This window comes from Silurus meridionalis, chromosome 25, assembly GCF_014805685.1.
Source record: "Silurus meridionalis isolate SWU-2019-XX chromosome 25, ASM1480568v1, whole genome shotgun sequence".
NCBI classification, from domain to species: domain Eukaryota; kingdom Metazoa; phylum Chordata; class Actinopteri; order Siluriformes; family Siluridae; genus Silurus; species Silurus meridionalis.
The window spans coordinates 8,371,282-8,443,370 of NC_060908.1; the positions used below are offsets into that span (position 1 = coordinate 8,371,282).

Sequence of the window (72,089 nt, forward strand, 5' to 3'; positions counted from 1 at the left end):
CTCTGTGTGTGGCTGAAGGTGAGAGCCAAGAGTAAAACCATCAACTCTTTTATATTGTTTCTCTTTAACACTGTCTTCCACAAATTTCTCATAGCTCCAACTCTGAAAAACCTATTAACATAAGGGTTATATAAGTAATGCATAATGTATATAACATTTGTGATGCCATATACAGAAAATTCAATTACACTTAATTACCTGTTTACAAATGTACAATATGATGTCGACTCATATCACAGAGAGAATAAACACAGAACTCCCCTGGCTCCGGGCAGTGCTGCACAGTCATCTGCACTGTAAGGAGGTGCTGCAGGGAGTGTGGCCTGGAGGTTCATCGTCTTGTTTCCTAAGGAAACCAGGGTTACATACATAACCTAAAGACGTTCCCATTCAAGAACGCGAGCTGCTTTAACAACGCTTTGGGAACAAGTGTCCAATCACGCCAGACTGACCAGTCCCTGCCTAGTGTGGATTGACACAGCTAGGCCAGAGGACAGAGAGCCTAGGAGTGGCCCTGAGGTCAAGGCTATAGAACCTGACAAAGGTCAGCGGGGTGGACCAGCCTTGGAAAGAAGATCCAGAGGACCAGACCTTGGACGCCACCACACCCCGAGTGAAGTGAACTCTGACCCTGAAAGGTGCAGGGAGACCGAATACTTTGTCAACAAATACTTTGTTACTGTAATTAAATATATTTTTCTGGTATCAGTACTTTACATCACAATTTATTTTTTACTTTTTACTTTTAGTTTTTTACACAAATATCTGTACTTTTTACTTCTTCTATTTTCACAATAGGCTAATTTCTTTAGTTGAAATCTATTTGGTGAAATGGCAATATTTTTTCTTCTCATTGAGTGCCGTTTTCAGCCGATCAACCAATTCCCTGTCATTGCACGGCTTTTTCAATCTACCACTGGAATATAATTTCCTGGTTATCACACATCACAGATATAGGCTAGTTTATGAAGCTAACAATGAGCAAGGCAGAAAGCAACAAGAAGTATGGGGTTAACGTAGATGAGACAGAGGGAGTCAGTGATGTAAACATGACTGAGTAGATAGACATTTCTGATTACCTAATCATCATCATCATCATCATCATTCAATTTAATTCAATTCAATTCATTTTTATTTGTATAGCGCTTTTAACAATGAACATTGTCTCAAAGCAGCTTGACACAGATAATGTGCTAAATGTATATGTTCTTTCTAACTAAGTTTGTCCCTGATGAGTGAGCAGGTGGTGACTGTGGCAAGCAAAAACTCCCCGAAATGGCATAAGGAAAATTCTTGAGAGGAACCAGATTCAAGAGGGAACCCGTCCTCATCTGGGTTGCAGTTTTGTATTAATATATTATTTAGGGGTGTCAAGATGCAAATTTTACATGCATTTTATTTAACTGTTGAAAAAAATATATAAATAAAACTTTCAGCACAACATTTATTCATGACATCCTTTCTTCACTCAGATATAAAAAAAAAAAAGAATTTCACCAAAAAAAAAAAATGCGCCAAGTTTTAAATCAGCACTAAAATCTGCCATGATGCACACAGTTAACCCCCTGGGGTCTACAAACGTGCTAACGCATTTTGTGGCATTTTTTCCAAACGTTAAAACTCATTTAAAGTATATATATATATATATATATATATATATATATATATATATATATATATCTCTGGAAGGCTATCTTCTCCTCTTCTCACTATCTGTTCAACATTCCATATTCCATGTCCAGCTGAACTCTGTGAGACCCTGATTATCACTTACAGGCACACATAAACCTATTGCATTTCCTGTCTCTGAGGGAACTCTGAGTTCTTTTACCTCTTCCTCTTTCCTCTGAAGCTTTTTCTTTAAATGGACACTGACCAGATTTACAAGCCATCTTTTTCCTATCTTATCCTGATTTTTCTCTGAAGTCTTGTTAAAATGCAACTTCATCCTCTTTTTCCCTCTTTCCCTGACCTGCATGACACTAAGCTCTCTTTACTGAACTCTTTTCCAAAGCAGATTGAGTCTGTAAACCGGATTTAAGATGTTAGAAAGATAGGAACATTGAAATATTTAAAGCCCTGGTTTATATTATGTATGTGTTAGAATTGTTCATTTAATATATCTTTACTGAACATTGTAAAAGACAGGAAAGGAAAATAAGGATATATATTACATGAATGTTCGTTTTTTTCTGTATGAAACATCTGTTCCTTTTTTTATCTTGATTGTGCATCGAACAAATAAAGACTTTAAAATACAATGATAAAAATAAGATTTGTTAGAATTTTAAGTGGGGAAAAACCTGCATAAAGCTCACACACTTATCAAGCATGACTGTGACGCATGATGTCATTATCATGGTGTTATGGATACTACACACTTGAGTACAATTGAAGGTCTTAAACAGGACAGAACATGCTGTCGTTAATGGAAAAGAACAGCTAGCAATAAACCATGGTGCTTAATTTACCATGGTTTTACAGAATGTTCTCTTTGTGGTGGTCAGAATGTCAGAAATACACTGGAAGATTGTCAGTTCTCTGTCACTGTCATATGTGTCTAAGTGTGCTATTGTTTTATTCATACATTATTTTACTCATAGATATTGATTATTCAAACATATGCATAGTAAAATGCTGGCTACTTTGTCTCATTTAGATATATTCTGCAGGAAGAGATTTAAACAGAGACACAATAATTGTGTAATTTTGTATTTATATGTATAATTGCAATAATACTTAATAAAAAGTTCTTGATTTCTAATTAAATATCTAATTCTCTCCCAAATTGAAGAGACTTACACAACAACAGATAAAAGCTGAAACTAATTCAAACTCATTGGAAACTTCTACAGTCATGCTCTGTAATGTAGTTCTTGCAATTCCAATGAGTAATATTAACAGTAAATATTACAGTCCTTGTCTGGATATGATGCAGAATAATTTTATTATTATTATTATTTTTTTTCACCATTTATCTCTATATTTCTTTTCATGATTTTAGCATCTTACAAAACACTGCACATTTCATATTCCCAATTAGGCCACAAATGATTTGTGTGAAACTGTCAGGGATCCACCAGCCACACCCTCACCAAACCCTCCAATCACTCCAAGCAGCTCACCAACTTACTAATCATCCACACCTGGTCCACATCAGTCACCACACTATAAGAACCCTGTTTATCCGCAAGCTCATTGTCCGTTCTACAGCTTAGGCTTACGAACATTCAGGACTACCCAAACTACTCCGATTGGTTTCGCTTGGCATACAAGATTCTGTGTGTTATCTGTTCGCACTCTGCCACAGTTATTCTCTTGGTTCAGCTTACCCTAGTTGGGTGCTCTTTTTTTTTCGTGCTTTCTGCCTTGCCCTTTTGTTTTCTCATTAAAAGGCCGTCGTTGAATTCACTTGGTTTCCAGTACGTTCTTAGCGCCTGACAGAAACCAACTGTCGGGCCATTAATACTATTTGACGATTATAGAGACTCCATAGTGAATTAATATAATCTGCTTCGTTTAATAAATTGCTAATGCTAGTTTTATTATGGGAATACACAAAGCAGAACCAGAAATACAAAAACCATGTGACAAACCAAAGCCTAATTGCAAATGGAGTGTACTTTTCCTAAACACATCCTCAGCATAAGCCATGGTCATAAACACTGGCAGAACAGAAAATAATTATAGTACCAGTCAGCCATGAACCAAGTAGCTCATTGAAACCATGCCTGGCAAATGAAAAACACTGCTGTTTTAGTTTAAATTCCCTCTAAGATTTTCAACATGATCATGTAGGCACAATGTTTGCACACTTGTGCAAGAAAAATAGATCAAATATACTACCTTGAAGCAATTTAACCTGAATTATACATTTAAAATTATTTTGCTAAACCATAAATTGCATCAAAATCCTTTTCTGTAGACCACCATTTATTTACAGGCCACCTTTGTAGTGGAACATCTGAGGCATTTGTATCGCATTCTATTGCAAAAAAAACAACCTAAAACCAGATGTAGAGGCTATGTGTGTTGAATATGGTACAGTACACCGTTTTTGGCTTCGTCTTGTTTTCTTTTGTCTGTGGACCACACGTGAAATTTCAAAGCAAGTTTGTAACTCTGTGCCTAGGGATTTTCCTGCTGGTCATCTACGTTGGTGAGGCCAAGGGAAAACACATAGCTGGAAATCTCAAAGCCAGAGTACAAGACAGCCAGAGAAACAGAGCTGGACCATGTGGTGCCTGCTGAATTGCTTCAGTTTGTGTTGAGGTTTCTTTATTGGGTGGAAGTAATTCTCCTTTCAGGTTTATTTTTCTTTTTTTTTTAAAGGTAAAATTTTTATAAACGTGACATTATAAAGCACACAGCCAAAGAGTGTTTTCAAAACATGCAGTTTTAAAAGACATCTTAGTCATACCTTTTACATTATATACCATACATAATTGCTGTACAGTAAAATACTACATGAATATCCCCAGAGTTTTGCCATCCACAATTTCTTATAGCTTTTAACCTGTTCAAGATAAATGTTAACAGTTCTAAGCTATTTTTTCTTTTCTTTTGTTAGAAACCCTGCATAGCTTTCAGTGAAAAATAGAAACGCATTGCTCTATGGTTGAGGATATTGCTTCTTCTTGCCTGTAGTAGTACATTCGTAAGTCTATGGATATTACTGAGAACATACAAGAATTGCATGTTAGTCTTAACTGATTGAAAATAAAAAAAACATTACTCTATTTGCTCTGCTATTCTTGTCAATAGAGTTTATTTTTTTCCCTTTAAGACAATTTTCTCAATTCTTACTGTAGAGTAAATCCCAAAGTTGAGGATGACATGATAGATGACTAAAGATGATGGGCTAAGAGGAAATATGACGCAAACCAGCAAGAGTGAGCATGTATTTCCCCTTTCTCGCTTCCAGTTAAACTCCAGCAACACCCGCCCCCCCCAACATGTCATGCATGGCAAGCACATTGGCCTGTTTGGTCGTTTCCCATTGTCTCCGGATATGAGTAACATGGCAGAACATGAAGGAAAGGATGTTGTGAGGAAGAAGTAGAGCAAATAACGTGGGTAAAGAGCGCCATCACCCCTACCCTTCAACTTCCCAAAAGGATATGATATAAACGACTTACCTGGATTGTAGCTCTGAGTCACTAGCATTGTGCCCAGTAAATGTAACCTGTGAAGCTACAAACAGATGTAAAACTGGGATTCATTGTTTTTAATAGTCTCATGGTTCAAAGATTTATTTTAGCATCGTTCACATTAGAATTGCTGCCACACATCCAGTTTGATCCTGAACTTGCGTTTCGTCGCCTATGGTTTTGTCTGGGTTCTCCACCTTCATAAAACATGGTGAGCCTATTTGCAATGCACTGTTTCCCATTTAGAGTGTGTTTTGCTGTACAGGACCTGACAGGATCCACATTGGTCCTGACTAAGATAAAGCAGTTACTAAAGATGATTGAATGAATGAATGCTTCACAGAGGATATCTGCATTTTACTCGGTGTGATGTTTACGCTGTTGGAAGATCCTAGAATTTATAGACCTGCAACTGTAAAAAAGTCTTAGACGTAAGCACAGATTAATGTGAGTGCTAGCAAGAAAGGCAGAGAAAGCAAGATATTGTGTGCAAAAAAGAAAGAAAATGACATATGGTTCAGAGAAAGAAATCCAGCATCTCTCCTAGCTCTTTTGATATTTCAATCCACACTCAACTGAATCTGCTGATATAAAACATTTTTGGCAGCTGACATGACAGTGCTTTCTGGTTGATGTAATACTTCTAAGCCAACTCACTACACATAAGGTTCAGGCCTGACAATGTTTTTTCCCCCCAATGGCTATATATATACCCTAATGAAGCCTCAATGCCTTATAAGGCCTTGGATAGTGAGCAAAGAGCTGCTGCATTCTATGGTTTGAAATTTGGTCCACATGATCATTCTCTCACTTTCCATCTCTCCCTCCCTTCCGATTTCCTTCCAGTCAAGCAGTAACCTTTGAAAAGTTCCAGTTTGTGATGCATGAGAATGTTGAAGGGAACTAAATGGAAAATGATACAGAAAAAAAGCATTGTATCCCACACAGGGATCCTTAAAGAGAAAGTCATGAAGTGAGTTTTTTTCCTGTACGTGGCATATAATCTATTGTTCATGGTGCAGGAGAAGCCTCTATTCTTTGATACAATTGTGTCAGCATCCTTAGTTGAAGACTTTCACCCAGCAATAATTTCTGGTTTGAAGCTCACTGTAAGTCTTAAATTATACTTCACCAAGACAAAGAGAAACCACAAAGGATGCAGAGTGATAAGGCATGTCGTTAGTACACTTTTTATTTGGAATAAATACCTCAAAGTCAAGACAATTCAAAATGCCAGCGTAAAAAAATACATAAAATAGAAAGTTATTTACAGGATTTATTTGTGCACAGCTAGATGGATGTATACATGGTATACAATGCAGCCCATGCAGGACGTTTAACTCTTTTGCTGTATTAACGCGCAAAAGAAAAAACAATTTATAAAACATTCCAATTCATATAGGAACCATCTTTTAGATGGACAATATGGTCACTCCAATGAACCTCAAATACATATATTTTTACTGTATTATGCATTACATGAATTTAAACTGTGTACAAACGACAGTTTACTAGGTTGCCATCCAACACAAAACTAAGCCTTATGGCATACGCCATCAAAAGGCATAGCTATAATAATAACTTTACTAATAAGTTACTGTACCAGACAGGGCTTGATTATAGCAGCTGCACCTCTGTCTCATTGGAAATAGAGGATAAAATAAAAACAAATAAGATGTTGGATGAACAATAGAGATAAAGATCCTGTCTTGGAAGCACATATGCAGAATGAACAGGGCCAGATTCTAAGGGTTATCCGTCTAACCATTAGAATGTATAGATTACCTACTGGTAAAATTCAGGAGAATGCTAAATATGCTTAATTCACCCTGCTAGTATTTTCTTCAGCTTTTATGCATCTATCAGCCATAACATTAACACCACTGGTCTCAAATTGTGTGGCTTCCCATTTTGCCACCCAAACAGCTCTGACCCATTGTTGCATTGTCTCCACATTTGAAGGTGTGCTATGGTATCTGGTAACAAAATGGTAACCCAATCTTATGGCTGATAGGTTTGGTTATGTCTATGTAATAGTTTATGTAGATTGGTGATGTTGTTTTGAAGCTTGTTTTGAAAGGCACAAAAGCTATATTCACTAGGAAATATTAAATTGGCAGATCTCTTATTTTACAAAATAAGGTCTTGGAGAGAACAAACAAAATCCTGCTGCTCCAGGACACTGGCTTTCTCTGAACATTTATTATGCCAGGCATATTCAAGTAGACAACAGGACAGATTTTTGGTTTCAAATTATAATGGACAAAGCATGAAACCAGTCTCTGTCTGTATGAAGATGACTCTAACCCCGAATGAGGCATTACCCCAAGAGGGATTTAAGGAGGACTTGCAGTACAAGGGCAATTTCTGTGCTACTTTTTTCGACTCTGTGGAATGTTTCTTTTTAGCCCAAACGATCATTGGCATTGGAGTTAGCCTATATGGCAATATTTCTTTACAAGATATTGCAACTCTCTGTTTTGAAGCATTTTTTCTTCTTCATATCACTTCCCTTTTGCAGGTAAGACAAAAAAACCAAAACATAAAAAAAAAAAACAAGAAGCACCAGAACAAATAAAAGTTCTGGATCGTTTAACTTTTAACTGTTCTTTGTTTGTTTAGTATATTTTTCTATCAAAGTGACAAGTTGATGAAAGGAGTTAACATGGAAGGTGAAGTACGGTCCAAAATAGTGTCATTAGCAGGGTTTTAATGAACAGAAATCTAGTTCTTGTGGCTTCTTCATGCTCACACAGTGATCCCTGGGCAGCACCATGCCTGATTTAGTGGCACAGCGGAGAGGGCGCCGTTTAAAGCCTTTGCCACAGGTCTTGGAACAGGGGGACCACTCACCTATATGCCATATTGGGCATGGGTCACCACAATTCCGCAATGTGATGGGTCTTTTGGCTGGATCACAGTCTATCCCAGGAGTGCTGTCTCCTTTTAAGCACTGTACCAATCTCCTCTGGAGGCCATTCCCACAAGTCACTGAGCACTTCTCCCATCCAGCAGTCACCCACTTCCCAGGGGGTGGAGCTTCTTTTACATAAGGGGGTGGAATCTTTTTATTGAGGGGATCAGCTTCTTTTCCCAGCCCTCCCTCCTCAACGAGAACACTGTTTTCGGCCAAAGTTCTGCCCTCCTTCTTTAACACTTTGTCTCCTTTTGTTTCACGTTTGACATAGAAGGAATACCGAATGCGTGGAGGTGTTAAATGGCCGACAGACAGCACTTCCACCGTTAGCGATTCCCCTAGTGGCCTTACAGCCTGCAGCGTCTCTGATTGGCCACTGGTGCCGCTGTAGCGCAAGAGGCTGCCACGCACTATGATGTCCCGCTCCACAGCTGACACAATATAGTTGCCATTAAGAAGGTATTCACCTTGACTGTTCTTGACAGCCAGATAGTTGTCATCATTGACCATTCCCTTATAGCCACGCTGGCGGATGTCAATGTTCGAAGCACCCACTGGAAGAATGACGACAAAGTTGTAGCCGTGACTAAGGGAGAAAAAGTGGAAGAAGATAAGTTTGAGCTTTATTACTAATTGAAGGATTTTAGTATTGTCTGTTTTAATACAGACTTGAAATGCCAGCAATACTTTAGGTTATGAACAGTTGTGAACACATTTTTTTGCTTTTTTATATCTGGTGTAATAAGTTTCAGGAAATCTTTATACGTCTGCAACTTTTGTTAAAAGGTTTGTCAATATTAAAAATAGGAACATTCTCCATATTTAAATAAACAAACAAAAATTGTTCAAAAGCAGTTTTACACAGAAAAATAGCTAATAAAATATGACTTTGCTAAATAATTTGTGCTTAGTATTAGCAATACCTCTGGGTACAATGTCCTCCAATAGAAAAAAACATATCAGAAGACATTACTATAATAATTGTAATATTCATATATATTTAATATTAACTTATGCCTTTTATTTAAATTTTTTACAGCCACCAAAACCCCACATTGCAACTGCGGTTAAAACAACTAACTGCTTAGACTACCTTTTGCTCAATCTGATATCATGCAAGAAAAATCCAAGAGAAGGCTTAAGGCCACGGTCAAGATCCCATATAATAAAAACAACACATTTTAGCACACTCCACACAATTGCTTTGTTATTTCTAATGTCTTATTTCTGTTATTTCTATTGTACATCCATGTGTATAATACTATCCTAATAATAATAATATCTTTTTCACTACACAAGTGCTGCAAGTGTGTATGCTGCCAAAAGTATTTGTAAATAATTCACAATGCAGTCACAGATTTTACACACATTTTAAAAGTCTGCAAACAAACATTAATGCTCTTTAGTTTGTTAGGTAATAGGAAATTACTTTGAATATCCTATGAATGAATTTGATTAGTCTCTGGTATGTACTATAATTGCATTTCCCATATTTGTATTTTGCCTGTTCTGAATGAACGTCCTGTCTAAAATAGTCTCGCTGTATAAATTATAAGAAAGATGCATATAAATACATGAAAATAGATCCCTAAAACTCTAAATAAAGATTTTCTAAAATAAATAGGCACATGATGTATGATGTCTAGAGAATGTTAGCTAATATATGTTTGGAATGTGGACTGTACATGACTTTACTACTGGAACTTACATGGGTTTTGTGAAGAGGCCAGAAATTTTCTTGCAGCTCTTATTGTCTCCTGCACAGATGCCACACTTGTCAAACTTCTTGTTGGAGCCGAGTTTACCATCACAGCCTGCCTTGCTACATTTGCCCTGCACGCAGACTCCAGAAGAGTCAGGAGAACATGGAGTCCCATCCACAACCTGCAAAAGACAGGAGAAAAGCAAAGTTCAGACAGTAAGGACTTGGATAGTTAAGTGATCATGAATCAAGAAGATTACATGTGTTTCTCATTACATTTATAACTGTGTAAAGCTAATATATTAGATATCTAGAAAATCAAGACGATGTTGTATGGAACATGCTGTTTTACTCAAGTAATTTACACATTTTCTGCATTCTCAATCTATCATCTCAACAGTAGACATGAAAATCTTTATGAGTGATCCTAAATCAGTGCTACGTAATTTCTGGTGAGTAAGTGCCTGGTCCTGATATGCTTCATGATTCTGTGAAGGCTCAAGCCACACCTCTCTATCTTCCCACAGAATAACCCCTTGTCCCTTACTATCTTTTCCATTATAATTTTTTCTCCATTCACCCTGACAGCTATGAGAAACCAAAAACAAACATAGGACTTTGGAAATCTTTCAGCAAAAACTCATTCCCTGTTTTATGTCACTTTATATCGACATTATGGGTTTATATGATTTTGTATTCTTTATTTTAATGCTTTCTTACAAAATGGCTATAACGCTGGGATTTATATGTACGATCCCAAAAAACTAATTTAAAATACAGTACATGAAATATTGGTGTTATTTTATTTTTTCTACATTTTTTTTTTTTATTGAGAATGCTAAAAGTTGAAATGATGCTTTTCCTACCTTGGGAGAGAGAACATAGAAGTACCCTGTTCCGTTAGCCCTGCATATAAGTTTACAGTGGTCTTTAGGGGAGACCCCTGAATACTTAGGCACCCACACCACAGAAGGAGCGAGGCGGTTGCTGTTCAGACTGAAGCCATTGAAAGCTTCACACTGCTCCTCTCTGTAACTCTTCCCTGTGTGAAAGATTTGGGAAATAATAATGTTGTCTTAAATTTACATCTTACAGTATAAATTATAATTGCTTCATATCTAATGCTTTGTCTAAAATGTCTAAGCAACTGTCATTACAGCTGTTTCCAGGCAACTAAATGTGCCTGCAAACAATCAATGCTTACACAAATATAATGCTAGACACATGCTTGTCTGTCATTCAAAAAACATTTAATAAATAAGTGACAAAATATTTAGTAGACTGTTTGAACATGCTTGAGATGCTTAAGAAAGTTCTTACCAGTGTCTGGGCAAAGTGTGAGGTTGCAGGACCGGTACTTGACCCTTACTCCTTGGCAATATTTGCCCCCATTGTCAGGTACTGGATTATTGCATTCTCTCTTTGCTAGCTGCACTCCACCACCACATGTTCTGGAGCAAGGCCCAAATGTCCCCCATTTACCCCATTTTCCATCCACCTAAAGAGAAACAGTGAGAGAGAAAGAGAGAGAGAGAGAGAGAGAGAGAGAGAGAGAGAGAGAGAGACAGAGTGATCAGTGTGAGGTGGGCAATAAGACAGTTATAGCCTTGTACCATAAAGGTCATAAATATAAAAATTAAGTGTATTTTATGTGTACGTGTATTTAATCTGTGTGAAAAGAAATCTTTTTTAGAATGGCATAAATATATGGCTATATATATAAATATGGCTTCCAGTAAAACATTGTTGAGATACAGTCTTTATTTTGAACATAAAAACATTAGTATCCTCATATATCATCAATAAACTTTATACAATAAACTTTATACACTATACTTTAAACACTATATATAGGTGCAGGTCCAGAAATTAATTTCCATAACCACTGCTGTTAGCTTGTCTGATTTCCTCTTTTTATTTATTGCCATGACTATTTGGCAAAAATTATTTAGACATCTGACCATCAAACTCATATGTGAACCTTTCCCAAAATATTACCACAAAGTTAGAGTATCACAATTAGTAAAAAATGTCAATATATATTATAGCATTGCAATTTCCCTTTACTGGAGGATAAGAGGGCCGAATCTTATAACGAATACCAATGTCCCTGTGGACAAAACAGGTGCTATGAATACATGATTGCCAAAGGGCAAAGTGGAAGAACTTTAATGGGCTGCACAGAGCCCTGACCTCAACCCCACTGAAAACCTTTGGAATGAATTGGAACACCAACTGTGCCCTAGGCCTTCTCACCGACGTTAGTGCATGACCTCAATAATGCTCTTGTGGATGAATGAGCATATCCAGCATAGCCTTCTCACACATTAAAGGTTAACATAACAACAAAAGGAGCAATAAATCTAGATTGGGATATATGTTACATATGTTCAGGTGTCCATAAACCTTTGGCCATAAAGTGTACATACAATGGATAGACAGACAATTTGTCAACCTGCTATTTTAATTATATTGTAACACCAGCAGTCTTGACAGCAGCTTGTCCCCTGTTCCATAATACATCCGAAAATCATAACCTGTCTGACACTTTTCTGTTTTTGAAAAAATATATAATCTTTTTTATGGTTTCATCACTGTTTAATCTAGCCTTTCAACATATCTTGAACCCCCATCTGTGTGCATGGTAGATTTGACATGATTAATCTATTTCAAGGCTTAGTGAATTTGACTTTACTATGTCTTAATGTTGTTTAAACTTTTGTCACTCATCTGTGTTTTGGTGTGTTTATGTGTAGTATACACTGCATTAATGTGTTGAGGCACAGCATACAATGTATTAGTATGTTTACGTACAAGATACAGTGCATTAGTGTGTATGTCTGTGTGTCACTTAACTTACCCTTGGCCTGGTGACCTCATATTTCTCTATGCAAACCCCACGCATACACAGCATGCCCTCTCCACACGCTGTACCGTCTGCCCAGGGAAAGTGGCGTGTCTGACAAACAGGCTGTCCACGAGTCTTGCCTGTACACCACAGCCGCTGGCACGGTGCCTGCAAGAGTGGGCATGGCTTCGAACCAGCACCAAATGACAGCTCACATTGCCTCTCCAGACTATACGACACTCCGGGAAGAATGTCAGGCAGTGCCAACGGTTTCTCAGGCTGATCCAATAAACAGTCACCTGCAGGATTTGATAACAATACTGTGTTATTTTTGATCTTTTTATATAGGCTGATAAGTTACATACACGTTTAAACTTCTGTTAATGTTCTATTCAAGTTTGGTTAACACTTCTAACGTATGTAGTTTTTAAAAAATAAAATATTTTAAAATAAAACCTATGAAGCTTCATTTTGGAAAAATTTGTATTCCACTTATTGTACATTGAATAGTTTTCTTTAACCTAGTCTTTTCAATATTGTCACACATATCAGATATTCAGATGGTCATGTTAGTGAGAATGTTAATTTAAAGATTATTTTGCCCTATAAACATTTAATCATAAAAACTGCAACAATATATTATAGTGAAGCTATGTTGTATATGGCCCAATTAACATAAACATTGCGCTGGGTTGTTATTGTTGTTTTTTATCATACAAAGCATTAATCACCAATGATGTTGATATTATTTGAGAAAGTATTGGACCAAATGACTTACAAGTTCAACATTTATTTGACTCACATTTTTAGATTCATCACATCTGTATGTGTTTGTTTAAATAATGAAGCCTGAGAGATTGTATTTGTCTCTGAGAGTCTGGAAACTGAAAGGGCCAACTGTAAACTGTCTAATCAGTAAAGCATACAAACACTTCACCAGTGTTTGCTTTTTCGCTTTCTACAGTTGTTGATTGTGTGCATGAGAGTGTGTTTGTGTGTACTACACATCTGTATTTTCAAGAAGAGTTGTCTGACATTGCAACTATTTCTTTCAGGAAACTCATGTGGTCATAGACTAAACATGCAAGCGCAACATATAGCTTTTTGCTCATGCACGCATAAATTACTGGTATAATAGTGTATTATGTTCTGGCCCATTTCTTACAATGACCTTAAAAAAGAAGCGATTATGCTGTAGAATGCTGTTTACAAAAAAATCCATGAGAAATTTTGAAATTGAAATCCAATCATAATACATATTCACAGGATATACTTGGTTGAATCTGTTTGCAGTATATTCATTTATTTATCTGGAGAAACTTTTATATCCCAAGAAGGATCACAGTGGATCCAGAGCCTATCCCGGAAACACTGAGCATGAGGCACAAATACACCTTCTATAAGACTACACTGCACACACATTGACAATCAGTACCATCAACAGACCCGTTGCCATGTTTTCAGAAGGTAAGATGATAAGGTAAGGACACACTTCATGACTGGACCAGAGACCTTGTAGATGTGAGGCAGCAACGTAACACATTGCACCACCATGCCAACAGTCCCTCAATTCCAAACTACTATTGCATTACATAACATTATGACCAGGGAGTAAATAACACTGATTATCTCTTCATCATGACACCTGCTAGTGATATATGGGATATATTAGCCAGCAAGTGAACATTTTGTCTTTAAAGTTTATGTGTTAGAAGCAGGAAAATGGGCAAGTGTAAGGATTTGATTGAGTTTCACAAGGGCCAAATTGTAATGGATAGACAACTGGGTCAGAGCATATCCAAAACGACATCTCTTGTGGGGTGTTTCCAGTCTGCAGTGGTCAGTATCTATCAAAAGTAGTCCAAGGACCTTTCAGTGGTGAATTGGTGACAGAGCCAAGGGTAATTGATGCACGTGAGAACGAAGGCTGGTCCGTGTGGTCCGATCCAACAGAAGAGCTACTGCAGCTCAAATTGTTGTAGAAATGAATACTGTTAATGCTTAATGGGTCAGAATTGTTATGGCAGCAAAAGAGGAGCAACACATTATTAGGCAGGTCGTCATAATTCAATGCCTGATCAGTGATCATAAAGTTATGCCTTTTCAGTGTATAGTTAGGTCATATAATATTTTAGCTGGAAAGGAAGTGAAATCTGACCAAAACGTCTATCTGAACTTACTTGGGAAAGCAGGATCTTGTTTTACCTATAATCTAATGACAGCCAGACCACACTAGGCTGTGAATTCAGAACCCTGTCAAATCTCAGTGGTCTGGATGTTTGCCTGTATAACACTGGAGTGGCTTTGTGGAACATTAACTGCTATTTCTCCAGGAGCAGATGTGGTGGTTTGCTGTGGCTAGTATGGTAAATATATATATATATATATATATATATATATATATATATATATATATATATATATATATATATATATATATATATATGTGTGTGTGTGTGTGTGTGTGTGTGTGTGTGTGTGTGTGTGTGTGTGTGTGTGTGCAGCCTTAAATACATTTGCATTAAGGCACAAATTAATGCTATTTCAATAAGATATGATGTCCAGACTTATGTAGTCCTATTTAAAGTAGTTGATTATGTTAAATGGGTTTGACATGTATCTCGATTTAGTTATTTTATGTCTATCAGGATAGGTTCAAAACAGTGTGGGTCAGGTTTGAGACCCTAGTCTTTGTATCAACATAAAGACAAATGTCAGTAAGATCAGTAAAAACCTGTGATGCTCTAACTTACCATGTCCACTGTCCAGGAATTCTGTGATTATAGCGGCACTACACGATGACCATGGGCTAGTTCGGTTTATCCGTATCAGTGTCGGTGACATCATATGATTGTCCTGCAGTTTGCCAAATACATCTTCACAGGCTTTCACATTATCATGGGGCATGTTGAATACATGACCTGTAAGGAAAAGAGAATGTTGTATTCTTTTCAGTGTGCCAGTTGTGCCTGAATCATCTGCAAACCTCAAATAACCCAGTTCAGATTTTTTTGCACTTAAAATCACAAACAGTGCTGCTCTCAGGTAATTATCATGTCAGCAATCAAACCACAACTATGTAAATCATTATGCTAGAAACTCTAGCTAACTCCCTCACTTCCTCCCTTGGTCTTGTAAATGTATTTTACCAAAAACCAGAGATCCCAAATGGAAATAGACAACTCCAAATGGGGCTCATCAACCGTTCCTATCTAAAGATGAGCCTTAGGGAATATACTTGTACTTTGGATATTGAGCACACTTTTGCATCTGTTAGGTTTCAACAGATTTCAATAAAACTGACAACTCCTGCCCTCTGTTTGAAACGTGAAAGCCCATTTATAGCCATAGTTCATGACATTGTGATTTGGCATATATACTAACCAAGCTCATGAGCAGTGGTAAATGCGGATGGCAAGCCATCATCCTCGATCACTGAGCAGCTCCTCTTTGGGTCACACATTGTTCCAACGTCTGCCATGCCCAGAGTGTCACATGTAGAGGCTCCACACAGATCCTGAATAAAATAACAAAAATGAAGTGAAGCTGAGAAATCAGATAGAAACTAGCCAACAGCCTTTAAATAAGGGAACATTTATATGGAAAAGGTGGATTAATGATCAGAGACTTGATGTCAATCTGATAGTCAAGAAAACCGTCTAAGAAGCCCAGTTCTGATTTGCTTCCGGAACAGCCTCAACACTTTGTAACATGGATTCTATAATGCTTTTAGTAGCACATTCGATTTATTAATCTTCTTTTCTAACACATCAAACATGTGCCTTATTAAATTAAGTTGGAAAGCCACTTATGTACACTGAATTATGTAATCTTTTAGAGATGACATATGTTGTTACCTTGCAAATTATGATGCTGGAAATAGTGACTATAAGATGAGTAAAGGGTAAGGAGGTCTTAACAGCAAAGGAATGCCCATACTCAGACAGGCTCTGGCATTTTAACAATATTCAGCTGGTATTGGTAACGTGATCAGAATGTGCCAAGAAAACATTCTGTACTTCATTATACCACCAACAGCCTGGGTTAAAGAATTAATGCAGTTGATGCAAATTCTGACCCAACCACCCGCTTGCCACAGTTTCAGTAGACCTGTGCCCACTATAACCTTAGATTCCTGTTCTTGGCTGACAGGAACCTGATATGGTCTTTTTTGTTGTAGCCAATTCATCTCATCAACGGGACAGTTAAAACATCTGCAGCAGATATGTACAGCAAACATAACATTCACCATGTAACACACTTTCAAAGGAATATGACTAACACCATATGTAGTTCATGTTATGTAAATAACAAAAATAATAATTTAATGTAAAAAAGAAGAGTTTTATCCATTATAGTACAGTGTTAGATATTTATTAAATTTATTGATTCATATTTATTTTTTATTTATTCAATAAAAAATGATATACAAATATACTTTTTTTATTACTTTGATATTACTAACCCTATTTTCTCTAGAACTATAATAAAAATAAAAAAAGAAGAAAAAAAAACACTGGTTAAATGAAAACATACACAATGGTAAACAGATCGAAGACTAAATCCGCAAACATGACTCAATTTAGTGTAAATAGGCAAAGCCCCGGTGAGTGTGTGCGGCTAACTTTACATTTTATTTTATTCGCCTGACAGGCATTCATATTTTAAACCAAATGTTATATTCCTGAAAAGTATTGTTTGCCACATCCACTGATAATGCTGTTAATGTTTCAAACTAGAAAGTGAAATTTTATGTGGCAAAAACAGGCAAGTGGATACACACAGTAAAAATTTCCAGAGCAGTTAAAAAGGGAATATGGGCACTTCTGGAACACCATTTAACCAATCAAGTTAGTGGCCCAGAACTAACTGTTATATAAAACTGAATAATCACAAACATATAAAGAATAAACTCAAGAAGATTTTGTATTTAAGTCTACAGAAAAGCTTCATTCACTCAAGTCCATGCACGTGGGATTATTAAAACTATTACACTACCAAAATGATCGCCCTTGATACACGAGTAGAAAATATTGCTGATGCAATGAGAGAAAAGTATTTTAAAAAAGATAGGCATTTGTTTTATTAAATCTTCTAAGTGCTTTTGATTCACCAAGAGATATTCCAGATGCCCAGTTAAAGATTCTCTTGAGTTTCAGGGCTACATGAGGTAATAGTTGTAATAAAATGCAGTGCTGTGGGCCAAGGAAAAGAAGTTTCCAGCTGACCTATATTTTGCTACCACACATCTTAAAACACATTTGTTTGAACTATTCACTGTACCACACTGATTGTTTATCTGATAATGCTATTTTAAAACAACACAAACAAAAGGACTTGATTAGTGTTTAAAGAATTATTAAATAGACAAAATATTTTATTAAATGCAGGCAATGATGTATCCAACCAATAGTAGAAGTTAAAATCCAGGTAAGTTTTTGCTTCACAGCATGCACCAAATTAAAGCTAGACAGAGATTTGTTTTCAGAAAAGTGCTGATAATTTGACAGATCCACAATATTTTTAAGTCTTCAAGTCAAAAACATTGACAGGTATGGTGAAACATCAAGGGTTGTTGTATAAGGTAGGGTTCCAAATCAGTGTGACAAATTGTTTGTGGGCTGCAGTTTTTGACCGTTGAAAACCTAAACCAGATGTGGATATGTGAGCGAGAGAATGGTTATTACCACAGTTCAAAACAGACATGGTTTAAGAAGGGAAAGAAGATGAGATCTTTTTTCTTTTTTGTATCCAATCCGTAAAGCTCTCTTAGTGTGTGAATCATGAGGACTGTTAACAAAGTGGATGTCATTCAGTGTCTTTTAAAATATATTGCCTTGAAAAAACATTTATTATCAAGTGAAGTTTACCAGAGCCCCTCTGGCCTCCCTGGGAATCAAAGGCTGTGGGAAACTTTGTAGAAGTTGAAAAACCTACACAATAAATGATGTAGTGTAGATCATTCAAAATATGTTACAATATGCTAGTGCAATACACCAAACATGCAAAATGCTAAGAGCTATAACTGGGCTTTGTGGTTGCATACCAATAGAACATTAAATTTGTTTTATAAGGATTTTCTTTGGATTCTTTGGGAAATATTAGTTAAGAATTGTGAGGTTATGATGTTCTGAAACCTTGTAGTCAGTAAAAACATGGCAAGACATCCTTATAAGAAAGGGTGTAAGAGCCTCTGTGCTTCTTCTCTTGTACTGAGCAATTCTGAATGTATGTGTAAATGAGTCAACTTGAGCCTGGTAACTAAAATATACAATTACAAATAGGAAATTTATCATATTACTAAAGCATATGACACTTTTCGACTGGTTTGGTTAGAGAAACTGTCAGTGCTATGGAGGAATGTGACACATTTTGAGAGAACAGTCTAGCCAGTAACAACCACTTTCATTTCAGACAAGTGCCTGATGACATATTGCACTCAAAATAAACTACAAACCTTCCCATTTAGGAGTGGATTTCAGTCTCGATTTAACAGGATGTGCTCAAGTTTTAAAAGAAGTTCATCTAACAAGTTGTGGGTGAGTGCTTTTTTAAAATGAGTGGTTAGGGGTTAGTAAGCCAATGTTGGATGATTTCTTGTGTTTCGGTAGTGCCTCTGTCCCTCTAATAACTTTCCAAAAGGCCTGGATAAAGCTCAATCACTGTTTAAACTGAAAAAGAGACATTCGTATTTATCATTCCTGACCTAATGTTACACATTTGCCTGCCTGTCTCAAACTAACATAGTAGCAAAAATTGCTACTGACCCACATTACCCATAGCAGGTAACATTTCTCAATCATTTTTGCTTCTGTTTCATTATACCGACACCACTATTGATGGCCTAGTTTACCAGCATCTCACTGTCAGGCTTCTGTTATTACTGTTGTAGTTGTTGGTTGCTGGCCACAGTATGACTTATAGTCTGTATGTTTTTTTACTTATATACACAGTTCATGTTTAGGGTTCTTGCTTTCAGTTTTTTGGGTTGGTGTGCTTGTGTCTCTGTGTATCTGCCAATACCTACAATACTGACACAAGAACTCTCTATTTGTTTCACTTACTTGTATGATCTATTTAAATACCACATGAGTTTCTTTAAAAATAACTTCAAATAATACCCTGTTTTGCTAATGTTAATAAAAGGACTGAGGTGTTTGTAGTGTAGCCCCTGCTAATACTGCTTATGACATTAATTGAGTCCTCGGACTAGTTAAAAAGGGTCTGGAGTTTTATAAATCAGTTGTGAGTCACCACTGAACTGGTAAGATGACATCTTCTATTCGTGTTTGTTACAGCGTGCTCCAAAATGCCTCATATATTCTCTCTGGAAGTCCCTCTTTACAAGTGTGTATAACATGGTATGTAATGGATTATCTGAAGACTGCTGACAATTCCAAGAAAAGTTGAGGTCTGTAATAGGGTGTAATGTGCCAGCTAAGCTTAGTTTACACTGTACTAATTACTTTGCACTCAGAGCTTTTACAAACTTTATAAATATGCGTTCATCCTAGGCTATGGAAAAACACTGCTTCTGGAAAATAAACACTCATTTTCACAAGTCATAACTGTTCCACGTGGAGTAGATGCACTCAGAGAAGTGCCGTAAGTGCAAATCAAATAAAAAAAGAAGCCAGTGTCTATAGGAGTGCATACTACCCTGTTTCTAGAGAGCTAGAAACCCTACAGAATTCAGATTCAACCATAATCTAACCTTAAACTTTTAGATTATCAGTGCTTTTATTAGCCCATCAGCCCTGTTTGATAATAACAAACTTAATCTGGTATATAGGTAAATCTTAATTAACAGCAATGGTGATCAGTCTAAGATTCTCCCTTAACCACAATCCCAGCTGGCAGTGATCAGAGGCCTTCATTCCATACCCCCCTTTACTCATGTTTTAATGGGTCTACGTGGAAGCTATAAACTTAAAACATTCAGCTAAGTAATTAGCTTTGTCATAGTTTATTAAACCTGTTAACGGTTTACTTAGTTGCCTGGATAGAAGTTGCAGGGCTTGCCAAGGGGAAATAAAAAAAAATAACACTCCACACTGTCTTAAACTATACAACCAAAAGACAGCAGAGTAGATAAGTCTGAGAAAGAACGTTGTGCTAAACGTTCTACTGGAAAAAAGGGAATAACGGAAGAAATGTTGCAGAGCCCCAGAGACCGACTTTCCCATGCTGTAGCTGGGAAGGGCTTCTACAGCAGGTGGGCCTTGAAAGGTGGGATTTAGGGGTCTCTCCCTCACTCTATTTGGTAATGAGAAACAGGCTTTTTTCTGAGAAGTTGAGTGGATGGGGAGAGGGGACATGGGAAAGAGAATATCAGAACATTCACAGCTGGAGGTCTGGTTAAAAGGTGATTCCATAGAATTGGGATATTTCTTTTTCTTTCATATAATACAGTCCTGCACAAAATCCCTATTTGCTTACTTGTACATGCTCAACAAAACTGCAATAAGTCAGTAAAGTTATTTGGTCATTTCACTTGATTGTATTGTGATCAGTATTATTATATTGCTGTGAAAAAATGTTTAATTCTATATGCATATTTTTACAACCCCAAACATAAAAACAACTATAACATAATATTTCCTTTAACATCACTAGAATGACATACGGCATTAGCGAGTGTGTGAGAAGTGCAGAATATCAGGTTGCATGTTGGAGTTCTCAGATGAGCCAAGGCTTGGTTTTCATCAATGTCTGTTTAAATCGTTATGAACCAGAACAAACCATATTTGTAAAGCTCTGCACATCTGTACTATCTAGACTATCCACTGAACTTTAAAACCATGTTTATATACATTAGCTCATTCTACTGACTCCACCTTAGTCCTATCAAGCACAAATGACAGTTGTAGTACAAAATGTGTTTGCCCTTGAGAGTAATGACTGCAATAACTGCAAAAATGCAGGAAGGAACAATGTGCACTTGGGCTCTGGCATTTTGTTGTCTTTCAGCATAAAATAAATGCTAAATCTTCAACATCACTAGCTCAGGCCTCATGTGACTCATGTGCTTAGTTAGGGGGGGGGAGACTTTGGTGTGTGAAGGACTGGCTGAGTGCCTGCACATGTGGGCGTTTCTGAGCAACAGCTGACAGTAAATGCTGACTTCAGTATGGGTTTGTTAGGGGTGAATAGGTGCAAAGCATGACTCTTCTGCATGTGTTTGCTTAAGCACAAACTGTAGAGATTAAAATCTTGAACCCTGCTGCTGTGAATATAAACAGACACAAATGTGAATGAGCACCTGAATTATGCATTGTGTATGTCTTGTACACAGTCTGTCTGACTATAAAGACACCAAATAGTCTGTGCGAATTATGCATATGCACATTCTTTAACTATGAGTAAGTGATGCCTGTGTAACACCCTAAATAGTTTCAAGTAAATTCTCTAAAGTTGGCATGCTGCATTGGTGCTTTGTGTTTGCCTGATTGTGCACAACGCTATTCACATTCAGTTGCAAAAAGGAGCAACCTTGACAATGCCATTAACCCCAAAGGTTACCCTCAGGGACAGGAAATTATCTCAAGCGGATGCTCTGTTTGTACCTTGTGTAATGTGCAATAAGGAGGTTTGGGTGATTTGGATTTAGTTTGTTGGTTTCTTCCTTAATTAAGACACTGAAAGGTTTGTTTTTTAAATATTTCACACCATATGATGAACGTACAAGAGGAGTTCTTGTTTTCTCTGTTATTTCCACATACAGGAAGCAATTTTACAAATGATTATAACCATAAAACAATTACATAATAATTGTAATTACATGTAATTACAATTGATAATTACATGATAATTATATTCATTCTGATGGCATGCAACCTTTTCTCACCTCTTTGGTGAACAGGATAGCGGTGTCCCAGTACTCTGGATGCTTGTCACTGTTCTTGTTCAGCTTCTTTTGCCACGTGCAAAAATTTCGCAGGGTCATGGCTGCGTTGCCGGTTACCTTGGGCCCTTTATCCTCGTCGGTAATCACCAGAAACTTGACCACCACGATGTTAATGGGGTTCAGGATGCTTGGGTGTTTGTAGAGGCGAGCGGCCACTGCCATGAGTGTAAGCACGTAATGCCTCAGATCATCACCGTGGAAGTTGGCCATGGACTCGTCGGCCACCACAAGAGTCTCCACGTACCGAGGCACGGATGCAAATCGCTTGAGGCGACTCCTCCGTGCAGGGGTTTTATCGCCAGCATTGGATTCTTCTGAGCGCTTAAACTTCTCCAAGGTGCGCGCGACGTCGGGCGTCAGGCCACCGTCCACGCCGCACCGCCTCGTGCCATTGCCCCCCAGCTCGACGTTTGCGCGTCGCCGCAGGAGGTGCGCGCTCTCCGCACTACGACGCGCACCCGGAGGCAAGGAGTCATCGCTCGCCGGACTCACAAAATACTCCCAGCCGTCGTAGCCGAATGCACCGCGCAGGCCGTCGCACAAACTGAGAGCTGCGTACGAAAGTGAATGCGAATTCACGGTGCCCGCGTAGAAACAGCGCCGGAGGTCCGCGCGATCGGACCCAATGGACATGCCAAGCGCCGAGAGCGAGGGCGCGATGAAGCTAGAATCCTCGTGCAAGTCCAGCACGAAATCTTGCCCGAAGGCACTCAATTTGAAAGCCAATTTTTCCGGCGGTGCGTTCGATTTAAAGTCCACGAAGTTGTTATTTGCGAAGTCACGATTATCCAGTCTGACAGGCTCGCACAGTTGACTCTCCATGAGCCGCGCAACTTTACACATCACAAATAAAACGTTCACAAAAAGCACAGCCCTTGTGAATAAAACCATGATTGCATGCAAAATAAGAGAAAAACGAGATTTCTATGTGACAGGACGCAATGTTTATGGGGGAAATGAACCAGTAACAGGTATTTAATTGAGTGAGTTTAAGGATAATCCGCATAACGGACACGGACTGCAAGATTTCGAGCCATTCCTTTCTTGATGCTCAAGCGTCCGTCCGCGTGCGCCGGCTTTATGTGCGCAAGTCAAACGGCTCGTGCCTGTCACCGGAGCTTTTGAGGAAGGTCTTCCGTTGAGCTGATTGGCCAGATCCTCTCTGCGCGCGACACTAGTGTGGCGCGCGCTGCCCGAGTTATGGTTAAGCTTCCCTCCCACTTCGCACAAGTCGTGCGCGCTCAGCCAAGTGAAAAATCCTAAGAATAAAGGTACAATTATTGTACTATTGCAACATGCCAAACTGTATTTTACCTTGCTTATAAGTACAATTCATGTGACACAACATATATATATATATATATATATATATATATATATATATATATATATATATATATATTTTTTTTTTTTTTTTTGACATGATTTGTCTCGGTTCTTAAACCAATGGTATTTCTTTATTTGCAGTTTGTTTTACAGCAAAAGCAAAATTAGGACACTGCTGTATGATATTACTGACTAGTGTTTAAACCGATATAATTCTGTAAATGTACACAGTAATTATGTACACACAATGTAATTCTGTCACTGTTTTGTTAAAATAGGGTTAACAAATACGATTTGTCAGTAGCAAGTACATTGTTTTGAGGATATCAAACCTTTCTGATGAGCTAAAACAGCAGAAGACCACGTTGGATTTCATTGCAGTCAGTCAAGCTCAAGAATCTATGAGAGAGACTATCATGGGCATAGGCTCACCCAAATTGGACAACTGAAGATTAGAACAAAAGTCATAACAGCCTCAGATAATTTGTTTGTTTGTTTTTGCAGTGTTTTGTGTGGACTCTAGAGACTGTTGTAAATAAAATCCCATGGAATCAGCAGTTTCTGTGATACCCAGATTAATCCATCTGGTACCAATATCCATGCTACAGTGTCACAGCAAGTCACAGTAATCCTACTTTTTTTTTTAATTCTGATGTTTGATGTTTGAACATTACACAACGCTCTTGACCAGTTTCGGCATATATTGTATTGCACTGTTTATCATAGCCAGTATAAAAAAATTGAAAGGTAGAAACATGAAAAGCCATAAAGAAGGCCAAATGAATATGCAGGGCAGCACCTGTAAATAAATAAATACACATTAAATACATTAATTTTGTTTTCACCCAAACTGTTCTTTGGGAGCTCCACAGGGTCAATACTCTCAGTTGGGCTTTTTAGTCAAATCTTTGGTCATTCGTGCCTTAACCAAATGTTGGTTTTACTTGTGCCAACAATGGAAATCGTAAGATGTGAACATTTGTAACATGTATTGTTCTCTGATAAATCCCCCTTCACTGTCTTTCTCACATCCGGCAGAGTGACTGTGGAGAAGCCTCGAAGAAGTTTACCAACTGAACTGTGGTATTATTGTGCCATTCCCTTCTGCTAGATAGGCCATAACTGCAAAGGACTACAGAATCATTATGGAGGGCCATCTGCTCCATTAGCAGGGATAATCAACAAACCAACAAACCAAAAGGATAACCGACAAACAGCAAAACTGGCGACATTAGTAATCATAAGCCGGACAGCACCGCTCCACAGTGCAGCCTAGAACATTTGTAGTTGAAGCCAGGGAATATTGAATCTTTGCAATCCAGGTGTGCCATCTGGTGGTGAAATAACCTGAGTTAAAACCCAATCTAAGGATTTTCAAATGTTTTACACACGCGCGCGTTTTATTGTGTTCGCATGATAGGCAGAAGCTCTTGCTCGACACTGATATGTTTCATTGTTTTTTTGTTTGTCTGTTTGATTGATTGATTCATTTATTGATTGGTTGATGTTTAAGGAGTATGGCCAAACAGAACGCCACATGAAATGCAGTGTCGCCAAATGCAGTGTCGCCACCTACTGGAGGTGAACTAAAAGGTTTACAAACCACTTAGCTACATATTGAATCTATATTCACAGTGAGCTGTTCGAGCACTACGATATATTAATAAAAACAAACGATAAAACAGGCTGCACACATTCACAATCCTAATCGAGTTTTCCCGATCCCAAAATCATTGGGATTTTTTTATTGGAAGTTCAGTTTTCATAATCTGATTAGTCTTTAACCAGGCTAACTTGTATCGTTTGTGCAACCATCATTTGTGTTGTTCAGAACTGTTGGTCAAATAAACTTCATTCCAGGGATGTGTAACTGGAAGTGCCAGACTGTGTTGACTGTTTTCCAGCCAGTCATGGTTTAAAACACGCCTCGATTAGCATCACCATAAACTTGTCCGAACTGTAACTGTGCCAAGCAATATATATTGGGCCAAGGCCATTTTTTTCCAGCACATTATGATTAAATATAGCCTAATTTGCGGGAAGCATTTCACTCAGGAAACACTATCACCAGGGTAAAACATTCCACGCATCAGAGCAGTGTGCGTGTGTGCCCGAGCGTTTGTGTGAGTGTGCGCGCGTGCGCCCAACGCGTTTGGGTAATAATAGGGAGCGCTTCACTGTTCGAAGGGGGGCGTGGCCGGGAGTCCCCATTGGATCGGAGCACTCGCGGTGGACGCGAGTATCGGAAATAAACCGCACAAGTTCAAGAAGATTGCGAGCGTATAAATACCGCCGACAAGGACAAGCACGCGCTGACTGTACAGCGTTTTCCTCAAAGGCGACATGGTTAAAAAGTGTCACTTTGGTGATTTCTATGAATTTCTGTTTCAATTCAAGCCTGTGATTTCGTCTAGTTTCAAAGTGTTTCTGCGGTTTGCTGTTGTTAAAGTATTTTGCATTAATATTTGAACGTAAGTAGTTCTCGCATTTTATGTGCATTGCATGACAGTAGCTGTCACGATGATTTTCACCGCGCATTTAATCTTGGCCACTGTTCTATTTGCCGGACTTGTGAAATGTAATAGTGTGGATTTGGACGAGACCGAGACAGTACCTGTCAGAATTTCTTTAAAGAGAAATGGCCTTTGGCGACGTGAGGACTGGTATGTTTTCCAAATTAAGGCGTTCGGGCAGGTTTTCACACTATACCTGAGGCCAGACGACAGTTTTCTGGCTCCTACGCTACACGTTCAGCGCGTCAAAGTGAACCGGCTGAACAGCTCTGGGTACGAGCGCGTCCTCGAGGATATAGTGCCGAGAGAAAGCGAGCAGGGGTTCAGGAGATGTTTCCACACGGGGACAGTGAATAAGGACGAGGACTCGCTGGTCTCCGTCAGTCTGTGCCGTGGCATCCGGGGAACCTTCGTTACGCGCGGTCAAGAGTACTTCATTGAACCTGTGGCTGCGCGCCCTGGAGACGCGACGTCGTCTTTCTCTCAGCCTCACGTCATTAAAAGACGGGTGCTCTCCAGGAGATCCGTCGTCGTAGGGAATCCAGAGGGCAACGGCTACGTGAAGCATGGCGTTGACCAGTCGAACGCTTACGAACACAAAGTGCAAAAGAGGGAACGGAGGTTTGTCTCAACAGCCAGGTACATTGAAACCCTGGTTGTGGCAGACGCTTCCATGGCGAGGTTCTATGGAGACGAAATTAAGGTAAAGTACCACTTCTGATAAACGTTCACTTCATACCGTTAATCATATTATTTAATGTTTAATCGCTATAATGTTATTTGTTGGACCATCATATAGATAATAATGTTTAATCAAGGTCACATTAATAATCATTTTAATTGCCATTAGATAAAAGGAAGGAAGTCTAAGTATGAAAATATCGAAGGAACTTTTGGAGGGGTTCTACTAAAGTTTGCTCGTGGGCCGAGCTTATGCGAATTGTGATGCTAAATTCCTGAAGAATTCGTAAATGTTCATTTATGAACTGTAATATTTTCCCTTTCAACTAAGATACAAGGAGGGTTCCAAGAAACGATTCATTTCGCGCAGACGGACATGTGTGGGCGGAAGCGGTGCGTAAAAACGAGAAAACCGCAGCGCTCGCGCGATGAACCCGAGCAAAGCCTATGGGATATGTCAAAAACAGCACACTGACGTACTCAGTTGTATGGGTGTAACTTAATGCTGTAGGCAAAAATGATGACGGGCCAAACAAATGCGCAAAAAATGCATAGCCTATTTAAAAAAAATTTTTTTTTTTTTAATTATAAACACTTTTATGAGGATTTTGTCGCACAGCAGGCAACCCTTGCAGCCTTACAGCTCTAGGGTTCTTGGCTCAGTGTTGACTTCTTGATGCTGTCTGTGCTACCACTATTTTATAATATAATTTTTAATTACACTTTCTAACAAATATTCACAACACTATGTCAAAATAGAAATCAGCAACAGGTAACAGAGTTTGTCTTCCTGTATAAATATCAATTGTGTTATCATTAAATGAACTGTGTAAACATATGCAACTGTGCATTTGCAACATCCCACATAACATCTATTACATAATTGAATGTCACATTTTGTCCTATGAGCTTCGTGTCCGTCTGCCTACTCCCCAGCTGCTCCCATGACTTTTTTGCTGGGTGCCACATTAACCTAATCGCAGTGTTCCTCCAGCTCATACACATAAAACAGTAGTACTGATCTTAGACATAGTTTGGGAGAATACGTGTACTTTTACAGCTCTCCCTCGTTTATAACTAGACCCGATGGTTGTTCAGCACATCCCTGACTGTTTACTAAGAACAGGCTCTTCGCATAAATGAGACGACACAGTCCAGCCATGTTTATCATCTTAGACATTGCATACAAAGCTTGTGATCACAAATGTTTACCATGCTCCAGGTTTTGTTGATAGTGTTTTACCATCATTATGTCCTTCTGTAAACAGAGGATGCAGGGGAGGATTGTTTCAAACTATGCTGTTGATCCTTCCAAACAGTGTGTAATTAACTGCAGGTGATGGCTAACAGAGTATTTTGAGATGTTTTTCTGTCTTTTTCTGCTTTTTTTTATTATAATACAGAAAATATGTCCTTTAACCATTTCACTTTAGATTTATTGAATCATAATATCATTATATGCAAGCAATATGTCTCATGTAGCATGTTACCTTTATAGTCATTAAACCTTATGCAGTTGTCTGAGCATTAAATAACATAGTTCATTCATTCATTCATTCATTCATTCATTCATTCATTCATTTAATTTAAACCATTGTTCCAAATGGAAGTATAGCTATTTAATGTGTATTTAAAACAAATCTTAATGATTTAATTTACAGTAACTGCTTTAATCTATTTAGGGTCAAAGATTGTCTGATAAACACTTACCCAATTTAGTGTAGCCAATCCACTTCCCATCATGTTTTAGTAAGGTGTAACTAGAAAACCTGAAAGAAACTCACGCAAAAAGAACATGCTTAGTAACCGAAGCTCATGATCAAGCTAGGGACCCAACAATGTGCCAGTGCTACCTGTTACACCACCATGCTGCCCCATTCCATCTTCACAAATCATGTAATAAAAGGATGGGCCTGACTGGGTCTCTTAATACATGCTCCTGTTTTGAAAATATTGCCAAAATTGGTAAATTAAATTGTATTGTTATTAAACATAAAATGTCCATCTGCTGTGTTATGAAATATAGAGACAAAGAACTCAAGAGCTCCATGAAATAAAAATGCTGGCATCAGGAATTGGAGTTAGATGTAGCACCATCTGGAAGAGAGGCAAGGCCAAGAAGAGTTTGTTTTTGAGCTGTTTCCACCCATTTTATTGACAGAAAAATTCCACCTGCGTTATATATAAATATTTGACTTAGTGGTTAAACTGATCAACTGTACAGTGTTTGAACCCTCACAAAACTAAATAATAACTGATCTATTATAACTATCTAACCTAACCTAATCTAGTATAACTTTTTCTGCTATTTCTCTGCAGCACTACCTATTAACCATAATGGGGATGGCTGCACAATTATTTGGCCACCCTAGCATCAAGAATGCAGTAAGCCTAGTGGTGGTCAAGATGTTGGTGGTGGAGGATGAGGATGTTGGCCCCGTGGTGTCTAGCAATGGCGGGATGGCCCTACGCAACTTCTGCACCTGGCAGCAGCTCTTTAACCCAGCAAGTCCACGTCACCATGAGCATTATGACACAGCTATTTTGTTCACAAGGGAGGTGGGTCATTATCTCTGTTTTAAATTTGCAACATTTTAAAAAGTTTTTTGGCCTCAGTTGAAATCTCTTTTCAGGAAAGAATAGTCTGTTAAAAATGAAAAAGAGAATGGCCAAGATCACATGTGCACCATACAAACATGCATTCACACAAACAATTAAAGAGTAGCCAATAAACCTACTGGCATTCTTTTTTGAGTGGTGGGAGGAAACTAAACAACCCTGAGGAAACACTGATGAAACTACACAAACACTGTGATAATCCAAGTAATCCCCACTCAAATAGCTGAAATCATCAATCACTATTTCTTTCCACTTGCTGTGTAGATACATTTCGCTCAAACATGGTAAAAATTGGCAGAATTGTGACCACATAGACAATCAGCTAGAGATTTGCTAGATCAAAATAGACAGACCACGTGAGACTATACTTCTTCCAAGTACAGAACATTATCTGTAAAAGAGCTGAACTCAAAGCTAATGTTTGACCAGATATCTTGTGGCAAAAAAAAACAACATAATTTATATTGTCTTAGTTGGATGGACCAGATGCTTAGCAGATGCAAAGCTATCCCTTCTTTGCTCCAAAGATTGCTGTAGGGCCCTCCTCCACGAGCAAGGTTATCCAAGTGAGGGGTGGCACACAACTGATATAGGCCTTTTGTAAGAAAACTGTGCAGGCCAGTCATTACATAGTTAAAAATGAGTTCCCTCACTCTTTTTAGTCTGCCATGTATTTGCTTCATTTTACGATGGAAACACTGACAAATATGTTTTGCTGGCAAGAGCCTACTTGGGGGGAAAAAGGTCTGTCTGGAACTAATGGAGCGATGTCTGGATATCAGTGTCTGAAATCTGTCCCTCCTCTTCTCTCTGCTTCTCTCCAACGTTTCTTTTTTCTCTTCTGGTTGCTGACTCAACCTGTCCATCTATCTGCATCCCTTATCCGCTCTGTCTTATTTTTTGAGCTGTCTGTCTTTTGCCCCTCCAGGATATTTGTGGACATCAGCATTGTGACACCCTTGGTGTAGCCGATGTGGGAACCATGTGTGACCCCAAAAGAAGCTGTTCAGTAATTGAAGACAACGGCTTTCAGGCAGCATTCACTGTGTCACATGAGCTAGGTACAGGTCACACACATGGACGCACACACAAATGGCACCAAATTCCATCCCTTGACTCTGTCTGACATCTCACCACCACTGAGTGTCTGGACCAGAGTGGATGACCCATATATAGACTTAGCCATTCATTAATGTGTCTCTAACTATCTCAGCTTAACTTGAACAGTTTCCATGATCATATTTGCACCATTACAGAATGGCCAATCTGTAATGGCTTAAGGGACTATTTTTATTCCATTAGATCACCTTAATTGCAAAGCTGCTGGAATTAAGTTCCCAGTAACTATGTCACAGATTATTAGGTTCACATAAAACAACAAGCAGCTTCAGGAGCTGTGCTAAACAGACATTCGATCATATATTTACACACACATACACTTACACACAAACCATATATTAGTTCATAATTTTACGCCTGATCGGTGTGTGGATTTTATATACATACATACATACATACATACTGTACATACATACATACATACTGTATGTACATACCGATCAGGCATAACATTTTGACATTGTAACATTATGACCAGTAAATGAATAACACAGATATTCTCTTTATAATGGTGGGTGGGATATATTAGGCAGCAATTAATCATTTTCTACTAAATAATGATGTGTTGAAATCAGGAAAAATAGGCAGGCATAAGGATTTGAATGAGTTTGACAAGGGACAAAATGTGATGATTGGAGGACAGGGTCAGAACATCTCCAAAACTGCAGCTCTTGTGGGGTGTTCCCAGTCTGCAGTGGTCAGAATATATCAAAAGTGGTCCTAGCAATACACAGTGGTGAATCAGCAACAGGGTCATGGCTCATTGGCTGCACGTGGGAAGCGAAAGCTGGCCCCCGTGTTCCTATCCAACAGACAATCAACTGTCAGTGAGTCTTGTGTAGTCTGTGGTGCTACTTGGTGGCTTCAGATGCTCCAATGCATAACGTTCAGGTTTGGAGAATGTGAGGGCCCATCAGTGGCATCAAAGCCTTTGTCATTCAGAAACTGCCTAATCTGTCTGGCCACACAAGGCTAGGCATTGTCACGAACTCAGGCCCACTGCACCAGTGTAAGGTCTGACAGTTGCTCTGAGGATTTCATCCCGGTGGCTAACAGCAGTAAGGGTACTACTGGATAGATCAACTTTAAGTATATTTTTTCCAGACCATTACTGACCAACCACCGAACCAGGCATGCTGGATGATGTTGCATGTAGCATTATGTTCCCTATGGCATCTCCAGACATTTCACGTCTGTTACATGTGCTCAGTTTGAACTGGCTATCATTTGTGAAGAGAACAGGGCACCAGTAGCAGACCTGCCAATTCTGGTGTTCTTTGGCAAAATAAGCTGCACTGCGCACAGGGGAGTTGATACGGCAGTGGTTAGCTCTGGGCTCTGGGTTACTGATTGGAAGGTCAGGGTTCAAGCCCCTGTATTGCCAAACTGCCACTTTTGGTGCCATCACTAGAGGATGTCAGGCCTTCATGTTACCCTCATGGAGTCTGTTTCTAACAGTTTAGTAAAAAAATATGCACACCAGTATTCTGCTCACGGTCATTTTGTAGGGCTCTAGCAGCGCTCCTCCAATTCCACCTCATACAGATCCCAGTCCAGCTGCTGGGCTGTTGCCCTTTTATATCCCTGTTCAAGCTCTCCTTGTGTAATAGCCTGTATCCCGGTATTTTCTCCATTCTCTTGAAACTGTACTCGGAGACACATCAAATCGCTGATTAGTTTGCAGGTACTGCCTCATGCTACAAGTAATGACACGGACCCTAACAAAACACACAACTAGAGGGAGGGAGGGTCAGGGAGGATAGAGCAAAATCATTCCCCTTTTGGGGTTGTTTTGCTGTTGCCTCTTCACTGCACCTGTTTTCACCTGTTGTTATTTGCATCAAAGCAAGGTGAAACTGGATTAAAAAAAATGTATCCCTAAAGTTTAACTGACTTGATGAAATGTGACAATTAAGTATTTCTTTAATATTTTTTTTTTTTTTAGCATTTTCTGTGTGTGGTTTGGCCCAGTCACCCATCATTTGGTGCTTTGGTGCAAGTTATTCCATTCCTTGACAAGTGCCATAGTAATGAGTTAATCAAATTAATGAACATCTGTCAATGATATTAATGTTATGCCTGATCGATATATGTGTGTGTGTGTGTGTGTGTGTGTGTGTGTGTGTGTGTGTGTGTGAGAGAGAGAGAGAGAGAGAGAGAGAGAGAGAGAGAGAGAGAGAAAGACACACGTATTTATAACAACCTTTTTTTTCCCTTATAGGCCATGTATTAAGCATGCCGCATGATGACTCCAAAACCTGTGAGAAATTGTTTGGTGATATTGATGGACATCAACTAATGGCTCCCTTCTTTGTACACCTCAACAAGACATTTCCCTGGTCACCATGCAGTGCCCTTTACATAACAGAGTTCTTCGACAATGGGCATGGTATGGCTTTAGACATTGTACTAATCCTATCATCTTTGCTTACTGGCAGTTCATCAGGTAGTGGAGATGAGCATCGGGGAGAAAAAACGCCTTTTTTTTCTCACAAATTTAGCTGTCCAAATATCTGTCTTAATGCACAAGCAAAGAAAAATTAAACATTAAACTCTTTTTTAAAAGAAAATAACATTATTGGACCAACGAAATCATTCTATTTTTTGTTTATAAGAACAGCACACTGGAGAATGTTTATGTTTAAACTCTGACATTAGAGAGCTATAGAGATATGACCTTTTTCTTACTTATACTGTATTACTGTTTTTATAGACTAATAAGTCTGTTTGAGGAATAGCTTTTGAAGTATCTATGAAATAATGTAAAAATTACTTGGCACCTTGTAAGATAAGATATTGGGTGGTCATTTGGTTTGGGCACAAGAGCAGGCCATGTTTAATTAAGATCCAGACCAAAAAGAAAACATTTTAAAAACATTTTTCCTAAATCTTGAGGTTGTCATTATCTTGTTAATGGAAACATGCCACAGAAAACAAACAGTGCAGTGGAAATCTATGAAATCGTGGTCTCTGTTTTACAAGTTTAGTCACACTTTTTTTATATGTCTATTCTGCCTTTACTTGCCCCCTTACCACTAATAATAGACCTGCAAAACCACACTGTGTAATTTTGCTGAGAATGTAAAATCTAACCACCTATGTAGAGTATGCCCCCTCTCTCTCTCTCTCTCTTTCTCTCTCTCTCTCTCTCTGGGTGTTTTTTGCCCTCACCACTGCATAATGTAGTCAGGTGACGGACACATGCCAGGCATGTCTGATATTGTTACAGGAATCTGTTTAAGGCTTTCCCTGTTTACTGTCTGTACAGTCTTCCAGAAGTGTACCTCATGCTTCAGTAGTGCATTCCCACAATGTCAGAAAAAGAGAACAGCGAATTGAAAAACAGCAAACATATTTTTGCCTGAGATTGATTTATCTGTCAGTATTTCAGTCTGAGCTTCTCACTCCAGCTTCCTTGTGTCATCCTCGATGACTAACATATTCCAGCTTAATAGCCGTTATTCCTCATTCAGCTCCCACTATTGGCAGGCACAGGCTTCTTCTACTGAACTTGCTGTTGTCACAGATAAAACAAGTGAAAACAGACCAAATACTTTATGACTTAATCTAGATTTAAATTATATTTAAGAATCCAAAACTTAATCTTAGGAATTGAAGTGCCCAAAGTGTACACACAAGTTTGAGAGTTTAAAAACCATAGGGAGGAGGAACTGCTTTTTGAATGTTCATGAGGTACACGTGATATAGCATGGTATTGTTTGATTTATAGCTTTGTAAATTCCACTGTTAATTATTGAACTTAAGTGAGTTCCACTAGAGCTGCAACATTATAGGTTACACAATGGAAATCTCCAGATGAGCTCATTCTTTTACACACATCATGAAAATACTTGCCTGAAGCTACAAATGTGCACACCTGTTTACTCTAACTAAGAGTTGGTTTTAGCAAACTTACAGACGCTAGCGCTAATGATGTCAATGAAGGAAAGAAGACCAGCTAAACAGCAGGTGTTTATTTTTAGTGTGTTCATTCTTTCTTAGGTGACTGCTTACTGGACATGCCAGACCAGAGTATACCATTAAGGGCTGAGCCTCCGGGCCGCAAGTTTGGTCTGGATCGTCAGTGCCAGCAAACATTTGGAGAGAAGTTTACCCACTGCACCAATGCCCCGGAGGACCAAGCGTGCATCCAGTTGTGGTGTCGCGAAGAGGGAAAACCACAGTGCACTACCCGTAATGGTAGCCTGCCCTGGGCTGATGGCACACCATGTGGCGAAGATCGGAGCTGCGTTGGGGGGGTGTGCGTGTCAAGTATGTTGGCAGAAAAGAAGGAGGAGGTATGTGTAGCATGAGCCAAGCTTGAGTAAGACTTCTGATTTATCATCGCAAAAATATATATGGCCAATACTGCCTTTTATTAATTGTGATTACAAGTTTTGCACTATATACAAATTCTATGTCAAACTAAGATCACCATTTGGCTGGTCAAGCATTTTCAGGACACTATTTAGCTGTCTGAACAATGAGTTAAAATTATTCATTTGTCATTTTTTGAAATCCAACCAGCTGCTGATGTTGGACCCATTCTCGGAGCTTCATAAAATAATCAATCTACTTAAAATCCATTTCATGAATGCCAGACATTCCTGTAGCTAGAGAGATAGAGAAAAGCAACAAATAGCAGGTGTGACAGTGAGAGAAACAGAGAGAGGTGAAGCAATAAAACACAGAAGGGAAAAAGAGAGAAAGAGATTGTTTAAGAAATGTGTTTAGGTGGATTGGCTATGACAGAAGAAGACCACATTGGGTTCCACTCCTGTCAGCCAAGAACAGGAATTTGAAGCTGTCATGGGAACAGGATCATCAAAACTGGAAAGTCGAAGATAAGAATAAAAATCTGGTCTCTTTTTTTCATCTTTAGCTGTACAGTTTCATTGAGACCATAAGAGCCTCAAATTCTTGTTCTTGGCTGAAGGAGTAGAACCAAATGTGCTATTCTGCTGTCGTAGCCCATACACCTTAAGGTTTAATGTGTTGTGCTTACTGAGCTGCTTTGCTTACTAAAGTTGCAGAGTGTTTAAGTTATTGTAGATTTCTTGTCAGCTCAAACCAGTCTTGTCCTTCTCTGATCTTACAGTAACAGATATCACACCTTTTCTTCATTTTGATGTTTGATGGGAACAAAACCCAAAGCTCTTGACCGGAATGTGAACTTAAAATGAACATATTTTGGTCCTCCTTTTGTCTACATCACTATTTTTTTATTACACTTCCTCACTGTAGAAAATTCAGCCCAAATTAAGCCTGGCTAATTATGTAAATCAGTTATGTTAAATTGGTGTGCTTTAGCCTTGTGTAAACTACACTGCTGCTTCAAACATTCCCACGTGCTTTTTTCTTTGGTAGTCTATTTCATCAATCTTTCCATATTGTAGGAGTTATGTCTCCATGATTCATTTTCTTGTGTTTAAGGAACCAGTCAATGGTGGTTGGGGTGCATGGGGTGCCTGGGGTCCATGCTCTCGGACATGTGGAGGTGGTGTTGAGTTCTCTCAACGTGAGTGCACAAATCCAATGCCACAGAATGGAGGATCATACTGCGTTGGTCAGAGAGTGAAATACCAGTCCTGCAACATTCAGACCTGTCAAGGAAATCATGGTAGCATTTTATTAACTTCCTCTTCTTTTAGGAAACAATATTGTTTGCAGGGATGCTTTGTGGTTACAAATATATTTAACAGTTTTATATATAATTTCATTTTGTGTGTATTGCCTTATTATTAGTGATTTAATTCCACAGGTAAGAGCTTCAGAGAGGAACAGTGTGAGAAATATAACAGTGATCGTTACTTGAATGTACATGGCAAAATAAAGGAGTGGATTCCCAAGTATGCTGGTGTTTCACCCAGAGATCGGTGCAAACTTTTCTGCAGAGCCAGGCACAGCAATGAATTTAAGGTCTTCGAAGCCAAGGTACAACTTTCTCAGTAGAGTAAACATTAGTTCTTTCATTTAGTGTCTCACTAAACTTCAAACTTGATATCTCCTGAGATTCAGATCTTTCCAAAGAACTGCAATAACTGTGAAAGCATTCTTGGTAGTAAAATGTGATGTCTGAAACTCAAAGCTTAAAGTCTAATTTTCCTTATATTTATATTTTTACATTTTTATGTGGTCTTATCTTTTGCACCTTTAACACTAACCACATTTAACATCTGTTGTTGGTGGTGTTTATCAGGTCGTGGATGGTACAACCTGTGGTCCCGATACGACATCTATCTGTGTCCAGGGACAGTGCATCAAGGCTGGCTGTGACCAGGTCATAGGCTCCAATCTTAAACTGGACAAGTGTGGTGTCTGTGGTGGAGATGGGACAAGTTGCAGAAAAATCAGTGGCACTCTAAACAAAGCTACGTAAGTGAGGAAATTCTCTTGAATAGTGCAAGATTAGAACAGAAACAAACTGCTGGAAAAGTACTTCTGTTGGTAAAAAAAAGGATGAAATGAAATCAAATTAAAATTGTATTTGTCACAAACACATGTATACTGAGTATGACATAGTGAAATGCTTTTTATGACTGTCCAACTTGTAAACATGAACAAAACACAATATAAGATAAAAAAAATGAAAGAGTAAAATAACGTATGTACGACTATAAGTATAAGTACGAAAAAGAAATTGAGTGTAATGTAATTGTCATTAAGGAAGCTCATTTACAAATATGAATATATTTCTACAGCTTTGGATACAATGACATAATTAGCATTCCTGCTGGGGCCACCAATATTGACATCAAGCAGCGTAGCCACCATGGAATCAAGCATGATGGTAACTACCTAGCAGTGAAAACTGAGGATGAATCCTACATTCTCAATGGGAATTTCTCAGTATCAACAGCTGAACAGGACATTCCAGTGTGTGGTGCTGTCCTTCGATACAGCGGCTCATCCACTACCCTGGAACGGCTTCTCAGCTTCCAGGTACTCCAGCAACCTATCACCATCCAGCTTTTGTCAACAGCAGGTGAAACCTCACCACCCAGGGTTAAATACACCTTCTACCTACCCCGGGACCTTCCCTTCAGCAAGCCAAATGCAGAGAGGAGCATCTCCCCACATGTCATCCTGCCATTTGGTGGAGCCGAATGGGTCCTGGGTGAGTGGTCCGAATGTTCTAAGAGTTGTGGTGCTGGCTGGTCCAGGAGGAGTGTTGAGTGTCAGGACAGAACAGGAGCCCTGTCTTTCTCATGTGACATGGAGCTGCGACCAACCGACATCCGACCTTGTGGTGATCTTCCCTGTCCAGTGTGGCAGATGGGACCATGGTCAGCCTGTTCTCGGACTTGTGGTGCTGGTGAGCGCTGGCGCAGCGTACTGTGCATAGACTACACAGGCATGACCGTGGAGCCAGAAAAGTGCAACCCAGATAAACGGCCAGAGGCTGTTTCCACAGAGTGCTTTTACCAAGATTGTTAAAATAGACTGTGCCCTACAACAAAGAACGTGGGTAGATGTTGGCAGTGGTTTAAGATCTATAGAGCAGGCAGTAGAACTGAGAACCCAATACCCTCCCCTTTAAATATGAAGTTGATCATGCTTCAGAAGAAAGCTAGGAAATTGTAACATACAAAAGGGTATAGAAATCAGCTGTCAAACCTAATAATGGCATTAGATATAAGGTTCCATCTATTTTATTAATTCTCATTGTTATTCATATTCCTCTATTTAACCTTCTAATTTTCTAATCACTATTGAACTTTTTTTCTGCCCCACAGAGATCTACCTCAAACCATAAAAATGCAGTAATACTAAAGGAAAGCATTCTGTTGTAAACTTTACTACAAAGAAATATTACCTTTAAAAAACAAAAACCTGCTGAATTGTATTCAAATATGACTGGTCAAATACCTCCATTTTAATGCATTTCAGTCCACATCAGACTGATTATCTAACTGAGTCAAAATGTAAAGCTACCTGAGACATGAACGTATCGGCTTCACAAGTAGAAGTGTTCCTCTCTTTAGGCTTAGTCCAAATCCAACTGCCTTTTTAGTAGATAATTCTTCATACACATGCTTATGCGCTATTTCACATGTTTAATTTATTTGCCAGTTTGTAGTCTATAACAGTGTTTATATTAATAACAACTGATTATTTAATGCTAGGTAATATAAAATATTTCAGATTTATGCATTTCAACACTGGAATTTATTACAGTCCTTAGCCACATAGGGATAAACAGACACCATCTAGGCCAATGTGAGAGCTATGAAATAGTGAGGGCATTTCACTTCTTAATAACTGTCTGCTTTCTGATGAAAATTATTGAGCTGCTTTCTTGTTTGTCACAATGAAATTGCTTGATGTAGACGATAAACCCTGTATTGTACTATAGCCAGGCCATCATACCATTTTAAACAACTGTGTTAAAATATGGCCTTCTAAAGCCACCTTTTACTTTGTTGTCTATTACCATCAATTGTTACACAAACCTATTAAAAAAACTATTTCAAATGTATACTACATGCAAAAGCCCTCTGACGAAAACGAGTGAATTAGTAGGAAAGAAAAATCTGAGACTGGAGCAAAGAGACTGATGACCTGAATGAAAGGCTCCTTTTCAGTAATAATTAAAATCATTTCAGATGTTTAAGCTAAAAAGAGTGTAAGATAAAATAAATAAAGTCCACAATGGGAAGTGTGCATTAAATTATACAACAGTGCGATCGGATAAGCCTTGAGCCAAGAGTATAACAACACTGGTACAGTCAGTGTTCACAACGTACAATTCCATGTCTAACAACATTTGCATTGAAACCCACTACTACACTTACTCTGGACTGTAAGTCTATCTGTCTATTGCATGGCAATATGAACTACACTACCAGCTGTGGCTTCTGGGGGAACTTTTTTCATTAAACAACCAAAAATAAACAAAATATTTGGCCATATTTTGTCTGAAATGTCAGTCACTTAATATTGTTACCTTCTGTTCATAGAACTGTTGTATAATAGCAATATCACAATCGCAGTTGTGCGGTTCTAATGAATATCAGCATAACTGTGATTACCTATAGCTAAATCCCAGTTGTGCTGATATTCTATACAACACTCCCGCTTATGTGATATTGTTGGAATATGTCTCCCTCTCTGCCCCCCCCCCCCCAAAAAATAATGCATTAAATAACTGCATGAAGCCCTAGTAGAGATTTGCATTCCTTCTGAATGAGATGTTCTGAAATTATGTAGATCTGAAACTCTAGAGCATTCTATCCCTTCAGTGAAGGTCTGTATGATGCTATTGTTATAGCTTCCTTTTTACAGTATTTATTTTTCAAGTTGTGTTTTATTTCTTGTTGCTGGTTGTCTTTCCTATATAACTGATATGAACCGAAATCAACCATTAAATGCTGTCCGAATATTTTCAGTATGTTGTTTTATTTGGTGTGATACCTGAATGAAACCAGAGCATGTTTAGGAAAAGTATATTTTATATAATACCATAAAACTCGATCAGGACAGTCTTAATGTCCATGTAAGAACATTTAGATCAATATATTTATTGACTAACAATTGAAATCAGGTATATTTAACGTGTTTCCACATCTTAGAGAGAGTGTTTGGAACAGAAGCTATCTGGAAGTCCGCCAGAGCCTTTTGGGTTTGTCAGTCAAAGTAGATATCCTGAGGGCTAGGCGAACGGCATGCTGGGATAGAAGATGTAAACATCAACTGGCCCAGGAAAGGAGCTGCAGCTCCGATACGGGAAGATTTTAATTCTCGGTACATTTTTAAGACTTTTCTCGGTACAAATCATAGCAGGTCGTTACGCCGTAGAGGAATGTAATGTCCTCCCTCCCCCTGAAAAAAACGAAAGACCTCCTGTTGAAACCGCAGGACCAATGATCCCACTGCCGAGCTAGCTAGCCCGCGCTAATATGGATAGCTCACTGGTTAGCTTCACGCTCACGTAATTCTTTTCCCAAACCTACGTGTTTTCCTGATTTCTATTAAGAAGGTGAGTGAATTAGACTTCAATATATCCCATAAGTTACATGTCGTTGCCGGGCTATGAAAAGAGTTGGACTTTTGATGGTCGGCGTCACACAACGCTACTCACCTTAGCAGGCTAATGAGTTAGCCAGGCAGCTAGTGATATGATGTCTTTTTTTTTTATATCATTTTCACCTTAACATTTCACTACAGACTTACCAGTCGCTTCATGGACAGATGTTTCGTGATTGTACGTGGTTTTTAAGGGGGGATTTTGGAGGGGGATAGGGGGGTGGGCTAAAGTGCGTAAATGTAGTTTTGTTTGACAGCCTCGCCTCGAGCTGAAGGAACCCCGTGAGCTGAGAAGCTGCGAGAAATACTGAGCATTTATAATGCGCGCACGCGACCTGAGCTCGATGAAGCTCGCGCTTTTTCACTGGAGGCGAGTTTACAATTCAGGATCGGCGCGTAAACAAACAAAAAAAAAAAAGCGGCTCGTGCACAGAAGAGCCACGCCCCTTCAACTTTCCCTGAGCAGGCCTTCTTTCACAAGACCTCCGTGCACAAGTTAGGAACTTGGCAATGGACATACACGAAAACTCTGTGCCAGGTTTTAGAGACAGGAGGCCCCTCATGAAAATTCAAGCCTTTTTAGTCCAGATTGCTAATAATTTGTCTTATTTTGTCACACAGCCCTGGGAGGGATGACCTCAGCATCCTAAGATTGGATTTGTTGCGATTTTTGTCCTATCTTGTCATGCCAACGATTTGTCATGTTTTGTCAGAAGTGAATTGTACAAACAAAAACATCTTGTCTTGACAGATAGGACAGTTTGGTCCAAATTATTGTCCAAAATAGGACAATGATTTGTGATGTCTCGCAGTCTTGAGCGTACACTAGGGAGAGGGATTTGTTGCAGTTGTTGTTTGCTTTTGGAAAATCAAACTATCTACCATATTATATTTTTTATCGTATTAATTTATTGGTGTGCACTAAGTGAATTGTGCATGCATAATCATCTTGTCTTGACAAATATGAGAGTTTGGTACAGCACCTGTTCGCCTCCGTATGTTTGTTTTCAGTTTGTGATCTTTTTTTTTTTTTTTGCTTTAAGCCACAGAGCTGTTAAAATGTTGTCTCTGATTAATTGGGGGATCTATTTTATAACACAGCGGCTTTAACAGTGCTGCCATTAATTAAAATCACAGGTGTAAATGCTGAGACTGTTGGCCATTGTCCAACCAAATGAAAATTGGTCCACAGTGCTAATGATTTGTCTCATTTTGTCACATCGTTCTGAGAGGGAATACCTCACCGTACCAAAGAGGGATTTGTTGTGATATTTGTTATATTTCGGAAAATAAACTATAGGTAACATTTTATTTGTGGTCATATGACCAGAAAAATGCTTCCATCATTAAACTATTTGTAGAAGAATTGAATTATTCAACTGTTGAAAGTTGACTCATTAATTAGATGATCAGTTTTCTAATACAGCCGATTTAACAATGCTGGCACTAAATTAAATCACAGGTATAAATGCTGAGACTGTAGGTTTCTGTCCAACCACAAGAAAATTCAAACCTCTTAGTCCACATGACTAATGATTTGTTCCATTTTGCCACTCTGTCCTGAGAGTACCAAGAGTGATTTGTTGTGATTTTTGTTTGCTTTCAGAAAATCAAACTATAAGTACCATTTTATATTCTTGTTTGTACAACCAAAAAAATGCATTGTCATTATCATTACATTATTTGTAGGAGCATGAATTAATTATTTGCGAAAGTTGTTGTGCATGCGCACACATTCTTGTCTTGATAGATAGGATCAGTCAGATAACCAGATAGGACAGATAACATCTGTTCCCCTCTTAGTATGGTGAAATATTGAATTTGATTCGTTAAATGATAAATTCTTAAACGGCAGCTTTAACGGTGCTGGCATTAATTAAAATAGAAGGCATTCTTATACGTTATTGTTTTGAGAGTAACAGCCAATCGATGGGATTTTATATCACCGAAACAATATGTAATGTATGCGTAATTGTGGCGGGCCATTCATTTCACACCCGGGCCTTCAGTGTCCTACCTAAATCAATCTGCCTTTTAATACCATCATTATGGCGTCAAGGCTTCAGAAACCATCAATATTATAATAAAACAAAGTATAAAAGTTTTGCATCGCAGAAAGGTAACTCATGCAGTGAGAATGAAAGCCATCACCAAGCAAGAATTCCAGTTAACACAATCAACAGAATCAACAATATTAACCGAAAATGACAAAAATACAGTCCACCCTGGGTTTTCTGTGCATTTTTGTAGTACCTTTTGAGTTCTCATAAAACATAAACCCTGGGGAATACTTGAAATTAAATCAAATTGTGTGTGTGTTTTTGTGGAAAGAAGATGCAAAAGTTTAAATGGTTCTTTGAAAAAGCTTAACACCTGTTTTGAACGGTTTTAATGTCTGTCTCATGAAAAAGTCCATCTTAAAAATGGCTCTGTAAGTAAATGTGCAACCAAATCATTTTTTTCTCCTCTTTCAGCCATTGTGGAATGAAGAAATAAATAAATAATAATAAATAAATAAATAAGTAGACAATAAATAAATTGTCTACACAAATATATTTTAGCTAGTGCAGTTTGCTACTGATGCTGTTTGCAAGCTCTGACTAATATGCTTTCTGACTATCTAATCAAAGGACATGAAAATGCTGATGTTATTGTATGCCTCTTAGATGGGCCTGGTGTATCTGCTTAACCAACAGGTTAATTGTGATGTATTGTTGATTCTAAAGGCATAAACGTGTACTACTGGAAATACTGCAACCAAGAGAATAGCTATAAAATGACAAACTATTGGTAAAATTTTAATACATATTTATAAAAAATTATTCAAATATGTCAGTAAATCTGATAGTGTTTAGGCTAGCGTTGAGGGCCTTGCTGACAGCCCACCACTGTAATGGATATATAAAACATTGTTAATATGTAGAAATGTTCTGCAAGGAGTTGTATTCCATCATTAGAGAGGTTTCTGGACAGATGTCGTTATGCTTTCTCAGTAACATGAGCTGCATTTTGTGTTTTGTTTTTAAGCGAGACCATGTATAGATGCTGTAATGCAAGTGATGTTTTTCAAAAAAATGTTAACAATAGTAAATATAACTATAGTGAACAAAATTATAAACGCGACACTTGTTTTTGCCGCATTTTTCATGAGCTGAACTCAAAGATCTAAGACTTTTTCTATGTACACAAAATGCCTATTTCTCTCAAATATTGTTCACAAATCTGTCTAAATCTGTGTTAGTGAGCACTTTTCCTTTGCTGAGAGAATCCATCCACCTCACAGGTGTGGTATATCAAGATGCTGATTAGACAGCATGATTATTGCACAGGTGTGCTTTAGGCTGGCCACAATAAAAGGCCACTCTAAAATGTGCAGTTTTATCACACAGCACAATGCCACAGATGTCGCAAGTTTTGAGGAAGTGTGCAATTGGCATGCGGACTGCTGGAATGTCCATCAGAGCTGTTGCCCGTAAATTAAATGTTTATTTCATTTTCATGGCCTCACAACCGCAGACCACATGTAACCACACCAGTCCAGGACTTCCACATCTAGCATCTTCACCTCCAAGATTGTCTGAGACCAGCCACCCGGACAGCTGCTGCAACAATCGGTTTGCATAACTAAAGAATTTCTGCTTAAACTGTCAGAAACCGTCACCGGGAAGCTCATCTGTATGCTCATCGTCCTTATCTGCGTATACGAGAGTGTGTTCCAGTTCCAACATTCCACAGGCCACAATCATCAACCTGATCAACTCTATGCAAAGGAGATGTGTTGCACTGCGTGAGGCAAATGGTGGTCACACCAGATACTTACTGGTAAACTGACCAGTCCAGATCCGGCAAAGGAGAAGTGCTCAGTAACACAGATTTGTGAACAATATTTGAGAGAAATAGGCTTTTTGTGTACGTAGAAAAAGTGTTAGTTCAGCTCATGAAAAATGGGGCCGTTTATAATTTTGTTCAGTATATAAACAACAAATGAATGATGTCATTCATTAACGAATAAAAAAAAAAAAAAAGTCTATGGCAACTTGCTATGGTTTAAGAGGAATAAAAATATCCAGGGCAATTTTATATTGGTAATAACACACACACTGTCATGATAATAATGTCTACAATATTTGTAATGTGTAGCTTATTAGTGTTTGAGCTGGCATTTGATATATGTATATACACACCATATACCATGTGTTTTATTAAAATATCTTGGTTTAATATTATTATGAAAACTGTTTATGCGTTTACATAGATGACACAAAGCCCACTTTTATCACAACTCAGAACATTGCAGTTATATCACAATGTAGTGTTAGTCAACCACACACATTCATAGTATACAATTCAGTAACAAATTGGGAGAGAATATAAATAAAAACTGAATTGTTCTAATAGCAATACCTTGTATATGTTTATTTAACTGTAGTGCAGTAATGCTTAAAAAATATCATTGACATTTTGTCCAATGTCAATCCATGCACATTTGTTTTCTGGTTGCCCTCAGAATTAATCATTCTTTTGCCATTGAGGAATAAGCTGCTGTCTTTCTGCACACAAATATTGAATCTCCAATTTGTGCATTCCACAACACATACTCTTTGCAGAGGGTCCGTGTTTCCCTTTAGCATCATACAAATTCCAGTTTAGGAAGACTGAGTCATTGGGTTCAGTGGAATGTAAAACTCCCTTACTCTCCCCTCTTTCCTTCTCTCTCTCTCTCTCTCTCTCTCTCTCGCTCTCTCTGTCTCTGAACTCAAACATACTTGTTAGGACTAGATAGTAAGATGGCTCTCCAGACTTTTCAGCAATTTAGGCTTGTCAGATTTTCCAGCAATTCACTTGCATGCATCAGTGTATATGGATGTAATTGTTCCACATTTGTTTGGATCATGTTATAATCTTGCTTTATTATATAGGTATTAATAGCTTATTGTTCCTTTTTCAATTTAAATGAATTTTAGTCACATTTCCCCTTAATATGAGTTTTCTTTGTAATTTTTTTTAAACCAGGCACACAAGACAAATGTGATGTTAAAAGCAAAAGGTATAAAGCAGCAGCACTCTAAAAAGAGTCTGGTTAAACATTTTGTGGCATAATAGTTCAAAGCTCAAATGGAATTTTCTTGGACATTGTAATCTTGTTGTTTACCATGTGCACATTTATTAGACAATTGGTATAGTTTCTCATTAGAATTTTATTGGTAAACAAGTAGAACTACCATGAGACCTTCATCCATACCAAATCTCACTCTAGAGAATGGCCCAAAAGTTCTTAATATGATTTAAGTGAGGTGAAGGAGCGGGCCAGCTCATCATTCTGTCATCTTTAATGGCTATCCAAAAAAACTTGCTGATTATTCTTGTACCACTGCCTGAACAAACTGTCTTCTATAAACTGGCAATATTGATGTTCAGGGAACTGATGGTTATTCAATTGAAAATTGATGTGAAGTCCATGAAAAATGGTCCATTTAGCTTAACATGAATGATACTCCTCGTGCACAGTAGTACTCCTACTCTTACCGTGCCATTGTTTTCCTCGAACTGACCCATCACACCACCTATCTGGTCCATCTAGAGGCACTCCTAGTTCATCTAATTTCATTTTTATTAGTCACTTTGTACTTACGGTCCACATTAATTTTATTTAAGGTTTTCCCACAATCAACTTTTTTCAACCTTTTGAGTGTTCATAACAAAGAATTTGATTGTCTAGTGTTCATGGCTTAATTGTTTTGCAATCCGCAAAGGCAGAGCAGCTCCCTAATAATTATACACACACCATATATTAATAAATGTAAGCAACACCCTTCCTCATTCATTTATTTAACTTTATTTTTAAATAATTATACCCAATTAGCATTCAGGTTTAAAGATAAATAAAAATCATAGCAATAATGATCAACTCATAATAATTATGCATGCAGAGTAAAGGAAAGAAAATTTCCATTGTTTTTTTTTCTTTTTCCACCAACAGTCGTTCACTGTTTCTTCCCATTAATATTGTAGCAGCTGTTCTAATAAATATATTTCTGTCTCCAAGGAAATTCGTCCTTTATCAGTGCTGAAGATGGGAGTGAAGACATTTACCCACAATTCATCCAGCCACAGTCAAGAGCTATTGGACAAGCTCAATGCGCTGCGCAGTGAGGGCCACTTCTGCGATGTTACTATTCGTGTTCAGGGACAGCTATTCTCTGCCCACAAGGTGGTGCTGGCTTGCTGCAGCGACTTCCTCAAAGCTAAGCTCTCAGGGAAGCCAAGCGACGATGAGGCCAGCACAGAGGACAATAAGGCAGTTTTGGACCTACACCATGTTACTGTAGCGGGCTTTGCTCCACTGCTGGAATACGCCTACACATCCACACTGTCTATCAGCACAGAGAACATAATTGACGTCCTGGCTGCTGCCAGCTACATGCAGATGTTTGCAGTGGCCAACACATGCTCTGAGTTCATGAAGTCCAGCATCTTATGGAACTCGTCCTCAGCTTCCAGCAACACCACAACTCTCCACCGGCCCCAGGAGGCTCCTGAAGGCACCACAACTTGCACTCTGACTCCACTGGATGCCCTTTCACCCTCACCGGTGTCCTCAGAATGCAGCGCACCTGAGCGGCCTGTGCCCATTTGCCGCGAGTCACGCCGCAAACGCAAAGGCTTTGCCAGCCCACAACCAACTTCTTCCTCCTCACCGCAAGTCCCAAATCCTTCACCTTCATCATCTTCCTTCCCTGAGAGCTCTGCCCAGACTTTGGAACCCTCCCTTGCTTTTTCTTGGACTTATCCGTTTGGTGTAGACCGTCGGTTCACCTCAGAAAAGGCCAAGCTTCCTGAAGGGTTGCTAGAGTCTAGTGGAGCATCTGGACAAGATGGGAGCAGTCGGGCATTGGTGGAGTACTTGTCTTGTGAGGGCCCTCGGGCAATGGGTGTGGGTGGCACAGCCGTGGCAGAGGAAGAAGAGGAGGATGTGCAAGTGAAAGTGGAGAGGCTAAGTGATGAAGAGGCACACGAGGAGGCATCACAGCCAGTCAGCGCCTCCCACAGCTCATTGACTGACCAGCAAACTGTGCCTGGCAGTGAGCACACTCAGGAGGATCTGCTCATCAGCCCTCAGTCTTCATCCATTGGTAGGAAACTCTTATTGGCTCATCCTCTTATTCTGCCATGTTTACAGCGTTCATAATTTGTATTTTCAAAACAAAAATTGGCCTGCAATGTTGCACACATTAAGATTTTAGATTATTGTTATAGGGATGTATATCCATTTGTATGTTTGTTTTTGTAAGTTTGCAAACAAGAACCATTTTTGTGCAATGATGTCGTTTTTGTGATCGGAATTAATTTGTTCAGTTTTTTAAATGAACTTACCGAACCATTTACCAGTGACAACAATGAAATTAAGCGAAAGGTAAAATAACAGGACACTAAGTTGAAATTGTAAATAGCTTGCAGGGTTGTCCCTTACTAAGGTTTTACATAGTCGAATCAGAATCTTGCCTGTAGTAGACGCCTAGTCGAATTGCGTGTGTGTGTCAGTGTGTGTCTGGGGGCTTGGACAATGACACCGGGTGTCGTGAAATGAGTACTCATAACATTTTAAACATTACACAAGTATATAGAGGAAAATGTATACAAATATTTTGAAATAGTAAACCTCACATATAAATACAATAAGGCCACACTGCAGACAGGATTTGCATTTCGCAAATCAAATTAAATCGACTAAATTGCCTGTGCTAGCATGCTTTAAGTACAGCACAACTACAATGCACTAAAAAGAAAAAAACAATTAAAAATTAATTTACAGAATAAACCTTTACATAATATCCCAGACGTTGTTTAATATTTAATTCTGTGTCTTTCACGGCTCATGCAACGTGAAACTGAAAACCTGTTACAGGGTGGTTGGATTTATTCATGCATGTTAATTAAAGCTTTGTTCTTTTCTTTTCATTTACATTATTACAATGGGCTGAATATTAACTTATTGGGAGAAAAAACAGTAATTCTATGTGAAATCTGACATTGAGCTCCCCATATAACCAAAATGTTTTCCGGACTATAAGCCGCTACTTTTTTCCCACTCTTTGAACTCCGCAGCTTAAACAATGAAGCGGCTAATTTATGGATTTTTCCTGCTTCAAGCCAAAAAACTGAACCCCATAAAATTAGACCAATAAAATTGCCGAACGGGTTCAGGTGAACCAATGAAACTCTTTATATTAAATCGCGCTCCCACACCACATCATAAATATGGATGATGTTCCTCTGATGTTTGACCTGCCTCTCACTCGCACTGTCAACAGGAAATGCGAATCATTCGTCACGCTGAAAACAACCGGGCATGAAAAACCGCACTTCACCTGTGTTCTGAGCTGCACGGCATCGGGAGAAAAGCTTCACCGATGGTGATTTTTAAACGCACGACGATGCCAAAAGAAAAACTTTTGAGAGAAATTGTTGTGAAAGGAAGGAGGAAGACAGTGAACAATGACTTACTTGGTCGGCTACTGTTAAGATACAAGCCGTTGTAGCGCGTTGAGTCTGGGTGAAGGGAGAGCTCGCTAACTCCAGTTGCAAATACAATTTTATAAGCACAGACAGGTTTCCAAAACTCGTGCTTTTTTATTTTTCTTGGCAACAGCATTATGGGTTAGTCAAAGAAACTTAGAAATGAGCATCAGAAAATAATGAGCACATAATCCTCAGTCGCGCACACACACACACACGCAGTAATACCGGCAGAATGCAGTGACGTGCTGTTCCCAAAATGCCGTTCTGCTCTTAAAGGAGCCACAACATATTTCACCCGTTACACCGTGTAACAGACACTCTCTCTCAAAGCCTGTGTAAAGTTAATTAGTTTTAGTGCAGACACACTGCGGCTTATACACAGGCGCTGCTTATTTATGTTAAAAATAAAAATATTTGTAAAATTCAGTGGGTGCGGCTTATACAAGGGTGCGCTTTATAGTCCCGAAATTACGGTATATGCTCTTACAACAAACTCTTATTTGTTGCTAATTCATGGACAAATGTGTAGATTATAAAAAATCTAAATGATTATAATTTTTTTATATGTAATTACTTATTACATTAAAATGACTTATAATTGCAGTCCTAATTACTGGCAGAAATTTGTTAATGGAAGAGAACTAGGTAGCTTTCACTTCGGTCAGGGTTTCCGCAAGGTCTTAAAAAGTCAGTAAAAGTCTAAAATCTAAAAATCACAGTTTTAGACCTTAAAAAGTCTTAAATTCACTGTTCTAGTTCTGTGTATAATGTCTTAATTTTCTCCATGTAATGCTACATTTTAATGTGCATCGAAATGCTCCCTTTAGCACTTTAGAATGTTTTTTGTTTGTTAGTTTACGCACAGACAGATTGTATTTTCTCCAGCTATGGTAAAGTACAAGTTTAACGATACTTGGCCTGAAAAAAATAATAAAAAATTAGGTTTCGGTTAAGGCAAGTTGCTAACAACGTATTTTTGTGTGTTTTTGATGTCATTGTATAGGTCTTAAATTTTATTTTTAATGGTTTTAAAAGGGTCTTGAAAAAGTATACATTTTACCAGGTAAAACCTGCAGAATCATTGTGCATTAAATACAACAGAGAAAGAATGTTTCTTAAATTGTCTTTTGATATTCTCAAGTCACATATATAAAAGTATAATAGAAAATTTGCCCTCATGTTTTCCTTGATGTTTGCCAAAACTGTGTTAATGATTTGCTCTCCAAACAAATATGCTCTCATGCACAAATATCGTAACATCACAACATAACATGAACAACTATTAGTAGTAAATTATTAAAATGTAAATCAAAAGAAAATATTTACATTTTATTTACCTAACCAAAAACACAAACTTCAAATTTGTTATTTTAAAAGCTTTATCGTTTCCCCATTTGTACTTATTTATTGTACAATTGTAAGAAATGAAAACAAATTGCTCTATGAATTTATAGGCTCCATGGATGAGGGGGTGACAGAGGGCCTTCAGTCCATCCAGGGCACACCAAACACCACTGGCCACATGGAGGAGGACGAAAGGTACAGCTGTTTTTTCAAGATTGTATCAGTGTCTTGTACAATTTTATATTAAAAAACAATACCGTAAAGGATGGATATAATTTTTGGTCTCCATCTTGTACTTATATATAAGTGAAGGTGGCTTATGCAGTGTTGTCACGGCTATTAGACTTTGGCAAGATTTGTTGCCAGAGGACCAGAAGCTAGTTGGCTAACTTTCTGGAAAGTTCTTGGCTCTTGACTTTTGTAGAAAAACACTGGGAGAAAAGTGTTATGATGCAAAACAAAAGGGAGAGGAAAATAAGCATTGCTGTACATCTCTTAAAATGCACTTTTTATTTTTAATATGGTAACTTGATATGTCTAAAACCTCTCTGGGCTGCAATTTATGAAACTTTGGATTCTGTTACTGTTAACACGGCTGCTTTGCCAAGTTGCCAATTCAAAACTATTTGGCCATAACCCTTTAGTAATTACTAATATTATCTGCCTTGCACATGTTTTTAAATGTGGGAAAAAACACGTTAAGACATTTCAGATGATCATGTAGCAAATTAAAGTATATTTTAAAGTATATAACAGTAATTACCTCATACACCCATACATTTCTAACGCAACTATACTTGTCTCTCTTGTTCTTATGTCTCCTCATGTCTTTGGTGTCTTGTGTTTTCTTTCTTGTCTTTTGTCCGCTCCTTTCTTCTTTTCTGGAATGTACTGTAGGCTGGAAAATGTCCAGTACCCTTACCACCTGTACATCAGCCCTTCTACGCGGCCGGGACTCAATGGGCCTGAGCGGCCATTCCAGTGCCCCACATGTGGAGTTCGCTTTACTCGAATCCAGAACCTTAAGCAGCACATGCTCATCCACTCTGGTGAGAGCAAAAGTTCAGCTCCCAGAATTAGCTTGGGTCTCTTTTGGCCACAATCCATTTAGGGTTATTTTTAATATATGTAACAAAAATTTGGAATTTTTAATGTGCATTCTCTTTTGCTCACACTCACTGTAAGTATTCTGGAATTACTTCAGTGTATACATGCATAATGTGGTTAAACGCTTGGTAACTATTCAAAAATGAAACTTTGGACTTTGTTGTGACTGCTGACTCGTTTGTTTGGCAGGCATTAAGCCGTTCCAGTGCGACCGATGTGGGAAAAAGTTCACACGGGCCTACTCCCTAAAGATGCACCGTCTGAAGCATGAAGGTAAACGCTGTTTCCGGTGCCAGATCTGTAGCGCCACATTCACATCCTTCGGTGAATATAAGCACCACATGAGGGTGTCCCGCCACATCATCCGCAAGCCTCGGATTTACGAGTGCAAAACGTGCGGCGCCATGTTTACCAACTCCGGCAATTTAATCGTACACCTGAGGAGTCTGAACCATGAGGCATCAGAGCTAGCAAACTACTTCCAGACCAGGTGAGGAGGAGCCTGAACGTAATTAGAAATGTCTGTGCGAGCAGAAACACCAATGCAGGCTTAGCTAGTCATGAGGGTTTCAAATGATTAAGGCGTGACACATCATTAGTCTATAATAAGTGCATGTATCCCATGTACATGTGTATATATATCCATATGTATGTGTGTGTGTGTGTATATATATATATATATATATATATATATATATATATATATATATATATATATATATATATATATATATATATATATATATATACACAGATAGATGCACAGTAATTATCTCGACTTTTAAAGTCCCAATATCAGAAGTGGAAAAGCAGCTTGTTCTTTTTCACTTTGCAGCTTTTAAAGATTTTGTGCTCTTTTATCAGAATTCTCTTTAACAAATCCACCATCCCTCACTATTTATGATGAGTATAAGCGTTGCTCATAGGCTACATGATTTCGCTTTTTAACTCTGTGACATGGCACACGTTTAAGCATTTATTTGATGTACACATTGCCTTTCGACAATCATAATATCTTATCCTTGTGTTGCGCGTATCCCAAAAGATTATGTATTTTTTTTCAGTAAATAACAGTGTATGGTCTCTTCAGGCATAGTTATTTTCCCAGGATGCATTTGTAACACTGATATAATGAAACAGTTATGTGTTGTGTTTCCAGATGTTGGTTGTGAAAGGTTATTAAATATGGGCTTTATTAGGAAAGGATTCACTGTAAAGGGCAGCATTAGAGAAGGCTGGGAAACAGTACCATATTTGAAGGACTTGGATTTGACACTTAGTTACATACAAGGGTGTGAAAGAGAGAATGTACATGGACAACTATTGTAAACCAATTCTTGGGAGCTTAGTGGTGGTCTAAAAAAAGACCACTCATTAGAAACAGTATATTAATCCTGAACGAGCATCCTCATTAGATTCCTGGAAATGTTGAGTCTTCAGTTCTTAAACCACAAACATCCACTATTTCGTCACCCATTCCTCTCTCTCCATCATTCTCTCCCTGTCCAATCTGTGTGTATCCAGCACAAATAAACAATGTATGAGCTGAACAAGCCTGCGAGAATGAGGCAATAATTTGGCACTTTCTCAAGATATGAAGCAAAGGCGTCCAAAGAGAGAGCAATTGCTGACAGACAGGGTGTCTGCAATTTGTGTAGGGATGCACATTTCTCTATTGCAATAACAAGAACACTGTCTACCTTGTATCCAAACATTCTGCAGAAAGCAGGTATGATTCTGATTGAGACAGGAAGATGGTATAGAGGAATTTTGTGAATTGGTTTTATAAGTAATTTTGGGATAGCAGTTACAGAACAATGCGTTGTCCCTGCTAATTGTTACTTAAATATTATATTCTTGTTTTTTGTTAATTGTTTGTAACTAGAGTCTACACAGAGGTTGTAGTTGATGTTTACACTATTTGTAATCAATGGATAAACCATTTATAGAACAAAAATAAATGTTTGTATGGGGAGAAAAAAAACATATTTAACAATACTAAACAGTCAGTATGACGTGATGATATATTCAGTCGATTTCAAATATTAAATATGCTATTGGCGCTTAAAGAAAATTGTGAACAAACGTGGAATCTGTGAGAACGGATAGGTGAACATTCGCAAACTTAGCCAGGTACCTATATTTCTTACTGTTCATGGGCAGCCAGGTGTAGATTTCAAAATAAAATGTTTCTGGTCTACTTTTGCCCATGAAAATCTGTGCATAAATTCTAAATATACAAAAAACTTATACTACATAACAGTTGTTCAGTCATCATTGCTTCTTTGTGGAATCATATTTCTGTTGTCCCATTTTATGGATCCCATCATCCCTTTGTTCATCTCTTTTTCTTTTTCCTACTTTTTTTATTTGTGTCCTCCTTATGAAGTTCATAATACATTACTGTTAGTGCAAAATCCATTAAATATTATTTTTTAATTAACGTTTAAAACAACTTGCATCGATTCTGTATAGTTCTTTACACAGCATTGTTTGCTTCTAAGAGTTGATTGGTCATAAGATACTGATTAACAAATATTCAATGCGAAATGTTTATATTAATATATCTAGACCTTTAAGTTCTATAGTAAAAAAATTCCACAGGGACTTGGGTAAATGTAACTTAATATAAAAAAAGTTTTCTTTTATTCAGAAAATATAGATATTTATAAATAATCATTGATATGGTGCAGCTTTGCACAAGCGCTTAATTCTCAAGTTTTCTGCCATGGGTCTTCAGGACAGATGGTCAATGAGTTTTCTGCTTACAGATTAAAATCATTATGTGCTGTTCATTAATCAATTTCTGTTTCTGTCTAGACTTACTATTACAAACATGCATTGTCTCGTTATATGATCATTCAGTTAATCTAAACCAGTTTCATTGCTGTGTTCTCTAACCTACAGTCCGTACAAAAAATTGTGAACGGCATGGCCGATTTTGTTCTTATTGCTATACAGTAAATACATTTGTATTTAAGAACAAAATAAGATCAGAATTTGAATGTTCGTTCCCTGATATTTACATCGCTTGTATTTAACACCTTCGAATATAGCTTTTTTGGGTGCACAAAAATATAGGAACAGATAGTTTTAAAGTAACATTAACATTTATATTTGGTTATATACAGTACTGTGCAAGAGATCAATTAACAAAATAGAAAGTAAATAAACAGAAGAGAAATCCAAATCAAATAAAATTTGGTGTGGCCACTCTTTGCCTGCATCAATTCTTCTACGTACACTTGAATTATTAGGTACAGTTTTTATAGGAACTCAGCAGATATGAACTAACCACAGAGCTTCTATGAATGTAGGCTGTCTTAAATATTTCTGTCTCTTTATGTAATCCCAGAGAAACTTGCTGATGTTGAGTTTAGTATTTTGTGGGGGCTAAAACTATTACTTCCAGGACTCATTTTTATTGTCTATGCTGAAGATAGTTGTTAATAACATTGGCTGTATGTTTGGGGTCAGTCAGACACCACACTGATAATATTGCATGATGGACTAGTATCCGCCTGTATGTCTCAGCATTAAGGACACCATTAATCCTGGCCAAATCTCTAACACTATTTGCAAAATGCACCCCCAAACTTTTAGGAAACCTCCACTATGCTTCACTGATGCCTGCAGATAATCATTGGTGTACCACTGACCAGCTATGCAGCAAGTATTTAATTTTATTTACTGCAGCCAAATATTTCAGATTCAGATTTTCTGCACCCCATGTTTTCATGCATAGTTGAGTCGATTAGCCTTGTTTCAATGTCAGAGGTATTGCTTTGATCACAATTCTTCCAAGAAGACATCTGGCCAGACACCTCCATACAGAAACTGGGTGTACCTGGGGCCCACTGGTTTCCTCCAGTTCTTTGCTGATTGCACTGCTGGACGACATCTGATACCAAGGAGAAATAAACATGATTTGTCTTTTATCTACTACATTTACCTTTACATTCAAGTTTCCTTGGCAGATCACTGCATCTATGATCCTCACCATTGCAAATTTCTATGTGCTATGTGTAAAAAATCTTTACCAGCATATCTTGAAACCCCAGTCTGCCTTAAATTCTTTGTCTGGGAGAGACCTTGCTAATGCAGGATAACTACCTTGTGTCTTGTTGCTGTGCTCAGTCTAGTCATATGTAGGTTATGTTTTAAACTACATGTGAAATTGAACATTAGCACCTGCTTGGTATAATTGGTTAATCATACACCTGACTCTGATCCTACAAAATATTTTACTTTGTACAAGTGTACAAAGTGTGCAAAAGTAAGAATTGAAAGGTAAAGGGTGATCACACGAAATTGATTTGCTTTGGATTTTTATTCTATTAATTTACTTTGCATTATTTAATTGCTAAAAATAAATTAGGGCTTCGTATTTTTGAGAGAATCTCACTTTACCTCCTTTTTTGACAACTGCCTAAAACATTTGCACAGTACAACCCACAAAACAAAAAAGTTCCAACAAAATGTGCCATGTTTAAAGTTGTTTGACAGATCTAACTGTAAATATCAGTGAATGAAAGCTGAAATTCTAATCTGCTGTTACATATTCATCGCTGGAATTCAATCTCAACTAAAACAAATAAATTGCCCTTGTTGTACTTAAAATTTGTAAATTTGATCAATAGAGTCATTTTCAGTATGAAGCAGAAAATAGCATGTTTTTAGTATTTAACCTTCTGTGCTCTGTTCCCACAGTGAGTTCCTCCTCCCAGACTACTTGAGCCACATGCAGGAGGAAGAGGAGGAGAACCTGGCCCATTTTGAGATGACCGAGCAAGCCTTCGACGTCACTGCCACCTCTTCCTCCTCTTCTTCCTCAGTGCAAACACCCGTCATCTCACAGGTCTCCTCAACCATGAACTACGACTCTCGACCCTCTGCCTCCATGGCCCAGAATTCACCAGGCTCCAGAGCAGGCCATGGGAATGAGGAGGGAACAGCAGGAGAGGAGGCAAAAAATTCCATAGCTGTCACCTCCTTACCAGACTCGGAGAAAGAGGAAAGGGAGAAAGAGGGCGAGGGACATAACCAAAAGAAAGCACTTGTGTCGATTACAATCGAATGAGAAGCATTCCATTTAATTCTTTTGGAATTTTTTTTTTTTTTTTTAAGATCTTGTGGCCTGTATCAGTATAATGCAAAAGAAATAAAGTGAACACTGGACTCTGCGTGAAAAATGCAAGTTGGAATCCTTATTCTAGTTGACTTTTTAAATGCTTCATATGTAATCGTGAGCAGTTCTTTATTGGAATGTTATTCTTTTCGTTTGCTTTGTAAAGGAAAACAAGATTATATGTTGTGATTGTTTTAAAAAGTTGTTTATTCTGAAATTCAGACATTGTAAACTTGAAATGTTTAGACATTGTTTTTAACTGTTCTGTAATTGTTTTTTCTCCCTTGAAGCTTTATCAGTTAAATGATGACCCTCTATGAGGCCATATGTTGTCAAAGGAATTTGTGAATGAGTTAAAGCTGTGAGATGATTATGCCTTCGCCTTATTCAGTCAGGATGGATCATGCTGGACAGAGAGTGGGAAAGTTTTTCCTCCAAAATGACCTTTTTTCTTTTTCCCCCGTCTCTTATACTTTTGAAGCAATTTGTTTAGTCTCATAAAGCAGAGCGCCTTAATTGTAGCACACTGCTCTTCCTGGCCTGCAACCTAAACTATTGAGGCTAACAAGCTGAAACGTGAAAGACTGTGTGTGCTACTACTTTTTCATTCTTCTGCAGCAGAAGTTGTCCAGTATGATGTGCCATGTAGCCTAATTAGGTAAAATAAGCTTAGACTCAATTCAAAGGATCCTTTATTAATGTCTCTTTGTGCAAAAGAGTAAAATTATCAGACTTTATTGTGATGTTAAGTAGACTGAGCATTGCATTTGGGGTAAATAAGTTAACAATCACACACCAACACCACCAAGCATTCAGTTTATTTTCTACTGTATATCACGCTGCTAGATTTTAAGAGCTGTGCCTCATATGTAGAAACCATTGGTTTAAAAATTTCTATTAAGACTTTCAATATATTTAAGGTGGTTAAAAAATGAGAGATAATGATTTTTTTCTTCAGTGACTATAAATCTTTTTTTTTTATTTTGCTGAGTAGTGCAAAACTGTTTCTCCACAACAGCATGCAAATAGGTACCTAATACGTTTAAGGTAAAATCTGTGAAATATGTCATGACAAAATGGTGAAACCTGTACGTAGCCCTTGCTCAATTTGGTCATTAGCAAAAAGTCTTTTTTTTTTTTTTTCCCCTTCATATTTGACATTGCACAAGGCAATCATTTGGCCAAAAGCTGCTCCATTCCAATGTGATGTTCTCAATAAACCAGTTGTTTGGTATGCATTGTGCAATATCCACTTCTTAGATGACACCCGTGTTTCCAAATATGGCTAAAGAATGTGATTATTATTATTTAATTTTATATATATATATATATATATATATATATATATATCACAGATGTTTAGCAGGAGGACACAATTTAGCACATTTTCAAGAAATTGTATTTCTTTTAAGGACTTTAGAAGCCTGTTGAACATTATTTCTGCAGTGCAGTTAATTAACAAGAAATGAATCAAGAAAACAGAATATCACTATATAGGATGTGGTGTCTGATGGCGTCATTTCATCTTCCGAGTCAGTATACCAATGAATACATTTAGTGAAATCTTGCTTCCTCTATCTCACCAGGACTTTTGTGGTAGCTTGAAGCACCCGTGTCTTTAGTCTGAGTGTTTATAGTGATGCATTTTTCCACTATACAGTATTGCCTTTTGTATTCTTTCTGTGGTATCTGCATGTTGTCCCGGTCTAAATGAAATAAGAGGAAAATTAATATAGCATGGGTTGATTTTATTTGTTGGATGTTTTGGATGTGTGTGGAACTAAACTTTTTATGTACAATATTCAAACTTCTGTGTCTAAAATGTTTCAACAGAGAGAAAACTTGGTGTTTTGATGGTCATGATACTCTTTCTGATCCTGCGATATAATACGAGTCACCTTAAAGTAAAATTTTGTACATTTCTTATAGCAATGTGAGTATGAATTGTTATTTGACTTGAGCCTTGTAGTGTCTGCTTTTGTGACAATGTCTTTATGGTATTTACTCAAACATTTATGGTTTTTGTTTGTTTGTTTTTCCGTATCTTGTGCCTTGGATATTAAATCTGTAGTATATTTTAATGGCTAAAAACATACATTGATATGAATTCATACCATTTTGTAGACAGAATGCCGGTAGACTTATGATGTAGCTAGTGATTGGAAAAAAATATTTTTGAAGTGCTATACTGTTGGTTTAATATGTGTGCTTGTGTTTATTTTGATAATGACAAATGTATCTTTATTGTTTTGTACCTTTTTGGTGGTCCTTATGCCAAGACAGATTTGCTGAATGATGTTTTGTAAAGTCAGCAAGTTGCAAATGAAATTAAATGGTTACAACCTAGCACTCCAAAATATGGATTTGTCTCTGTTGTTTGTAAATTTATGTTTTTTTTAATGCAGGGAGTAATACATCAGGTGTACTCAGCACTTATATATAAGAATTCTATATAAGAAAAAAAGCACTATATAAGAATTCTTTTTGACAAATTGTATTACCAGGACTGATCTACTCATTTAAACAGATTTTCCATACAATTTTATAGTCAGTGATTCTGATGCAGATTAAAATTGCTCATGATCCTGATTGGGATAAGATGGGTGTCCTGCATGTTTACAGAGGCCGGGTGCCACTTACAGGGTGCTCATTTTGAACCCTTGGCAGATATTATATTGAATGTAATATCCAAAATCCAAAAAAGGACACTTAACACTGACCCCACCCCAAGATTGTAACCTTAGATATCGTGCCACCATCTAATAATCTAATGTTCAGACAACATGCTGAGAGACGTTCGGTGTACTGAGAGAGACCTAAGATGAAAAACTTGATTGCACACTGTCCAGCTGCACAAACAGACGACGAGGGGAAAAACTCTAAAGCTCAAACTTTGCCTTGGCCTTCCAGATAAGGTTTAAATGACACAGCGTGTTGGTCACGGACTCCAAGCACCTGCTTGTAATTTTGTGTCCTTTCATTTCTGTGACCTACGTCAACCCAGAGAGTGAAACAGAATGAGGGAACGAGTTTGGGGGACTTGGAAATAGAGTGTGCTCCAATAAACATCAGAATTTGATGATGTGTCAGGATATAATGTAGATAAAACCTCATACATACAGTACAGACCAAAAGTTTGGACACACCTTGTGTGGGTCAAACTTTTGGTCTGTACTGTATATATATTATATATACAGTACAGACCAAAAGTTTATATATATTATATATACAGTACAGACCAAAAGTTTATATATATTATATATACAGTACAGACCAAAAGTTTGGACACACCTGCTCATTCAAAGAGTTTTCTTTATTTTCATGACTATGAAAATTGTAGATTCACACTGAAGGCATCAAAACTATGAATTAACACATGTGGAATTATATACATAACAAAAAAGTGAACTGAAAATATGTCATATTGTAGGTTCTTCAAAGTAGGCATCAAGAGAATGCCAAGAGTGTGCAAAGCAGTAATCTAAGCAAAAGGTGGCTACTTTGAAGAACCTACAATATGACATATTTTCAGTTGTTTCACACTTTTTTGTTATGTATATAATTCCACATGTGTTAATTCATAGTTTTGATGCCTTCAGTGTGACTCTACAATTTTCATAGTCATGAAAATAAAGAAAACTCTTTGAATGAGAAGGTGTGTCCAAACTTTTGGTCTGTACTGTACATTGAACAGTGAATTATTAATACAGTAATAATATATCAAGACAGTTATGGCATGTATTAGATATTTCTAAGGTAAATGTGTACGTTCCAAAAAAGAACCCTTTGATCAAACAATCAGTTATAACTATAGACAACCACCTACCAAGACCAAGGCAACAGGTTGGTAATGGAGGCTACACTGTTCTGAATATGACATTTTTAAAAAGCCATGAGAAGACACACATATGATGAGCAAACCTATAAAATATCTAGTACAGGGGTGTCTAATTTTTTCCACAAAGGGCCAGTGTGGGTGCCACTTTGAATTCCAGCCAATCAAGGGCCATACCTGATAGTCATTGAAAATAAAATTTAAACAGGAAGAATTTAATGTGGATTTGCTTGGTTGGAATAAAAACCTGCACGCACACGGGCCCTATGTGGAAAAGACACCCCTGATCTAGTAGAATCAAGTCATGGCTTTTGTTCTTGTGTAAGCTTAAACACATTTTGCTAGAATCATTTTTTATTTTATTTTTTTAAACATTCTTCATTTTTTAAAATTATCTACAGTATCTTCATGCAATTAATGTACACTGGGTTTTAGTAAAAAAAAAAAAAAAAGAAAGAAAGAATAAGCATATTTAATTTCTTCAAATTTACAACTAGATGTATTGAAGAACATACTTTTTTCTGAATCTACCCATTTTCATGTGATCAAATATCTCTGAATGTCTGCTCTTCATTTGAGTTTTGTGATGACTGCATTTGCTGTTAAAATGAATAAAGACCAGAGATTAAGGGAGAAAAGCAAGCCATTTTGACGCTGAGGAAAAAATCAAACAGCGACAATGCACAAGCAATGTGCATAGCTAGAACAACTATTTGAGTGTCTTGAACAAAAAAGAAATCATAGACACTAGACACCAGATCAGATCAGATCAGATCAGCCAAGAAAACAAAAGCATTTAATGAAAGAAACTTTGTGTCAATTGAGGAGAAAAAACAGTCACCGACATAACCAACAACCTCCACAGTTTCGGTTTAAAGGTATCAAAATCGACTTTGCAAACAAGGAATTGAGAGCAGAAATATAGTGGTTATAGCACAAAACACAACCATTCGTCAGCAGAAAAATGCTCTGAAACCAAAACTAATCTTTACTTCTTTCAAAGCAAAAAAAAAAAAAGTTTAGAGAAAGAAAGAATCTGCACATGATCCAGAGCATAAAAGTTAATCAGTAAAACATGGTAAAGGCAGTGTCATGGCTTGTGTGTGAAGCAATCTTCCAAATCTTTTTGCTGTTGTAGCTAATAGTGTAACACCAAAACTTAAATAGCTTAAGTACAGTATGTATTTTAAACTGCTGAAAAAGGAGAATGTAGGGAGGAACAACAACCGAGAAGCTGCAGTAGAAGCCTGGAAAACATGCCAGTGGGTCATTGGCTGTATGCATTTTGTTTATGAAACAATTGGGTGGTCTTTCACTAAAGGCTTTATAATATAAGTTGTTTAACACACCTAGATTTAAATATTAAGAAATAGCAGTTTAAATTTAATTAAAGCACTATATCAAAGCACTGAACATTGTTTCGTTTTAGTATGTACTGTTAAGTATATGGCTGGAATGACAATAATAGCTGACTTGATTTAACTTGACTTAAAAAATTTGTGCAGTTCTTGCTGTTTGTCCTGAGTGGACTTTTATGCAACAGGTTACTGTAGCCTGCTTTTTGTAAAAAAAAAACTACAATACATGGTAAAGTAAGCCCATTATTCCTGTGACAGATACATTTCATTTCTTCAAAGAGTGTAAAGAACAGTTTGTACCTGGATTGTGTACACTCCGAACACTATAGATTAAATCCTTTATATAATGTCCAACATAAAATGTGCTGTATAAGCATTTTCACAAATTTTCTTGCTACACTGATTGCCACTTTCCATAGGACTGCTTCACCACCTTGATTAATTTACCGTGTTCGTTTATCGACAACAATCCAAGGCAGCCTTGCAGTCTGGTGGAAACATCTAATAAAAGTTCCAGGATAGAGGCCAAGAAAATCATGTCTTCTATCAAACATGGCCCTATTAAACAGAGCAGACGCATGAACAGATGCATGCAAAAGTCCCTGTGAGCAGTCGAAACAGTGTGTTCTCTTAGTTTTTGGCAAACATCATTTACTTGTTAAAACTCTAGGTACTCAAGTCAACTCATTTGATATCCAACTTTACAGTGTATTATACTAGGTGGGTTTGATTCCTTAACTGCATGACAAAGGCCTCAGATATGCGGAGAAGATCTTAAAACATCATTAATATGGTGTGGTTTCTTTTTTTTTTTTTTTAGAAACATAAAATGCAATTAAATTTCAGCTTTTTATGGCAAAAAAAGCCTAATATTGGGATTAGGCTTGGGCCCAGCAATACAATATTAGACAATGTACTGGGAAATACCAGGAAGTCTAGAAATAGACAACAAGCAAACGCATTTAATAACAAGACATGGGTCTGTTTTTTATTTCAAGCTTCACTTTAGAATTAGAGTGCATACTCTGGCTTTTTGTGCTCAAGTATGCTTATTACCATATATGCACAAATAGACCTTGGTCTGCTTCTCTCGTTATGAGAGCAAGACATTTGCTGTGCAAAAAGAACCAATAGTAAAAGTTTCAAGTTTTGTTTATCCAAAAGATGAATAGAAATATCCTGACTTGGCTTTATTTAATATAAACACTAAAGCAATTCAGAGCTATCTGTTTGTCTAGCCACAGTTCAATTTTGAGTAGTATAGACAAATCAAGATGAGAGATCATCTAATTATATACAAGCTAGTGTGCGATGAAGCAACAAATGCATAGCATGCCACTTTTATACACAGAACTGTGAGATAAAATTCAGACACATTTGGTTTTTGTTTTTGTGTACATCCATTGCATACAATATATCCACTTTAGATTTTACTAACATAATATATTTTGACTTGACTGGTTTGAAAATAGAATACTATGCAATCACAATCTTTTCTGTGTTACACCCAACACAATTTAAAAATTTTATAAATCACAGAGATGCACATCTTAAAGGATTTAGATAAACCAGTGCACATTGAACAACAAAACAACAAAATGCTCTTAGCAATACTCTATGGCAATAATCCTACTTAAAGACTTAAAGAAAGGTCTCACACATGTCATATGATTCCATTAATGCAATACTCACATCAAAGTACAGAGGAAGGAGCATTATTACATGGGGCTAGCACTCTGAAAACAGTACTGCGGTTAATCTTACTGTAGACATTCCAAACCTGTAAATGACAACAACAACAGCTTTGCAAGGTACTAATATGAGTTATTTGTGGATAAATTTGAAGTTGATACGTATATGCAGTGGGCATTTGTTAAATAATACCTATTTCCTCTTACTGTCTGCATTAAAACCAAATGGTCCTGTTGTGCATCTAAACTTATTTACAGTATGGCCTTGTAGCTGGTTACCACAGACCCTTTAATCTGCCTTTTTCCTTATTAAATATATATTAAATATTTACTCACAAATTAGAGGCACAGTGGATTTTGTCACTCCTGCACAGCTCTAGGGTCACTGGTTTGAACTTTACTTTCCATGTAGAGTCTTTGTGTAGGTTCTCAGTTTCTTTCCACCGTCCAAAAATATGCCAAAGTGGCTTGTCTATACTAAATAGCTCCTAATTGTTAAGAAATGAGTGTGTGTGTGTGTGTGTGTGTATGTGTGTGTGTGTGTGTGTGTGTGTGTGTGTGTGTGTCCGTGCTGCCATGCGGTCGGCTGTCCCACCCAGAGTGTATTTGCACCATACCCCAAATAATTCATTAAAAGGCTACTAAAAATTCTTTATTAAATAAGACTAAAGAACCTATAACTGTGAATGCTGAATCAGGTTATCATATACTATGTAGCAACAAGAATGATCTTACTTGACAAGAATGATCTTTCTGTTGACAATAAGGTTCTTAAAAAAATGTACATTAAAGAATAACATCATTTCTCAATTTTCATCACTTGGTTAAAGTTATATTTATACAAGGGTTTCTTTTCAACAGACAACAGTTTAATTACTGACTAAATTTAGTATGTAGGGTTTCCTTTGGGACACCCTGTAGTCCTTGTAAGGTTCATTGTTTAAAAGCTGCTTAACAATTTGACATCATGGACAGTAGCATAGTGACAACACATTTAGATTTAGTGACTCTTATAGATGTTAATGTTAAAGTATGGATTGACTTTCTGAAACAGAACATATTCTGTGAGATGGCCTTAAAATACCAATTCCTTGGAATTCCAATATTGCCAGTGATTCTAAAAGTTTGATGAGAGACATAAATGTGTTAAAATCAATCATATTATCCTATTTGAATCAGTTACATTTACTTCCTATTTTATTTTGTATACAGTACAAACTGCTCCTTAAGGCCTCCCAAGTCCAGCTTCTGTTTTGCTGGGCGTCTCTACTTGTACAACGATGCACTCAGGTGATCTATTCTGCTCTTTTTCCTCATTTATTCTGCTTTTTTTCCCTTATTGTCAGTGTTTTTATCCTGTTATACATTTGCCTTGAATTACTTTAGGTACTTTTTATGACAAGTCTTTGTAAAATTATAAAAAGATACAACACAAATTTAACTGGCCATCAAAATTAATATTTTTTTTCCTGGCAGTGTGTCACACATTTCTAAGAACTGGATTCAGAATGCAGAAATATAAAGTCTCATTTTTGGACAAAGCATTTGGACTGATAACATATACTATGACTCATTCCAAGCTGCAGCGTCCAAGGATGTTATAATTCTTGCCACGATGGTGGAATCAGTTTCTTGACGCATGAGTCGGCCGTTACGTCCACACAGGCATTGTGTCATTTGATGTTTGCAGCTGTTGTCAGGGAAACTGTCCACGTGGCTTACTTTTTTGGAGTTTGATGTAATGCGAGCCAGGAAGCTGTCCTTTGTCTACACAGTGTCAAGAAAGGTAAAGTGGATTAGAGCAGCCTGCAGACAAAAGAGATGAAGAAACCATTTTTTTTTCACTCATTTCATCTGCTACACAGATGATGATGATAAACTGTTCCTCTAGCTGAATCAACTGAGGTAATTCTACAAGGTATTCATTTCATGTTCAGGCTGGTATAGTTCACATTTATAGCTAAGTTCTACCCTTGTCTAATCATAAGTATGGCATTCATGTCAAATATGTTGTTAGACAAAGCTGGCACTAATATTCTTTCTTCTTATTTAAGCTCACAAATATTTCTGCTTTCATATTTGGATCAATTTTACGATCTTATTTAGTTTGCTTTCCACAAATAAATGTGCAATAACATACAGAGTTTTTTCTTTTTTTCACAGAAATGCAGTTTGTATGTTTCATCTTTTCTGCGGTTCATTAAAATACATCACGGTGGGACTTTCATATCACTCTTTTCAGTGTTTTACTGTCTGAAGTGCAGTAATAGTCCTGTCAGGGGACAGCCTGCCACGCCATCCCTCATCTCCACACACATGTAGTCTGTCCCCATCATACTAAGTATCGGGACCTGCGGCTCGTTAGCTACAGCCCTACATAAACCCCTCTCCTGCTCTCACTCACCGTCAATTCTACTATTTCACGTAGATGAACACTGTGACCTCGCTACACGACATTCCACTTTCCTGTGGACATCCACCGCGGCCTCTATAACTCCAGAGACCGCTCTGTTCTTCCTCCCCGAAGAACCATTTACTTTTTGTTCGGCATTTCTGTTTGTTTACCTGTTGCGCTACTACTTCGTAAAAAACCCTTTCTTCACTAACCTGGGGTTTTGCTTCAGTCACTCCGCAACCGTGACAAGGCCAAAGAGCTGGCAGTTTCATTATAAAGCTCTTATTCGCTTTCATCACTAATTAACAGTTGGCCAGACAAGTGTTCAATTTATACAGAACAGTTTTTTTTTTTTACTTATATTGTTCCTATTAATTTTTTTATTAAATGCAAAGTATTTCATAACCACCATCATGTCTGGTGTCTCTGAATACACAGCCAAATAAAAATAAGTTAGATAGGTTGTATTGTTGTTCAGTTGAAAAGTGTTCAAGTGAATGAGACCATTTTATTTTCCATTGCCATTTTCTCTTTGGAAACAGAAAAGCCAATCTGATAAAAAATATGAAGTAGAACAAAGATACACAGACATTTTTAAAGCTGGTGTAAGACTCCTAAACTAATTATCCCTTCATTATTATTTACAGTATCTCACAAAATTAAGTACACCTCTCACATTTTGGCAACCATTTTAGTATATCTTGGTACAATACAGTCAATGTGCAGCTTGTATAGCAGTATAGATTTACTGTCCTCTGAACATAACTCAACATACAGCCATTATTGTCAAAATAGCTGGCAACAAAAGTGAGTACACCCTAATTGAACATGTCAAAGTGTCAATATTTTGTGTGAGCACCATTGCTATCCAGCACCGCCTTAATCTTACTGGGCATGGAATTCACAAGAGCTGCACAGGTTGTTGCTGGGATCCTTTTTCCACTCCTCCATAATTACATCACGGACCTGCTAGATGTTAGACACATGGCGCTTCTCCACTTTCCACTTGAGAATGCCCACAGGTGCTCAATAGGGTTCAGGTCTGGAGATATACTTGGTCACTCCATCAACTTCACCTTCACCTTCAGAAAGGCAGTTGTCACCTTTGTGGTGTGTTTGGGGTCATCATGTTCTGCTTCAGAAGGTCACAGTACATGTTTTTTTTTTTTTACCTCATGTGTCTATTGACTTCACTCAAAAAACAATAATCATCATCATCATCATCATAGATTGCTTCTTTAAGTCACTAATATGCATAAATCATATTATATGCACCTTGCTACATTACTGTGTCAATCACAAATTCATGTTAGTTGTTGGTAATGAATTGATCAATTATTACCCACAGTTTTCAAATATGATTGCATTTATATTTACATTTATGGCATTTAGCAGACACCCTTAACCAGAGTGACATACAAATGTGCTTTGAGTCTCCATCAATGAATGAAACAACACTGGTTCACTAGATTACAAACATAAGATCAGCCTACAACTTTGTTGAAATTATTATTTTTTTAATCACTGTGTGATTAAAAGAACTTGATCAGGCTACTGAATGTTTAGAGTCACTGTTCCTCTGCACTCCTAAGCTCCACCTAAAATCTAAATAATTACAGAGAAAAAACTAGCACACTGCTATAATAAACATACATGCACTTTATAACATAAGAACGTAAATGTGGTCAAACTAATTCCATTAAAGAAGAGCCTCCCAAGCTATATCAAAGCTCATAGTTCTGTTCTATATATTTCTCCTATGTAATAAAAGATAAAATATATATATATAATTTTTTTTTCAAAACTGTAACAAAATTAGGAATAAGACCACCACAGAAACAAGCACACAATCTATATGTAGCAGTGATAATTCATAATTTTTTTTCAATTACAATATTTTAACATTTTAAATATCAGGCAAAAATTTAGCATGTTTTCTTCTACTTCATTTTGACAAGACTAAAGTAAACATACTAGGGTTACATGAAGCTATAACTACGCTTTTTTGCATAGCATCTCTAATAGGTCTCTAAAATACCTTGGAGTGATTATTAACTCATACAGATACTGTAATATTACTGTACCTTGTTTCATCTAAAAAATGCTATTAAGATAAGAAATATGATGCAGAAAACCTAGATCAGCAAGTGTGACCACCTATATAGAAGTCAAAGTTTTAGCAGTTTGTAGTTCTAGAGCATTTAGGTGTGTGTTAACACAATGTCAAAGAGGGACGACATCAGCAATGATCTAAGAAAGACCTTAAGAGAGCTGAGAAATGTCCTCCACAATAAAGTGAGAAACTGATAAAGTCATACATAAAACAATTACTCTAGGCTATCACTGCTAAAGCTGGATCTACCAGCTACTGAACCATAAAGTGTACTTAGTTTTACACAAATGGCTTTTTAATTTTAGATTTATGTTTATAGAATAAATAACGTCGTGTAGAAAACATGGTCCTAGAAAGAAATCCTAGATATTAATACCACAATTAATGAAAGTCCTGTCAGTAACTTCATTACTGTGCAACTGGATTCACCATTGTGTGTCCTGTATCTGTACCCATCTAGGAATGGGAACGAGCCTAGGCCTGGTGCTTCCCATTATAAATAAAATGTTTAAAAGCTAAAATGACCTGGCCACAGCCACCAGCATGAGAGACGCTGATGACACTAGCATGTGTGCACGTCCCTGTTGGTCTCGGAAATCCACTGCGATGACTTTCACAGACTCCAACCGGAACCCAGACTGGGACAAAGCCTCAATCCACCCGCTGCCTGTCTGTCCTTCCCATCAGGCTGGCAGCCTTCCACCAAATTCCTTTTCTCAGCTTTACACACACAATCCTTCATTTGCCACTAAAACCATTCTTTCATTCCACTCACTATTATTTTTGTTTTTCATATGACAGAAAAGTCTAAAATAAAACGCATATGCAAAAAAAAAAAAGATAAAAAATATATATATTTTTAATTTACAGTTTAATTTGATTTTTTTTCTGGATGATATGTCGATTGCAACAACTCAAAAAGTTAAATCAATACTGCTAAAATGTCATTATAAAAATAATAGGAATTTAGGAGACGTGACTGTTAAAAATTGCACACTTCTTGTCTCATGACTGGTTTGAGAATAACAGTAAAGACACTTGCTATACGCTTTCTAAATTTAGGCTTTTAACAGGTGTTCACATATTCACTCTATATGCTCTTATGTGATATTTGGCTAAATCCATTCCAAAGTCAAATTTTGGAAAGGTATTTTATGCCAAAAACCTCTGGCTATTATGACTGATGGACAAATAAAGCAGGTGGAGAGGAATGGCAAGGGCAATTTTAAAAGTAAAGTGCTAATTTTAATGTACTAAAAATGTTTTTCCTATAATTTGATTTTATTTAATTTAAATCAAAAATGATTTAGCTTTATGTGGTAATACATTGACAGCCTATGTAAAATAAACCTTATAAAATGCTTAATTATACTCAGCATGAACAATTATCTGTTTATTAAAATACAAAAAGTTTTCCGCTGTATACAGCACAAACATGACTGTCAAAATTTCTTTTTTTATACCTTTCTTTAATCACTAACACACCATGGGTTCACACATCAATGTTGTCATTAAAACACACAGACTAGGAGAACATCTGGGATTTTTTCACATTTTGGCACAGTTTGAATCTCCACTTGCTTTCTAGTTAACTTTCTCTTTTTATTTCTACTTCTTTGTCCAGTCTTGTGACTAAGCATTATATACATTATATGGCTTTCTTTTAACCTTCATTTATTTATGTTGACCTTAAAGCTTTATAGTGCAGCATCAGATAAAGATCATTCCAGCTCACAGCTTGCAGTTAATGGTTTGCATAAGAATACTCCACCAGTAATAGCTGCAGACGCATGTGGGATTGGTCAAGATCACCTGTGTAAATATTACAGAATTGATTGTTTTGAGAGTGGGTGGAAAGTAAATTAATCAAATAAATCATTTGCACACCTCTACTCACCTCCTTCTATAGAGGATTACAGCTCCTCTAGATTTTGATGGCTTGTGATTTTTCCCATCTCTGATTGTAGCCCCTTCAGTCTCTGAAGGCTTAACATATGCATCCACTAGCTGAGATATTACAAACATATTATCTCTTTAGAATTGATGACTCTCTCTGAAGGATCACAGATACCCTTTCTTTTAAGGATCAGAGACACTGCCTCACTCAAAAGTTGCAGATGCTCTGACTCTAACTCAGGGGTTTTAGACACCCCTACAATGTACTAGATCACAGATCAAAGCCCTTCTCTCAATTGAGCTCTTAGATATAATTACCTTGTGCTAAATAACTCTTCATATTTTTCCAGCCTCTTCCCTAATTCCTCCCATTTATCTAAATACCCCTAATCTATACAATCCTATCTCCCCGCTAATGGCAACTCTATGTTCACACAATCTATACCACTTCTCTCATCCATATGCCCTCCATCATTCATCTTACTTGCCTCTTACACCTAATCATTTTTCACTATCCTTTGTTCATCCTAAGTCCACACAGGCTGCAATTACAGTTGCTCTGTTTTGCACCAAGATTTCTTTACCCAATCCCACAACAGAAACCTTCTGATGATGCTTGATGCTTGATGATGGTTGATTGGCTGTTATTTAGGCTGTCATAGTTAGTCTTGCCAAAGTGCATGCTTGCAGGATAATAATAATTTTTTCCCCTCTCTGTCAAGGTACAAATGCTACTACGGAAAAACTTGACCCGTTCTACTCTCTGTGTCTGCCAGATGCATCCTTGATGGCACAATTCACATCCTGCTGAAAAGAATGGCCAATTATAGACAGACTAAGGATACATGAGATTATGGATAGTACTGTGCCACTTAGAAACCATAAAAATGGCTTAGGACTACAATGTCTGCAAACAGGTCTCTTTTATTGAATTCTTGAAAGCATCAACAAAATAGACATAAAAAACTTTAACAAAGTCTGAACTAAATCTGATGCTTATTTTCATATGTTGCTGGATCCACCATTTGGTTGAGCCAGACTCAAAAGGAAATCCATTCAATTCCTTTTCACTTTTGCCTTTGGCTAGCTCACCGCAGGGTACATTTTAAATGTAAAATTTACATCCAGGATGTATGTATTTCTGTAATTTTGTATTTCTTCCTTGCAACAATTTCCACTGTTAAAAGCATTATACATAAAGATTAATTTGAAATGAAGTATATCTGATGCTTACACCATCATCGTGCTACAGTAACTCTGAAGTGTGTAAGTTTGTGATCCCATACTATCCCTACCATTCCAGCTATGAACTAACTGTGAATGAACTATGAATGTCAATGTCCTTCTTTATCATTATTAACCAGTTACCCATCAACTGTCATTAATAGAAGCTCTTGTGGCTATTTTATGTTAAGCACAGAGGGTCCTCAAGTTCACATGCCATCTTTTTAAGATCTAATCATCCTCCCATTTTACTACAGGGGATGTCATTCATACGCTTTCTCTCTGAAATTAGTTTTGTATCTTCATCAAAAAAAGAAGCTGATTTCTATTTGACCATCTCCTGCTAGGCAAGCATTCAACTTGTTGAAGCCATATACAATTATCAGCGCCTGAGAGGGCTTACAATTATTTATTCCAATATATTGACAATCATTCACACTGTCATTAAAGACAATTACCTATCTGCTCTTCCACTAATGAAATAACTATATTCTTAACAGTATTGATTTGTTCATGTTAGAGGTAAGTATGTGGTATACTTTTGAGGCAAAATGAATGTTATGCCCTGATATTAAAGGGAATCAGGGGATGCTTTATAGCATTATCTTACAGAAATGAGTCTAGGGATAGAACTATTGTATGTGAAGCTACCTCAAGCTTGCAGTTCCTG

At 37.6% G+C, this 72,089-nt stretch overlaps 3 protein-coding genes and 1 long non-coding RNA gene across 6 annotated transcripts; 2 read left to right on the forward strand and 2 right to left on the reverse strand.

Annotated features, from left to right (window-relative positions):
- Positions 1 to 6,317: 6,317 nt before the first annotated feature.
- adamts15a (ADAM metallopeptidase with thrombospondin type 1 motif, 15a) lies at positions 6,318 to 23,683 on the reverse strand. The gene is made up of 8 exons (XM_046839826.1): positions 22,465 to 23,683; positions 16,002 to 16,134; positions 15,371 to 15,538; positions 12,630 to 12,916; positions 11,090 to 11,267; positions 10,636 to 10,811; positions 9,776 to 9,951; positions 6,318 to 8,653 (listed from the first exon to the last, which is right to left on the reverse strand). Exons 1-8 carry the CDS (start codon positions 23,413 to 23,415, stop codon positions 7,849 to 7,851), a joined length of 2,874 nt encoding a protein of 957 aa, XP_046695782.1. The 5' UTR covers positions 23,416 to 23,683; the 3' UTR covers positions 6,318 to 7,848.
- Positions 23,684 to 26,131: 2,448 nt separating this feature from the next.
- Positions 26,132 to 39,917, forward strand: adamts8a (ADAM metallopeptidase with thrombospondin type 1 motif, 8a). Its single transcript, XM_046839827.1, has 9 exons — positions 26,132 to 27,066; positions 29,364 to 29,603; positions 30,592 to 30,724; positions 33,004 to 33,171; positions 34,785 to 35,080; positions 36,216 to 36,402; positions 36,544 to 36,716; positions 36,982 to 37,157; positions 37,484 to 39,917. Exons 1-9 carry the CDS (start codon positions 26,353 to 26,355, stop codon positions 38,217 to 38,219), a joined length of 2,823 nt encoding a protein of 940 aa, XP_046695783.1. The 5' UTR covers positions 26,132 to 26,352; the 3' UTR covers positions 38,220 to 39,917.
- On the reverse strand, positions 36,251 to 42,259 carry LOC124379464. The gene is made up of 3 exons (XR_006924428.1): positions 40,956 to 42,259; positions 36,999 to 37,100; positions 36,251 to 36,385 (listed from the first exon to the last, which is right to left on the reverse strand). It is a non-coding gene; the product is annotated as an uncharacterized LOC124379464 (long non-coding RNA).
- zbtb44 (zinc finger and BTB domain containing 44) lies at positions 40,440 to 59,257 on the forward strand. 3 transcript variants are annotated; one of them, XM_046839831.1, is made up of 6 exons: positions 40,440 to 40,761; positions 46,855 to 47,941; positions 50,783 to 50,867; positions 51,570 to 51,721; positions 51,969 to 52,052; positions 56,490 to 56,655. In XM_046839831.1, the coding sequence occupies exons 2-6, from the start codon at positions 46,882 to 46,884 to the stop codon at positions 56,513 to 56,515; spliced, it is 1,407 nt and encodes a 468-aa protein (XP_046695787.1). In that variant the 5' UTR covers positions 40,440 to 40,761; positions 46,855 to 46,881; the 3' UTR covers positions 56,516 to 56,655. The 3 variants fall into 3 exon arrangements, with proteins under 3 accessions (XP_046695787.1, XP_046695784.1, XP_046695785.1); XM_046839828.1 differs by having other exon boundaries at positions 40,441 to 40,761; positions 51,969 to 52,269; positions 56,490 to 59,257; XM_046839829.1 differs by having other exon boundaries at positions 40,442 to 40,526; positions 51,969 to 52,269; positions 56,490 to 59,257.
- Positions 59,258 to 72,089: the final 12,832 nt, after the last annotated feature.

Excerpts from the sequence above, each read along its gene's own strand:
- adamts15a (XM_046839826.1), bottom strand. The coding sequence starts at position 23,415 with ATGGTTTTATTCACAAGGGCTGTGCTTTTTGTGAACGTTTTATTTGTG. Across the intron at positions 12,917-15,370 it reads ATTCCTGGACAGTGGACATG|GTGACTGTTTATTGGATCAG; the intron begins GTAAGTTAGAGC and ends CAAATCCTGCAG. Across the intron at positions 8,654-9,775 it reads GGCCTCTTCACAAAACCCAT|TCACGGCTACAACTTTGTCG; the intron begins GTAAGTTCCAGT and ends TTTCTCCCTTAG.
- adamts8a (XM_046839827.1), top strand. The coding sequence starts at position 26,353 with ATGACAGTAGCTGTCACGATGATTTTCACCGCGCATTTAATCTTGGCC. Across the intron at positions 35,081-36,215 it reads TGGCAGAAAAGAAGGAGGAG|GAACCAGTCAATGGTGGTTG; the intron begins GTATGTGTAGCA and ends CTTGTGTTTAAG. Across the intron at positions 36,403-36,543 it reads GACCTGTCAAGGAAATCATG|GTAAGAGCTTCAGAGAGGAA; the intron begins GTAGCATTTTAT and ends TTAATTCCACAG.
- zbtb44 (XM_046839828.1), top strand. The coding sequence starts at position 46,882 with ATGGGAGTGAAGACATTTACCCACAATTCATCCAGCCACAGTCAAGAG. Across the intron at positions 51,722-51,968 it reads GCACATGCTCATCCACTCTG|GCATTAAGCCGTTCCAGTGC; the intron begins GTGAGAGCAAAA and ends TTTGTTTGGCAG. Across the intron at positions 52,270-56,489 it reads GCAAACTACTTCCAGACCAG|TGAGTTCCTCCTCCCAGACT; the intron begins GTGAGGAGGAGC and ends CTGTTCCCACAG.